The sequence below is a fragment of the Salvelinus namaycush genome, chromosome 1 (assembly GCF_016432855.1).
Source record: "Salvelinus namaycush isolate Seneca chromosome 1, SaNama_1.0, whole genome shotgun sequence".
Classification (NCBI taxonomy): domain Eukaryota; kingdom Metazoa; phylum Chordata; class Actinopteri; order Salmoniformes; family Salmonidae; genus Salvelinus; species Salvelinus namaycush.
In genome coordinates, this window is record NC_052307.1 from 59,384,475 (window position 1) to 59,456,563 (window position 72,089).

The 72,089-nt window shown below is 42.5% G+C and overlaps 2 protein-coding genes and 1 pseudogene across 7 annotated transcripts; 1 reads left to right on the plus strand and 2 right to left on the minus strand.

The window, feature by feature from the left end:
- Nucleotides 1-13,153: 13,153 nt before the first annotated feature.
- Nucleotides 13,154-24,755, minus strand: LOC120046382 (IST1 homolog). Of its 3 annotated transcripts, none has more exons than XM_038991580.1 (10): nt 24,669-24,755; nt 23,894-23,990; nt 21,684-21,864; nt 19,770-19,857; nt 19,374-19,457; nt 17,659-17,769; nt 16,666-16,830; nt 16,203-16,328; nt 15,585-15,591; nt 13,154-15,452 (listed from the first exon to the last, which is right to left on the minus strand). In XM_038991580.1, exons 2-10 carry the CDS (start codon nt 23,979-23,981, stop codon nt 15,280-15,282), a joined length of 1,023 nt encoding a protein of 340 aa, XP_038847508.1. In that variant the 5' UTR covers nt 23,982-23,990; nt 24,669-24,755; the 3' UTR covers nt 13,154-15,279. The 3 variants fall into 3 exon arrangements, with proteins under 3 accessions (XP_038847508.1, XP_038847499.1, XP_038847518.1); XM_038991571.1 differs by having other exon boundaries at nt 15,585-15,630; XM_038991590.1 differs by lacking the exon at nt 23,894-23,990 and having other exon boundaries at nt 15,585-15,630; nt 24,669-24,734.
- Nucleotides 24,756-25,476: 721 nt separating this feature from the next.
- On the minus strand, nt 25,477-33,697 carry LOC120056057 (annotated as a pseudogene).
- A 2-nt stretch (nt 33,698-33,699) lies between these two features.
- Nucleotides 33,700-35,638, plus strand: mcee (methylmalonyl CoA epimerase). Of its 4 annotated transcripts, none has more exons than XM_039004195.1 (3): nt 33,700-33,752; nt 34,846-35,195; nt 35,326-35,638. In XM_039004195.1, the coding sequence occupies exons 2-3, from the start codon at nt 34,887-34,889 to the stop codon at nt 35,476-35,478; spliced, it is 462 nt and encodes a 153-aa protein (XP_038860123.1). In that variant the 5' UTR covers nt 33,700-33,752; nt 34,846-34,886; the 3' UTR covers nt 35,479-35,638. The 4 variants fall into 4 exon arrangements, with proteins under 4 accessions (XP_038860123.1, XP_038860098.1, XP_038860106.1 ...); XM_039004170.1 differs by lacking the exon at nt 33,700-33,752 and adding an exon at nt 33,759-33,949; XM_039004178.1 differs by lacking the exon at nt 33,700-33,752 and adding an exon at nt 33,759-33,949 and having other exon boundaries at nt 34,852-35,195.
- Nucleotides 35,639-72,089: the final 36,451 nt, after the last annotated feature.

The window sequence follows — 72,089 nt, forward strand, 5'->3', positions numbered from 1 at the left end:
CAGAACAGTAGGCAAAATTAAGAAATAAAAATATACCAAATTATTAGGGTGAGGCACGTGGGATACTAACAGCTTACTACACAACATACACTTAGTATTACTTTCTGAGCTACAGCATACATATCTCTCTGGCATATTACATCATTTATGCAGCAGCATACAAGACATTTTTGAACTCACCTTGTGCTGTGCAAACTTGAACAGGAAGGTGGCACGGCCGTCCTTCGTGGGCAAATTTTGCCATCAAACTTTGTCATCAAAGTCTGGCATTCTCTGTATTTATGGTGCTTTCAAGACAACTGGAAACTCAAAGAAAAAAAAAAGATTGAATCATGATGACGTCAGTGATCTTCAGGTCGTAGCTCTAGAAAGAGGCCAGAGTTCCGAATGTACAATTCTGAATTGGATGAAAGTTCAAAACGTATTTTCCCAGTCATAGCTCATTTTTCCCAAATTTCCAGTTGTCTTGAACTCACTAAAGTCACATTTTTCAGTTCCGAGTTAACAGTTGTTTGAGTGCGGCACAAATCATGCTTCATTGACAGCATGGCCAAAGTTGAATGTTTATAATTTTAAACTAGGAAAAGAGACCCTTAAAACTTCTTAAGGCTAGGGGGCGGTATTTTCACGTCCGGATGAAAAGCGTGCCCAAAGTAAACTGCCTGCTACTCAGGCCCAGAGGCTAGGATATGCATATTATTTGGATATTTGGATAGAAAACACTCTGAAGTTTCTAAAACTGTTTAAATGATGTCTGTGAGTATAACAGAACTTATTTGGCAGGCGAAACCCCGAGGACTTACCATCCAGGATTTTCTTTTTTTGAGGTCACTCTCTTTTCAATGGGTTTTCTATGGGGATCTGGATTTCTAAGGCACTTGCTTGCAGTTCCTATCGCTTCCACTGGATGTCAAGAGTCTTTATAAATTGGTTGATGTTTTTCCTTTGTGTAATGAAGAAGTAAGGCAGTCCAGAACGAGGGTTGAGTCAGCATGTAAATCAGCTAGAAAGATGTGTCGGCATCGAGTAATTGTCTCTGGCCCCCTCCCAGTTAGGGGGAGTGATGAGCTCTACAGCAGAGTCTCACAACTCAATCGCAGTTTGAAAACTCTTTTCTGCCCCTCCCAAAAGATAGAATTTGTAGATAATTGGCCCTCTTTCTGCGACTCACCCACAAACAGGACCAAGCCTGGCCTGCTGAGGAGTGATGGACTCCACCCTAGCTGGAGGGGTGCTCTCATCTTATCTACCAACATAGACAGGGCTCTAACTCCTCTAGCTCCACAAAGAAATAGGGTGCAGGCCAGGCAGCAGGCTGTTAGCCAGCCTGCCAGCTTAGTGGAGTCTGCCACTAGCACAGTCAGTGTAGTCAGCTCAGCTATCCCCATTGAGACTGTGTCTGTGCCTCGACCTAGGTTGGGCAAAACTAAACATGGCGGTGTTCGCCTTAGCAATCTCACTAGGATAAAGACCTCCTCCATTCCTGCCATTATTGAAAGAGATCGTGATACCTCACATCTCAAAATAGGGCTACTTAATGTTAGATCCCTCACTTCAAAGGCAGTTATAGTCAATGAACTAATCACTGATCATAATCTTGATGTGATTGGCCTGACTGAAACATGGCTTAAGCCTGATGAATTTACTGTGTTAAATGAGGCCTCACCTCCTGGTTACACTAGTGACCATATCCCCCCGTGCATCCCGCAAAGGCGGAGGTGTTGCTAACATTTACGATAGCAAATTTCAATTTACAAAAAAAAGAAAGACGTTTTCGTCTTTTGAGCTTCTAGTCATGAAATCCATGCAGCCTACTCAATCACTTTTTATAGCTACTGTTTACAGGCCTCCTGGGCCATATACAGCGTTCCTCACTGAGTTCCCTGAATTCCTATCGGAACTTGTAGTCATAGCAGATAATATTCTAATTTTTGGTGATTTTAATATTCACATGGAAAAGTCCACAGACCCACTCCAAAAGGCTTTCGGAGCCATCATCGACTCAGTGGGTTTTGTCCAACATGTCTCTGGACCTACTTACTGCCACAGTCATACTCTGGATCTAGTTTTGTCCCATGGAATAAATGTTGTAGATCTTAATGTTTTTCCTCATAATCCTGGACTATCGGACCACCATTTTATTACGTTTGCAATCGCAACAAATAATCTGCTCAGACCCCAACCAAGGAGCATCAAAAGTCGTGCTATAAATTCTCAGACAACACAAAGATTCCTTGATGCCCTTCCAGACTCCCTCTGCCTACCCAAGGACGTCAGAGGACAAAAATCAGTTAACCACCTAACTGAGGAACTCAATTTAACCTTGCGTAATACCCTAGATGCAGTTGCACCCCTAAAAACAAAAAACATTTGTCATAAGAAACTAGCTCCCTGGTATACAGAAAATATCGAGCTCTGAAGCAAGCTTCCAGAAAATTGGAACGGAAATGGCGCCACACCAAACTGGAAGTCTTCCGACTAGCTTGGAAAGACAGTAGCGTGCAGTATCGAAGAGCCCTCACTGCTGCTCGATCATCCTATTTTTCCAACTTAATTGAGGAAAATAAGAACAATCCAAAGTTTATTTTTGATACTGTCACAAAGCTAACTAAAAAGCAGCATTCCCCAAGTGAGGATGGCTTTCACTTCAGCAGTAATAAATTCATGAACTTCTTTGAGGAAAAGATCATGATCATTTGAAAGCAAATTACGGACTCCTCTTTAAATCTGCGTATTCCTCCAAAGCTCAGCTGTCCTGAGTCTGCACAACTCTGCCAGGACCTAGGATCAAGAGAGACACTCAAGTGTTTAAGTACTATATCTCTTGACACAATGATGAAAATAATCATGGCCTCTAAACCTTCAAGCTGCATACTGGACCCTATTCCAACTAAACTACTGAAAGAACTGCTTCCTGTGCTTGGCCCTCCTATGTTGAACATGATAAACGGCTCTCTATCCACCAGATGTGTACCAAACTCACTAAAAGTGGCAGTAATAAAGCCTCTCTTGAAAAAGCCAAACCTTGACCCAGAAAATATAAAAAACTATCGGCCTATATCGAATCTTCCATTCCTCTCAAAAATTTTAGACAAAGCTGTTGCGCAGCAACTCACTGCCTTCCTAAAGTCAAACAATGTATATGAAATGCTTCAGTCTGGTTTTAGACCCCATCATAGCACTGAGACTGCACTTGTGAAGGTGGTAAATTACCTTTTAATGGCGTCAGACCGAGGCTCTGCATCTGTCCTCGTGCTCCTAGACCTTAGTGCTGCCTTTGATACCATCGATCACCACATTCTTTTGGAGAGATTGGAAACCCAATTTGGTCTACACGGACAAGTTCTGGCCTGGTTTAGATCTTATCTGTCGGAAAGATATCAGTTTGTCTCTGTGAATGGTATGTCCTCTGACAAATCAACTGTACATTACGGTGTTCCTCAAGGTTCCGTTTTAGGACCACTATTGTTTTCACTATATATTTTACCTCTTGGGGATGTCATTCGAAAACATAATGTTAACTTTCACTGCTATGCGGACATTTCAATGAAACATGGTGAAGCCCCAAAATTGCCCTCGCTAGAAGCCTGTGTTTCAGACATAAGGAAGTGGATGGCTGAAAACTTTCTACTTTTAAACTCGGACAAAACAGAGATGCTTGTTCTCAAGAAACAAAGAGATCTTCTGTTGAATCTGACAATTAATCTTGATGGTTGTAAAGTCGTCTCAAATAAAACTGTGAAGGACCTCGGTGTTACTCTGGACCCTGATCTCTCTTTTGACGAACATATCAAGACTGTTTCAAGGACAGCTTTTTTCCATCTACGTAACATTGCAAAAATCAGAAACTTTCTGTCCAAAAATGATGCAGAAAAATTTATCCATGCTTTTGTTACTTCTAGGTTAGACTACTGCAATGCTCTACTTTCCGGCTATCCGGATAAAGCACTAAATAAACTTCAGTTAGTGCTAAATATGGCTGCTAGAATCCTGACTAGAACCCAAAAATTTGATCATATTACTCCAGTGCTAGCCTCCCTACACTGGCTTCCTGTTAAGGCAAGGGCTGATTTCAAGGTTTTACTGCTAACCTACAAAGCATTACATGGGCTTGCTCTTACCTATCTTTCCGATTTGGTACTGCCGTACATACCTACACGTACGCTACGGTCACAAGACGCAGGCCTCCTAATTGTCCCTAGAATTTCTAAGCAAACAGCTGGAGGCAGGGCTTTCTCCATTTTTATGGAATGGTCTGTCTACCCATGTGAGAGACGCAGACTCGGTCTCAACTTTTAAGTCTTTACTGAAGACTCATCTCTTCAGTGGGTCATATGATTGAGTGTAGTCTGGCCCAGGAGTGTGAAGGTGAACGGAAAGGCTCTGGAGCAACGAACCGCCCTTGCTGTCTCTGCCTGGCCGGTTCCCCTCTCTCCACTGGGATTCTCTGCCTCTAACCCTATTACAGGGGCTGAGTCACTGGCTTACTGGTGCTCTTTCATGCCGTCCCTAGGAGGGGTGCGTCACTTGAGTGGGTTGAGTCACTGACGTGATCTTCCTGTCTGGGTTGGCGCCCCCCCCTTGGGTTGTGCCATGGTGGAGATCTTTGTGGGCTATACTCGGCCTTGTCTCGGGATGGTAAGTTGGTGGTTGAAGATATCCCTCTAGTGGTGTGGGGGCTGTGCTTTGGCAAAGTGGGTGGGGTTATATCCTTCCTGTTTGGCCCTTTCCGTGGGTATCATCGGATGGGGCCACAGTGTCTCCTGACCCCTCCTGTCTCAGCCTCCAGTATTTATGCTGCAGTAGTTTATGTGTCGGAGGGCTAGGGTCAGTTTGTTATATCTGGAGTACTTCTCCTGTCTTATCCGGTGTCCTGTGTGAATTTAAGTATGCTCTCTCTAATTCTCTCTTTCTTTCTCTCTCTCAGAGGACCTGAGCCATAGGACCATGCCTCAGGACTACCTGGCATGATGACTCCTTGCTGTCCCCAGTCCACCTGGCCGTGCTGCTGCTCCAGTTTCAACTGTTCTGCCTGCGGCTATGGAACCCTGACCTGTTCACCGGACGTGCTACCTGTCCCAGACCTGCTGTTTTCAACTCTCTAGAGACCGCAGGAGCGGTAGAGATACTCTTAATGATCGGCTATGAAAAGCCAACTGACATTTACTCCTGAGGTGCTGACTTGCTGCACCCTCGACAACTACTGTGATTATTATTATTTGACCATGCTGGTCATTTATGAACATTTGAACATCTTGGCCATATTCTGTTATAATCTCCACCCGGCACAGCCAGAAGAGGACTGGCCACCCCTCATAGCCTGGTTCCTCTCTAGGTTTCTTCCTAGGTTTTGGCCTTTCTAGGGAGTTTTTCCTAGCCACCGTGCTTCTACACCTGCATTGCTTGCTGTTTGGGGTTTTAGGCTGGGTTTCTGTACAGCACTTTGAGATATCAGCTGATGTAAGAAGGGCTATATAAATGCATTTGATTTGATTTGAAGTGTACTGTTTGTGACCTGAAAGCACACTCCACTTTGTTTTCGTCCGGTATTGAACACAGTTTATCCCGTCTTGAATTTTATCGATTATTTACGTTAAAAAATACCTAAAGTTGTATTAGGAAAGTTGTTTGAAATGTTTGGACAAAGATTACAGGTAACTTATGAGATATTTTGTAGTCATGTTGCGCAAGTTGGAAACGGTGTTTTTCTGGATCAAACGCGCCAAATAAATTGACATTTTGGATATATAACGACGGAATTAATCGAACAAAAGGACCTAAGGCTTGAATTATATCTTTATTTCTGAGTTTCGTGTTGCGCCAGGCGGGTTGAATTATGATTGTCTGTGTTTATTTGGTGGGGTGCTATCCTCAGATAATCGCATGGTTTGCTTTCGCCGTAAAGCCTTTTTGAAATCTGACACATTGGCTGGATTAACAACAATTGTAGCTTTAATTTGGTGTATTGCATGTGTGATTTCATGAAAGTTTAATATTTATAGTAATTTAATTTGAATTTGTCGCTCTGATATTTCACCGGATGTTGTCAAATCGATCCCGTTAACGTGATTTGAGCCCTAAGAAGTGTTAATCTTAGACCTGGGACCACACAGCCACTCCACTGAATAGTAGGCTAATGATTGCTTTGCAATGCTTGCAGTTAGCCACTGATTATATTCCAAATGACTCATTGTTTAATTTGCGATTTCCAACTTTCCAATCAAAGCTACTGTAGATATAATGTGATTTGACGTGGCTAATGACCTTGAGCCTTCTTGGATGGGCACTTCTAATGTAACTCTGTGGCAGCACCCAAGGGGTTTGAATTTTCTAGCTCTATCCTTAGACTTAGCGGTGACGTAGTGTCCCCATGAGTGACAGAACACTGAGCCAATCACGGCGCAACGCTCCATATTTTCTGCTGGCTTGCCCCACCACCACAGAAAGCACTGAGCTAGGCTAAAACACCTGCATTTTGGAGTTGCCTTACTCAAGAAATCAAAAACGACACCATGTTTGTATGCGGATGACTCAATTATATATTTATTTATTTTAAACATTTTTTATAGTGTTTGTAAACTGATATGTGACACGTATTAATGCCTAAATAACATGCAAAACAGGAAAGCCCCAAAAAGAAAAAGAAAAATGTGGAGCTCAAAATAGGTTGTGCTCTGCCCACCTGCCCTGAATGACAGGTCGCCACTGGTCTTAGTTGATCTTTGTTGTTAGGTCAAGCCAACCTGAGAAACCAGGACTTATGCTGCTTCATTTCCCTTATGTGCTTAACTCAATACTCCAAACAGTGGAAAATTCCCATAATTAAACAGAAACCGACAGAAACCTCTCTCATCACCAGGTGCGAATGTAATCGTATGTGGCACCAGAGGACCTTTTCACAGAAAGATTGTTAAAATGGGTCCGGTGGAGAGCATTGGCTGAACCGGAGCCAAACCCCTCCTCCACCATCACTCCACTTTGATCAGGTAGCTAGCCTTGTCACTGACATTCTACAGGGACCCATCAAATGTTCTCTCAACAACAACAAAATCCAGTACTGAACAAATCCTAGTTCTCCAGTGCACAAACATGTAAGACTATACTTTAGGCTTACGTCTACTGTGAACACTCGGGCTATACCCCGCACCCATTCCTACTCTGCCACATACAAACTGCATGCCCCTTGCCTGTAAACAGCACCATGCAGAGCTGAACACCAGTGGACTCTTAAAGACTACAGGGCCTAGTGCCTATCCTCTGCCCATCCCTTTCTCAGAAGGGGATAGGGCACCGCTCATCATCGTCCACAGTCAGAGACGTTTAGTGCCGATGCACAGTGACTCACCTAGGGTCAGTTTGACACTCAGAATAAGCGAATTCATGCAGTTACAGACACCTTAGATTAGAACTAATAAACTAATAATCCAAGATGGCGTAGCAGTCAGACGTCTTTGTCCTTCGTCTTGTCGTGTCCCATGTATATATCTTTTTTATATATTTTTCTTCGCACATCTTTTTAATATTTTTTCCTAAACCTCAACTTCAAAATATTCTCCTACAACCAGCCTCACCCAATGTGGTGTGGATCTGTTTTTTTCTAAATTATTTTTATTTATCTCGAATCTGGAATTCCCCAACAGAAGCTAGCCAGCTCACTAGCTACTAGCTAGTAGTCAGCTAACCACTGCTAGTGGTCTAACCTTTAGCTCGGGAAAGCTCTCGCCAGTTTGTACAACACGACTCAAACGAGAGCATACCGGACCTATTTTCTCTCCAGATCCCCGGATTCCTACCGCAAGCTCTGGACATTTTCACCTGGATCATTGCAGCTAGCTAGCTGCTATCCGAGTGACTACTCCTGGCTAACGGTGGTCCCAAAGCAAGCACCATTTAGCCTGGAGCTAGCTCATGCTAGGCCTTTTCTCCCGGCTAGCTAAAGAGGCCCATCAGCCACTCCTGGGCTACAATACCCGGAACCCTTCTACTGCCGGTACGGGGCACGGAACCCCGCCGACCCTTCACGACTGGACTACGACGTAATCTGCTGGAGGGGGCACTCAACTGGCCTCTACATCGCGACGTCCCCTGAATGCCCATCTGCTAGCCGCGGCCCGCTAGCTGTCTAGAGCATATTGGACTGTTAGCTGTATAGATCCATCGGCCAATTTCTTGGGAAACTATACCTATTTTGCCAATTGAACTTGGACCCCTCTTCTACTCGGAACTCTACTAATCCATCACGACTGGTCTATCAACGTCACCGCACGTGGAGGCTAAAACAGACTTTCCTCCGTTGAGACGTCCCTCTAAGGCCCTTCTGCTAGCTTGCTAGCCCCGGGCCGCTAACTGTCTGAATCGCCCTGTCTCCAGCCAGTCCAACCACTCACTGGACCCCTATTGATCCCCCAGCTACGCATGCCTCTCCCTAATATCAATATGCCTTGTCCATTGCTGTCCTGGTTAGTGATTATTGTCTTATTTCACTGTAGAGCCTCTAGCCCTGCTCAATATGCCTTAACCTACCATTTAGTTCCACCTCCCACATATGACATCACCTGGTTTAAACGTCTCTAGAGACAATATCTCTCTCATCATTACTCAATGCCTAGGTTAACCTCCAATGTACTCACATCCTACCATACCTCTGTCTGTACATTATGCCTTGAATCTATTCTATCGCGCCCAGAAAGCTGCTCCTTTTACTCTCTGCTCTGAACGCACTAGCCTTTAGCCGTATCCTTATCCTACTCCTCCTCTGTTCCTCTGGTGATGTAAAGGTTAATCCAGGCCCTGCAGTGCCTAGCTCCACTCCTACTCCCCAGGTGCTCTCATTTGTTGACTTCTGTAACCGTAAAAGTCTTGGTTTCATGCATGTTAACATTAGAAGCCTCCTCCCTAAGTTTGTTTTATTCACTGCTTTAGCACACTCTGTCAACCCGGATGTCCTTGCCATGTCTGAATCCTGGCTTAGGAAGACCACCAAAAACCCTGAAATTTCCATCCCTAACTATAACATTTTCCGACAAGATAGAACTGCCAAAGGGGGCGGTGGTGCAATCGACTGCAGAGATAGCCTGCAGAGTTCTGTCTTACTCTCCAGGTCTGTACCAAAACATTTCGAGCTTCTACTTTTAAAAATCCACCTTTCCAAAAACAAGTCTCTCACCGTTGCCGCTTGCTATAGACCACCCTCTGCCCCCAGCTGTGCCCTGGACACCATATGTGAATTGATTACCCCCCATCTATCTTCAGAGCTCGTGATGCTAGGTGAACTAAACTGTGACATGCTTATTAACACCCCGGCCATCCTACAATCTAAGCTTGATGCCCTCAATCTCACACAAATTATCAATGAACCCACCCACTGGGACACCGTAAAGTCCATGGAGAATAAGAGCTGCCCACTGCACTGAGGCTAGGAAACACTGTCACCACCGATAAATCCACTATAATTGAGAATTTCAATAAGCATTTTTCTACGGCTGGCCATGCTTTCCACCTGGCTACCCCTACCCCGATCAACAGCCCTCCACCCCCCACAGCAACTCGCCCAAGCCTCCCCCATTTCTCCTTCACCCAAATCCAGATAGCTGATGTTCTGAAAGAGCTGCAAAATCTGGACCCCTACAAATCAGCCGGGCTAGACAATCTGGACCCTCTCTTTTCTAAAATGATCTGCCGAAATTGTTGCAACCCCTATTACTAGCCTGTTCAACCTCTCTTTCGTATCGTCTGAGATTCCCATAGATTGGAAAGCTGCCGCGGTCATCCCTCTCTTCAAAGGGGGAGACACTCTAAACCCAAACTGCTACAGACCTATATCTATCCTACCATGCCTTTCTAAGGTCTTCGAAAGCCAAGTCAACAAACAGATTACCGACCATTTCGAATCCCACCGTACCTTCTCCGCTATGCAATCTGGTTTCAGAGCAAGTCATGGGTGCACCTCAGCCACGCTCAAGGTCCTAAACGATATCATAACCGCCATCGATAAGAGACATTACTGTGCAGCCATATCCATCGACCTGGCCAAGGCTTTCGACTCTGTCACTCACAACATTCTTATTGGCAGACTCAACAGCCTTGGTTACTCAAATGATTGCCTCGCCTGGTTCACCAACTACTTCTCTGATAGAGTTCAGTGTGTCAGATCGGAGGGCCTGTTGTCCGGACCTCTGACAGTCTCTATGGGGGTGCCACAGGGTTCAATTCTCGGGCCGACTCTCTTCTCTGTATACATCAATGATGTCGCTCTTGCTGCTGGTGATTCTTTGATCCACCTCTACGCAGATGACACCATTCTGTATACCTCTGGCCCTTCTTTGGACACTGTGTTAACTAACCTCCAGACGAGCTTCAATGCCATACAACTCTCCTTCTGTGGCCTCCAACTGCTCTTGAATGCAAGTAAAACTAAATGCATGCTCTTCAACCGATCGCTGCCCGCACCAGCCCACCCGTCCAGCATCACTACTCTGGACGGTTCTAACTTAGAATATGTGGACAACTACAAATACCTAGGTGTCTGGTTAGACTGTAAACTCTCCTTCCAGACTCACATTAAACATCTCAAATTCAAAATTAAATCTAGAATCGGGTTACTATTTCGCATCCTTCACTTATGCTGCCAAACATACCCTTGTAAAACTGACCATCCTACCGATCCTCGACTTCGGCAATGTCATTTACAAAATAGCCTCCAACATTCTACTCAGCAAATTGGATGCAGTCTATCACATTGCCATCCGTTTTGTCACCAAAGCCCCATATACTACCCACCACTGCGACCTGTAGGCTCACGTTGGCTGGCCCTCGCTTCATACTCGTCGGCAAACCCACTGGCTCCAGGTCATCTACAAGTCTCTGCTAGGTAAAAGCCCCGCCTTATCTCAGCTCACTGGTCACCATAGCAGCACCCACCCGTAGCACGCGCTCCAGCTGGTATATCTCACTGGTCACCCCCAGAGCCAATTCTTCCTTTGGCCGCCTCTCCTTCCAGTTCTCTGCTGCCAATGTCTGGAACGAACTGCAAAAATTACTAAAGCTGGAGACTCTTATCTCCCTCACTAGCTTTAAGCACCAGCTGTCAGAGCAGCTCACTGCACCTGTACATAGCCCATCTGTAAATAGCCCATCCAACTACCTCATCCCAATACTGTATTTATTTATTTATCTTGCTCCTTTGCACCCCAGTATCTCTACTTGCACATTAATCTTCTGCACATTCTAACATTCCAGTGTTTAATTGCTATATTGTAATTACTTCGCCACCAGGGACTATTTATTACCTTACCTCCCTTATCCTACCTCATTTGCACATGCTGTATATATACTTTTTTGTACTGTATTATTGATTGTATGTTTGTTTATTCCATGTGTAACTCTGTGTTGTTGTATGTGTCGAACTGCTTTGTTTTATCTTGGCCAGGTCGCAGTTGCAAATGAGAACTTGTTCTCAACTAGCCTATCTGGTTAAATAAAGGTGAAATAAATAAAAAATGTAAAAAAAGAACCTCTCAGACAGTCATCTGGACAGGACAGGACACTCTGCGATGTGACCATGAATACAACTGGAGAGCCACAGATCAAAGAGCACTCTGATGTAGCATCTCTTCTCTTTGAAGTTATAAGGACTGAGCACAGTAGGCCAGTGGCAACTTAATTGGGGAGGATAGGCTAATAGTAATGCCTTGAACGGAATTAATGAAATGGTATCGAACACATCAATTCCATTTACTCCATTCCAGCCATTATGAGCCGTCCTCCCCTCAGCAGCCCCCTGTGACTCTGAGGGACTTATTCTGAACCACTTTAACGTAACTGGCACAGAGAGTAGGCATTCCACATAGAAATCATCCAAAGTAATAATGTCATAGAGCTTTGTAGTGTTGGGCCAGTCCACTTCACAGAGTCACCCCAACTCCCTTACATCCACTGGCAAAACACATCAAGACAAAAAGTTACGTCAGCATTGACAAAAGCCTCAAGCTCAAGAAAACATCCCATTGCGATGCTACAGATCTACACAAGACAACAGGGTCAAACAAGCCTCCCTCCGCAGGAACCTGGGTCGTGTTCTGCAAGCTCAAAACTTGGGAAAGTTCATAAAACGAAGGGTCCACTTCAAACTTAGTTGAAGTACATTTATTTTTATATCTGTTTGTTTCAAAGTATTTTCAAGGTCATTGAATTAAACCCTGCTCTCTTGGAGATGGGTCCCTCAAGGCTTAGGAAACTCGTTTATGTGTCCTGTGTGTAACCCTTTACCTGCCTCATCCATTGAGGCATCCATATCAGTCACTGTTCATGTAGTAATCTACCCTCTAGTGACAGTACTAGTATCTACACTGCACTATCAACTGAGTTCATTTGATTACAGTAGCACTGCTTCAACCTGACATAGACAGGGTGCTACGGCCTTGAAAATGTCCTAGGCCTGGATATTTCAAAACAATGGGTTTGCCAGAAAACAGGTGCGATTCAGTGACAGGTAAAAAACAGTTTCATGAAACCCACCAATGACAAACTATTGACATTCTGGATTACTCAATCCAGTCTCTGGACGAGAGACTATTAGTTAAGACTATTTGATTATTAACCAAATATTGTTGCATACTGTAAGTCAAGGGGATACGTGACAACCATAGCAATGAGAAAGATTGAGAGGTTACAGAGTACTAGTTACTATCAGGAAGGACATTTTATATCCAAAGTGCTCATATAAAGATGACATCTATACGGTCCAGTTTTGATTGGACGTAGTCGATAATAAAATGTACTGTCAAATAGCCCTCTAAAGGGTCTTCACCTTCAGTGTGCCAGACAGACACGTGTGTTTGAATGAGGTTAATGTTAACATCAGTAAAACTACACAGTGAGGAGAGTTTCACTGCAAAGGGTGCCAATCCAAATATTTCAACATTTCCTTAAAGCTGGAATCCTTAATGGTGAAACAGCCATGTATGTTGGTGATATTACAACAACAACAAAGTTACTGCGAACAACTAACTAGTAATCTACCCTCTCTAGTGGCAGTACTAGTATCTACACTGCACTACCAACTGACTTCCTTGATTACAGTAGCACTTATTCACTTGACAAGATATGACAACACCGAAACAATTACATCTAAGAAAATTAGCCACCCCAGAACTTCAATTAGAAATATGTCCTTTATTAGACAGAAAAAACATAGGCTAATATGTTTTGTGACAAGATATACAGTACAGTTGCTAATCAAAGTTGGTATCAAACATTCTTCAAACAATCCTACATTACACCTAAGAGGATGAGCAGTCAAAGCAGTGAGCGGGTCACTGTACAGTAGTGTTAAAGTCTTATTTTAGGATGGTAGAGTAGACACTCCTAACTTCCATCCATCATATATTAGTGAAAACAAGCTATAAGACAGGAACAGCAAATCCAGCCCCCTTTCGCAAAACTACTTCCATCACCAAGATTCAATCCATGTTCATAAAATAAAAAAACTTTTAACTAATTTTAACAAAGATTATATAAATTAAGATATAGGCATGTTACAAGTGGTGTAAAGTACTTAGGTAAAAATACTTTACAGTATTACTTAAGTTGTTTTCTGGAGTATCTGTACTTTACTATTTATATTTTTGACAACTTTAACTTCACTACATTCCCCCCCCAAAAAGATTGCACTTTTTACCACATACATTTTCCCCGACACCCAAAAGTACTCGTTACATTTTGAATGCTTAACAGGACAGAAAATTGGTCCAATTCACACTTATCAAAAGAACATCCCTGGTCATCTCTACCACCTCTGATCTGGTGGGCTTACTAAACACAAATGCTTAGTTTGTATATTATGTCTGTGTTGGAGTGTGTCCCTGTCTATCCACAAATGTTAACACAGAAATTGTGTTTCCTAGTTTCGTTAAAATAAGACATTTTATATTATTTATACTTTCGATACTTAAGTATATTTAAAACCAAATACTTTAACTTTTAATCAAGTAGTATTTTACTGGGTGACTTTCACTTGAGTCATTTTCTATTAAGGCATCTTTACTTTTATTCAAGTATGACAATTGGGTAGTTTGTCCACCACTGCATGTTACGTGTACATAGTCTGAATACACTTATAGAATGGGAAGGCCTCTGATGACGGTAAATACAGTGTGGCGCACATACATAGATAACATACTGAATCACACTATAAACCTCTATTACACAAAGAAGAACCCATTACATTTTGAGGGACGTATTTACATCCAACTTACATGGTCAAGTGGTTTTTCATATAGAGTATAATTTATGTCACCAGTCAAATCATGCATTCCATTCACAATACACTGCATGGGTTATTTTACACAAACATGGAAAGTTTGTATAGGGTTAAACTAAATCATCTTTAAAACATTAAGTGGATCTCATTTTTTTTAAATTATTTAAAAAAATATTTTCCAACTCTTGCCTTCAACCTGCTACCAACATATTTTTGCTGTACAATTAAAACAATCATTCCTGTAAATAGCATTGTATATTACATATTTCAATACCCCACTTTATCAATCAAGTCTAATTAAATCCCTCCACCCCATGTAAGGTAAGAGATATGTCAAAGAACCGGTTTCAGACGTCACCAAAGGTCCAGAGCCGGAGAGTAAGAGTAGGGTAAAACCCGACATAGACCGGGTGCTACGGCCTTGAAAATGTCCTAGGCCTGAATATTTCGACATAATGGGTGTGCCAGAAAACAGGTTTTTCTAGTATGCGATTGTGACAGGTAAACACCAGTTTCATGACAAGCGATGGCACAACGACAAACTATTGACATTCTGGATTACTCAATCCAGTCTATGGATGAGAGACACTATTAGTTAAGACTATTTGATTATTAACCAAATATCAGCTCATACTGTGAGTCAAGGGGATATGTGACAATCATAGCAATGAGAAAGATTGAGAGGTTACATAGAGTACTAGTTACTATCAGGAAGGCCATTTTATATCCAAAGTGCTCATATCAGATGACATCTATACGGTCCAGTTTTGATTGGACGTAGTCGATAATAAAGTGTACTGCAAAATGTACTGTCAAATAGCACTCTAAAGGGTCTTCACCTGCAGTGTGCCAGACAGACACGTGTGTTTGAATGAGGTACAGTTCGTGTTAACATCAGTAAAACTACACAGTGAGGAGAGTTTCACTGCAAAGGGTTCCAATCCAAATATTTCAACATTTCCTGATCCTGTAGCTGCGGTGACTGACAACACAGAGGAGCATGATGGGATACTGGAGGATTAGGTCTTCTTCTTCAGATCCTCAAAGCGCCGTGACAGATCATCAAAGTCGATGTCATCAGAGCTCGCAGTGTTTCGACCAACTCCAAAGGAGGAAGTGGGAAGCGTGTCGGGAACTGAGGGCAGCTCAGGGAGGGCGTTGTTATCGTAGATCTGGGATGAAGGCCCAGGGCCTGTGGAAAGAACATAGGTTTAGATTGACATTACAAATACACCCCAATGCAACCGTTATGCAAAAAGAAAGCAATAATATCGTTGAAGAGATTGACGTGTAGGAAAGGAAATATTCATTGAAAACAACTTACCAGAGACCTGGGATCGATCAGAAGGTTTAATAGACAGCTCATCAATCTGAAAAATACACACACATCATGATCTCTCTACCCTGCCTGCATGTTGAAATGTTAAAGTTGTATAGACACATGAGAAGGCAGAGAAAAACAATGTTTTGTATGTTAGTATGTGATTGGGGGAGGAATAATCATTGAAGTAGTGCATTGCTGAGAAAGTCAACACCGCTGGGGTAAGAATGAGCAAAAAGCAAGAGCTAATAATATAATTAACCTCAAATTGCATTCACTTCACTATGAAGAACATTGCTTCCCTGCCACATCCAGTAACATACTAGTTTGACAGCAAGCAGATCTGTTTCAGCATATTATAAATCACTCAGAGCATTCAAAAGACAGTCGTATGCAGTTCAGCACAAGGTTAGTGATTAGCAGTTAATACCAGCTATGACCGTTTCCACATTCTATCTGTTCTTATCCAATCCCTATCATGTCCCTGTAGCATAGCACTGTGCTGCAGAGACAAGCGACGGCACAAGCAAACTATAATGAACTCCTCTTCCCTGAAAGGTGAACTGGCCGGCTGTCCATCTGTCTGGAGAAGCAGAAGGGGCAGGGGGCTCTGACACTTACAGACTCGTAGGTAGGGGGGCAGCTCGGCAGCTCAGGGGGGTACCCTCCTCTCATTGGAGGCTGGAAGTTGTTAAAGGCATCATATGTGCCAACAGAGGGGCCGTTGAACCCTATGGGGCCGGGCATCTAAAGAAAAAAAATGAATATGTATAAAAACATCACATTCATATCAACATCTCTATATTTCTTAAAGCTGGAATCCTTAATGGTGAAACAGCCATGTCCGTTTGCGATATTACGACAACGAAGTTACTTCAAACAACTAACACTGTTTTCTTCTTCTCTGCCATCGCACGCACGATAGAAAAGCACATATGTACTACACTTTTTTCCCATGCTGCATGAACAATAGCGGTCAGTGGCGCTGTTTCCCCCAACTGCGGACTCCATCTGTAAGCAACTATCTCGCAAACAGGAGTGGTGTCATTCAAGCCACTATTGGGGGGAGGAAAACATTTCTTACTGCTCCTTTGGGTGTTGGGTAGCTGAACGCTGATGGGGGGCCCATGGGCATAGGCATGGCTCCAGCGGTGAAGCCTCCGCCGCCGCCACCGCCTCCTCCGCCTGGCTTCTTGAAGTCAGAGTCCACGTCTATGAGGTCAGCCTCCTCGCCTGTACACACCTCCGGCTGCGTGGGGGGGGTAAAAATAAAATGTTATTCATCACATGCATCGTAAACAACAGGTGTAGACTAAAAGGTACTGCATGATCAATCCAACGTCTGCATTGGTCGTGCAGCATTTATGGTGATACGGCCTCTGCAGAAGTCCGTGCATTCATACTTTCTCGCGCGCAGCAGAGCAGTTGTCAAGGAAGTGAGTTTGCGTTTATACAGGACCTCCCTCCCTCACATACCGTCAACCAATCATGACAATGCGGAGCTAAACAGAGCCCTTTGCATTGTTACAAAATTCAAGAGGTGTCCGGCGAAACGGTAGAGCTTGACCTCTGTATGCTTCCAGAGGTTCCGCAATGAGCGTCACACCCTCCATACGAAGCCTCTGACCACATTTTCAGATAAAGCCAATTTATGCTTCAACAGTGAAATGCTTACTTACGGGCCTTTCCCAACAATGCAGAGAAAGAAAACAGAGAAATAATAACACGTAATCAAAGTAATAATACATACACAATGAGTACTGCTAACATGGCTATATACACAGGTTACCAGTACTGGGTCAATGTAATTGAGGTAGATATGTACATATAACTAGGAATAAAGTTACTAGGCAACAGGACAGGTAATGAGTGCAGTGTATGTGATGAGTCAAAAGAGTGCAAAAAGGGTCAATGCAGATAGTCCGGGCAGGTATTTAGTTTTAGCAGTCTTATGGCATGGGGGTAGAAGCTGTTCAGGGTCCTGTTGGTTCCAGACTTGGTAGTATATAAATAGTAGAGTCAGTCAGGGGGTGGGCACAGGGAGACAGGCACACAGGTTTCATCATCAGATACTCACTCTGACCATGGCGTCTGACTCGTAGGGCACGTTGTAATTCTTGGCAATCTCAATGAGGTAGCGCTCCACCAGGATCTTAGGAGGGGCCTCAACACTCAGTTTGTGCATGAGCTAAAGTAGAGACAGGGAAATGTTTTAGGCACACAGAAACAAACAAACACATAAATACAGTACCAATCAAAAGTTTGGACACCTACTCATTCAAGGGTTTCTTTATTTTTACTTTTTTCTACATTGTAGAATAGTGAAGACATCAAAACTATGAAATAACACCTATGGATTCATGTAACCACAAAAAAAAAGTGTTAAACAAATCAAAATATATATAATATTTGAGATTCTTCAATGTATCCACCCTTTGCCTTGATGACAGATTTGCACCCTCTTGGCATTCTCTCAACCAGCTTCATGAAGAATGCTTTTCCAACAGTCTTGAAGGAGTTCCCACATATGCTGAGCACTTGTTGGCTGCTTTTCTTTTACTCTGCGGTCCAACTCATCCCAAACCATCTCAATTGGGTTGAGGTCGGGTGATTATGGAGGCCAGGTCATCTGATGCAGCACTCCATCACTCTCCTTCTGGGTCAAATAGCCCTTACACAGCCTGGAGGTGTGTTTTGGGTCATTGTCCTGTCGAAAAACTAAAATAGTCCCACTAAGCGCAAACCAGATGGGATGGTGTATCGCTTCACAATGCTGTGGTAGCTATGGTGGTTAAGTGTGCCTTGAATTCTAAATAAAGCACTGACAGTGTCACCAGCAAAGCACCCCCACACCACCTCCTCCATGCTTCACGGTGGGAACCATACGAGGAGATCATCAGTTCACCTACTATGCATCTCACAAAGACACAGCGGTTGGACCAAAAATCTAAAATTTGGACACATCAGACTAAAGGACAGATTTCCACTGGTCTAATGTCCATTGCTTGTGTTTCTTGTCTCAAGTAAGTCTCTTCTTATTATTGGTGTCCTTTAGTAGTGGTTTCTTTGCAGCAATTCGACCATGAAGGCCTGATTCCTACGGTCTCCTCTGAACAGTGGCTGTTGAGATGTGTTTGTTACTTGAACTCTGTCAAGCATTTATTGGGCTGGTAACTCTAATGAACTTATCCTCTGCAGCAGAGGTAACTCTGGGTCTTCCATTCCTGTGGCAGTCCTCATGAGAGCCAGTTTCATAATAATGCTTGATGGTTTTTGCAACCGCACTTGAAGAAACGTTCAAAGTTCTTGAAATGTTCCATATTGACCTGTCTTAAAGTAACGGACTGTCATTTCTCTTTGCTTATTTGAGCTATGCTTGCCATAATATGGACTTGGTCTTTTACCAAATAGGGCTATCTTCTGTATACCACTCCTACCTAGGAATTAAACCCCACAATTTAACTTTTAACAAGGCACACCTGTTAATTGAAATGCATTCCAGGTGACTACTTCATGAAGCTGGTTGAGAGAACACAAAGAGTGTGCAAAGCAGTCATCAAGGCAAAGGGTGGCTACTTTGAAGAATCTCAAATATAAAATATATTTGGATATGTTTAACACTTTATTGGTTACTACATGATTCCATATGTGTTATTTCATAGTTTTGATGTCTTCACTATTATTCTACAATGTAGAAAATAGTAAAAAGAAAAGAAAAACCCTTGAATGAGTAGGTGTTTCCAAACTTTGACTGTTACTGTATCTTGAAGCAGACCATCTAAAAACGCATACCCTATCATTGACTGTCCCGATTTGGTTTGTCCTACAGAGCTTGCCATACTCTTTGCTGTATTTGGCACACAGCTGATCAGACACCTGTATGGAGAAAGCACAGTATCAAGGATCACAATACAGCAAAAAGTGTACAAACCACATTCATTTTTTGTATTTTTAACTGAGGACTAGTTTAAAGTTTTATTAGTCCTATGAACATAAAGTAAATGGCAGTTGACTAGAATAATACATTGTAGCATAAGTATAATACAGGAAGGCACAATTTATAATCCAATCGTTACATGTGTATTAGGGAAGGGGCAGGATGCAAGTGTTTAAATGAGGCAGTATAATAAGACTAGTCCAAGCGACTAGACATGCTAGACATGTTAACGCACAATGCATACTACTCACAATTTTGAGCTCGTTGACCTCAGACTGCAGACGTGGGGCTGCCCAGATGAGAGTGGACACAGCCTCCTGCAGGCCAGGGTCGAGCTCCCTTTCAAGAAACAGACAAATAGGTGTTAAGGGATGACAGATTTTTTATTGTCTGAAAGCTCAAATTAAAAATGGTCTGTAACATCATGGGCCAAAAGGGTGACTTAACATGGGGTTGTATGATGCAAGGAACCACTTTACAAAACACAATTATCATTACCATACAGAAAATCAGAAAAATGTAAGCAACCCTCTGCCTATTGACTTATTTACATATTCAGACTGTCTCAAAATAAAACACAGCCCCGTAAAAAAAATACAAATGTTTTGTCACCAGATAGGTGCAGTGAAATGTGAAGTTTTACTGGGTGAGCCATAGTAGTACGGCGCCCCCTGTAGCAAATTAGAGTTAAGTAACTTGCTCAAAGGCACATTGACAGATTTTTCACCTTGTCGGCTCGGGTATTCCAACCAGCGACTTTTGTTACTGGCTCAATGCTCTAAGCTCTAGGCTACCTGCCACCCTTTAAGGCTCTCCTGGAGGATGGTTGGCAATCCTTAAATAACATAAATCATTTTTTTACTTTACAATTACAACCAAATACTATTTAATGAATAAGGGATCAAATGGCTTAAGTAGGCTACTTCAAAGCAAGGTAACTCTAAGACATGTTATCTATAACCATGTAAGGCTGAAATATGAAGGTTTTCGTGGAGATCTATTGACAGGATAGGAGTAATTTCAAAATTAGGCTACTCTTAGGGCCGGGGCGATACTCGTTATTATTGTGGCAAGGAAACAAAACACGAAGCGAATTTAACTTCTTTTGGAAAACAGCCCTATGTTGGAAACATACATTTTTCATCCAGAGTCATATTTCTGTATTTTCTAAGCTATAGCACACAATATTTTACATACAGCCGGTTTTTAAAGGACGAAAGAGTTGGGACTGCTTTGGGTTTTCATGGAAGAAATATTGCGACACTGGTTTCATCCCAGCCCTAGCTATTCTAAGAATATTTTTAACACTGTCAGAATGACATGCCCAATGTTGAGTGTTTGAGATGCTTTTAATTAAAAAAATATATATAACCGGAGTAGGTTAACGCACCCGTTCATCAACTGCGCGACGGTCATTTATTCAGGAGTGACGGACAACATTTCTGAAGGACATCGGACATTAATACATGCTATTAGCTAAATACTTAACTACCAAGATAACCAGCCAAGCTACATGATATGTTTTGAATTGGCTAACTAGTCCGTCTGTTAGTCCATCACTATTTTATAGGCCATAGTCTAGCTGCGACAATCTCTCTCCTCAGGCCCAATCACACTGGCATAAATGCAGGGGATGTACACGTGACTTTTCCAGGCTATTCATGGCCGTATGTTCGCTAATCAAAATGTACTGTCAGTGGGCAAATAACTCACTAACTAGCAAGGAATATCAACAAATAGGCTCTAAGCTTTGATCATCTCAAAACCGCAAAACTGTGATCGGCGCAATTTTAGGTTAGAATTTTTTTGCTTGTCCTTCCAGACAATTTACAGTAAATCTATATTCTTCTTGTCCAACTAATTGTTTTACCTGTCCCGGACAAGCGTTAATGTCAAGCCCTGAAGGATAAACTCAAGACACCCATAATAGGGAAAGGAGTTTTTCCTTGACCAGGAGAAATTTTGGCTCTTCTTTCAATTGTCTTTACTCGATTCCTTGCATCCTCTCTCCGTCTCAAAATGCATTGGAAGAGAAGTACCAAGCCTCCTCCCCTCTCTAACCTTATCCAATGTGTTTTGAGGAGGCAGCAAGGAGACATGATGCAAGGAAATAAACAATTGAGGAAGAGCCTTCTTGTCCGAGTCCTCTAGGCAGGCTCATTTACTTCATGGACTGGATGAGGCCAAAGCGAGCCAGCAGCAGGTCACAGTACAGTTCTAGGATCTCCATGGCCTCTACCAAGTAGTCCTCTCTGATGATGTGTTCCACACGGATCCGTGCTCGCTCATCCTTTCCTGTTGACAGGTAGTCTGCAATCTCCTTCCGTGCTTTCTGAGCTAGCTCAGCTACAAAGGGACAGAAGATCAATTCTGTAAGCATTTATTTTACAGACAACTGAAGGATGGTTTTGTTCTCTTTTTAACAAAAATATATGCCTTATAGAAATAGGACATGTTAATCACAAAACATAGCGTGACTGCTGAATAATAAGAAAACAGGAACTGAGCAGTGTAGTCACCGACGAATCAGCTCAAGCTTCACAACAAACACTTCCGGATATCTGGATCCTGTGAGGCTGGGACCAGCCTGGGCACCACCGATAGGCTATCAAGTTTAAACAACGCTAAGCCTCTACTGTGACAGGCCAACTCTAAAGTTGGAACTACATCTGTCACAGTATAAAAGAAGATGTCTGTACTATTTCAGTCAGTTCTCTGCTTTACCCTGCGTGGTGATACAGTGAACCCGTATATACGAAAATTGCATTTACCATTCTGAGCTTATGTTAAATAAAAATACTTAAAGTATATTCGGTGACTCTGAATCACATTTTATCCTGATACCAGATTCGATTGACGCAACCTTTTACACAACCGGAGACACAAAAATGTTAAATAACAGAGAATAGACTACAGCTTGCACAGTGTTTGTGTGTACAGTACCAGTCAAAAGCTTGGACACACCTACTCATTCAAGGGTTTCTTTATTTCTACATTGTAGAATAGTGAAGACATGAAAACTATGAAATAACACATGGAATCATGTGGTAACCAAAACAAAATCTAAATATATTTTAGATTCTTCAAAGTAGCCACCCTTTGCCTTGATGACAGCTTTGCACTCTGTGCATTCTCTCTACCACCTTCACCTGGAATGATTTTCCAACCGTCTTGATGGAGTTCCCACATACGCTGAGCACTTGTTGGCTGCTTTTCTTTCACTCTGCGGTCCAACTCATCCTAAACCATCTCAATTGGGTTGAGGTCGGGTGATTGTGGAGGTCAGGTCATCTGGTGGGAACCACACATCGCTGCAGAATGCTGTGGTAGCTATGGTGGTTAAGTGTGTCTTGAATTCTAAATAAAGCACTGACAGAGTCACCAGCAAAGCACCCCCACACCACCTCTTACATGCTTCACGGTGGGAACCACACGAGGAGATCATCAGTTCACCTACTCTGCGTCTCACAAAGACACGGTGGTTGGAACCAAAAATCTCAAATTTGGACCCATCAGACCAAAGGACCGATTTCCACTGGTCTAATGTCCATTGGTTGTGTTTCTTGGCCTAAGCAAGTCTCTTATTATTGGTGTCCTTTAGTAGTGGTTTCTTTGCAGCAATTCGATCATGAAGGCTTGAGTCACACATTCTCCGCTGAACAGTTGATGTTGAGATGTGTCTGTTACTTGAACTCTGTGAAGCATTCCTTTGAGCTGCAATTTCTGAGGCTGGTAACTCTAATGAACTTATCCTCAGCAGAGGTAACTCTGGGTCTTCCATTCCTGTGGCAGTCCTCATGAGAGCCAGTTTCATCATAGCCCTTGATGGTTTTTGCAACTGCACTTTAAGAAACTTTCAAAGTACTTAATTTTCCAGATTGACTGACCTTCATTTTTTAAAGTAATGATGGACTGTCGTTTCTCTTTGCTTATTTGAGCTGTTCTTGCCATAATATGGACTTGGTCTTTTACCAAATAGGGCTATCTTCTGTATACCAACCCGATCTTGTCACAACACAACTGATTGGCTCAAATGCATTGAGGAAAGAAATTCCACAAATTAACTTTCAACAAGGCACACCTCTTAATTGAAATGCATTCCAGGTGACTACCACATGAAGCTGGTTGAGAGAAAGCCAAGAGTGCAAAGCTGTCATGAAGGCAAAGGGTGGCTACTTTGAAGAATCTCAAATATAAAATATATTTGGATTTGTTTAACACTTTTTTGGGGGTACATGAATTCATACATGTTATTTAATAGTTTTGATATCTTCACTATTATTCTACAATGTAGAAAATAGTAACAATAAAGAAAACCCCTGGAATGAGTAAGTGTGTCCAAACTTTTGACTGGTACTGTTGTTGCCTGGCTCACTTTTCTTTTTCTCCAAGAGCTTCAGGCGATTGATCACCAGTCGGAGGTTGACCCGGAGTCTTTCTGCTTTGAATCCTCCCCCGAGCATGATGGCCAGCTAAGGAAACAAAATAAGTTGGTATTGAAAAGAGGAGCCAATACATACTGGCAAGTCTGACAATTTCTTTGCCACACTGACATACTGCCATCACCCACCATATTGTTTTCACCTATCCTTTGTTCAGAGAACGTGAAGATGAAGGAGATGAGGGAATAAGGAGAGGTTTCGACACTAGTGAGTCATCACCATCATGTGAGCTGGTTGTTGGCCACACCAGTAACTACAGGCAGGTAGGACTGGAGCGGACATATAAAACTGACAGACATTGAGCTATGTAGCTAACTTAACTAGCTAAAAAGCTAACAGTATCTACCCCCGAAACCAATAACCGTCTAACTAGCTTACATTGAATTTCTGATAGAGGCAGAAAGTATTAACATTTTAATTAACAAAATCCATGTTGATGGATCACATAGTAAAGGAAATAGTTTGCTAACTTGCTAGTTTGCACAACAAGGATGAAGATATATAGTTAACTACTAACGTTAGTTGTTAGCTATGCTAGCAAGATAGCTAGCTAACGTCTGATAAACAAAGTAGTGTTGTTCGAATAAAACGTATCCAGCTAACGTTAGCTACAGTAATGTTACCTTAAAAAACGACCAAACAATAAAAGGCATTGTAGATATAATAAGATACATTTTATATCTAATGAACACAATTTTTTTACATTACCTGTTAGAGACGTTAGCTAGGTTAACAGCAACTTGTCGAGTTGCTTGACTTCCGTGAATGCGAGTCTTCCTCCTTCAATAACACAAAAAAGACCGAGTGACGTCACGGGAAATGTGCAAAACGTGGGCGTTTCACACCTGCTGTTTACACCACTAGAAGGCGATAGTGGATTTGAGAGCCATAAACTAGATTTCAAAGAAATTAGACCCAATGCCATAAATGTACAGTACGCTTGCTACATAGCCAGATATGCTTTGAGGAAGACGACCACAATATACCTGGTCAAACTGCACAGGGCAGCAAGGCTGAGTTTCAAAACTACACCCCACAGATAAACATTTTTAGATCAGAAAAGCCCTTTTAAATACTCAATTCAAATGAAGCTGCAAGAAGTAGTGTGAACCTTGAACAATAATCATTCATTGAATCAACTATTTAGCTAAATAATTATACATGTTTTTGTCACAGACTGGATAGGTGCAATAAAATGTGGTTTTACAGCATATGTCTACTCATTCCATGGAAGGCCAAGTATCTGCGGGTTTTCGCTCATGGATTAGTAAGGAACTCCTCTCACCTGGTTGTCTAGGTCTTGATTGAAACGAAAAACACTAGGTCCTCCATGGAATGAGTTTGGCACCCGTTTTACAGGGTCAGCCATTGTCGTATCGCAACCCTGGAGCAAATTATGGTTAAGTGCCTTGCCCAAGGGCACATTACCTGCTACCCACAGATCGATTAGCTGAACAGATTAAAAGTGTGAATCTAATTGGTCACAAAAAGTCAGAATAAATCACAGCATGACAAGTTTTGCTTTTTTTGTATTGCAAATTACAAACTATCGACCACTGTTTAACAAATTGCAGCTTCCTGTTTAAAAAAAAATCTGTACAAAGAAATATGAATTATTATAACACATACATCATCATAATAAATGCTACAACTTGAGTTTGCTGGCTGAGACTTCTTTGTGTTTCTTCTTCTTGGAGCCCGGGTCCTTGGCTCCTTTGATCTGGCTCTTCACTTGGTCTTGTAGTTGGGAGAAGAAGGCAGAGGAGGAGCGGAGAGCTTTATCCTTCCCCTCATCCTTGAACAGAGAACAAATTAAAAAATATATTTTTAAGAAACTATTTGCAACTGTGACAGACAGCTGAATCCTAGTTATTGTAATAAATACAAATGAAAATGTGTGGAGAACACAATGGCCTTATCAGTCTATATTGATCACACAGAAATACACTGCTCAAAAAAATAAAGGGAACACTTAAACAACACAATGTAACTCCAAGTCAATCACACTTCTGTGAAATCAAACTGTCCACTTAGGAAGCTACACTGATTGACAATACATTTCACATGCTGTTGTGCAAATGGAATAGACAAAAGGTGGAAATTATAGGCAATTAGCAAGACACCCCCAATAAAGGAGTGATTCTGCAGGTGGTGACCACAGACCACTTCTCAGTTCCTATGCTTCCTGGCTGATGTTTTGGTCACTTATGAATGCTGGCGGTGCTCTCACTCTAGTGGTAGCATGAGACGGAGTCTACAACCCACACAAGTGGCTCAGGTAGTGCAGCTCATCCAGGATGGCACATCAATGCGAGTTGTGGCAAGAAGGTTTGCTGTGTCTGTCAGCGTAGTGTCCAGAGCATGGAGGCGCTACCAGGAGACAGGCCAGTACATCAGGAGACGTGGAGGAGGCCGTAGGAGGGCAACAACCCAGCAGCAGGACCGCTACCTCCGCCTTTGTGAAAGGAGTAGCACTGCCAGAGCCCTGCAAAATGACCTCCAGCAGGCCACAAATGTGCATGTGTCTGCTCAAACGGTCAGAAACAGACTCCATGAGGGTGGTATGAGGGCCCGACGTCCACAGGTGGGGGTTGTGCTTACAGCCCAACACCGTGCAGGACGTTTGGCATTTGCCAGAGAACACCAAGATTGGCAAATTCGCCACTGGCGCCCTGTGCTCTTCACAGATCAAAGCAGGTTCACACTGAGCACATGTGACAGAGTCTGGAGACGCCGTGGAGAACGTTCTGCTGCCTGCAACATCCTCCAGCATGACCGGTTTGGCGGTGGGTAAGTCATGGTGTGGGGTGGCATTTCTTTGTGGGGCCGCACAGCCCTCCATGTGCTCGCCAGAGGTAGCCTGACTGCCATTAGGTACCGAGATGAGATCCTCAGAGCCCTTGTGAGACCATATGCTGACACATGCACATTTGTGGCCTGCTGGAGGTCATTTTGCAGGGCTCTGGTAGTGCTACTCCTTGCACAAAGGCGGAGGTAGCGGTCCTGCTGCTGGGTTGTTGCCCTCCTACGGCCTCCTCCACGTCTCCTGATGTACTGGCCTGTCTCCTGGTAGCGCCTCCATGCTCTGGACACTACGCTGACAGACACAGCAAACCTTCTTGCCACAGCTCGCATTGATGTGCCATCCTGGATGAGCTGCACTACCTGAGCCACTTGTGTGGGTTGTAGACTCCGTCTCATGCTACCACTAGAGTGAGAGCACCGCCAGCATTCAAAAGTGACCAAAACATCAGCCAGGAAGCATAGGAACTGAGAAGTGGTCTGTGGTCACCACCTGCAGAATCACTCCTTTATTGGGGGTGTCTTGCTAATTGCCTATAATTTCCACCTTTTGTCTATTCCATTTGCACAACAGCATGTGCAATTTATTGTCAGTCAGTGTTGCTTCCTAAGTGGACAGTTTGATTTCACATTAGTGTGATTGACTTGGAGTTACATTGTGTTGTTTAAGTGTTCCCTTTATTTTTTTGAGCAGTGTATAATGGAGGGGCTTGCATTTGAAAGACAAGGTTAACTAAATATAAAAACGAGACATGCAGAGAAAGAAAACACTGACCTTTAATAAAGTTGCTTTGCCTCCCTTTGTGAGTTTCTTGAGGTTTTCTGCCACCTCTGCCTTTGATTGTTTCTTATTTTCTCCAGTTCTGTCCTTCAGTTTCCGTCTCTTCTCCTTCATCTTGATGCTCTTCACCTTCTTCTTCTTGCGTCTCTCTCGTTTCTTGTCTGTGGGGGTCTTTTCAGAGTCACCCAGCACGTCGCCAGCCTTGTTCTTCTCCTAAGATCAGAAAGGAAATGGTGTTACCCTGTCTTCAGAAGAATCTACTAAAAGGCTACTATGGTAGACAACACAGAAGTACATTGGTTGACTTCGACACTTGAATGCTTTTGTACGCGTCAGTGTACTCTATTACACTATGATTTCTCATAACATGAAACATATTGGAAAGGGATGCATGACAAACCTTGACTTCCTCTGGAGCCAATAGAGTGGCATTACTGGCACAACTTCCTCCATAGCAATAGAAGGCAAATTGGAGATAACTTTCACTTCAGGAACAGGCTGCAGGACACAAAGAAAAGGTCAAACATATCAATATTGTGTAAAAAGCATTTCCATTTGTACAAAATCCTTCATTATAAACTGTGTTGTTCAAACCCTAAATGCTGATTGTCTGAAAGCTCTGGTATAGCACTGTATACCACAGGTATGAAAAAACATGTATTTTCTAGGCACTCCACGTTGCGTCGTGCGCAACAGCCCTTAGCCACGGTATATTGGCAATATACCACACCCCCTCGTGCCTTATTGCTTAAATATACCATATTTAAAAGACAAGCATAAATTATGGTTGTCATGCAAATGCTACAGTGTTTAATTTATTAGGATCCCCATTAGCTACTCCACATGCAGCAGCTACTCTTCCTGAGTTCCACATAAAACATACAAATACATGACAAAGTACAGAACAGTAATAGACAAGAACATAAGACATTGCATTTTTTTTTTTTAAGTTACATATAGGAAAGACACAGAGACAACAAAAATACTACTTACACACTATTCATATATACGGTACAGTTCAATTAGATCTTTAGAAAGAGGAGCGGTGCTGTGATACAAGATGTTGTTTTAAAGCTAAACTTGCTTTTTGCCTGTGTAACCTCTGGTGGCAGAGCGTTCCACAATGATATAGCTCTATACATAACTAAGTGACACAATAAATCTGTTTTTGGTTTGGGTACCATGAAGAAACCCATAGTGGAGTGTCATGCATGTCTGTTTGAAGTGTATGCAAATAGATTACACACGTGGTTAGGCATTTTCAACAAACAACTGTTTCTTAAAAAGACTAGAAGGGGCCTCCCGGGTGGTGCAGTGGTCTAGGGCACTGCATCGCAGTGCTAGCTGTGCCACCAGAGACTCTGGGTTCGAGCCCAGCAGCCGGCCGCGACCGGGAGGTCCATGGGGCGACGCACAATTGGCCCAGCGTCATCCGGGTTAGGGAGGGTTTGGCCGGTAGGGATATCCTTGTCTCATCACGCACTAGCGACTCCTGTGGCGGTCCGGGCGCAGTGCACGCTAACCAGGTCACCAGGTGCACAGTGTTTCCTTCGTCACATTGGTGCGGCTGGCTTCCGGGTTGGATGCACGCTGTGTTAAGAAGCAGTGCGGCTTGGTTGGGTTGTGTTTTGGAGGACGCATGGCTTTTGGCCATGCGTCGAAGGTGGCTTTCGACCTCCGTACGGGAGTTGTAGCGATGAGACAAGATAGTAACTACTAACAATTGGATACTACGAAATTGGGGAGAAAAGGGGGTAATTTTTGTTTTTTTTAAACAAAACAAAAAACTAGAAGAGAAAGACTATCATGAAAGACTATCATGTTGCTGATGTTAGTTCTGTGTGTGCAGTTAAGGGCAAGGCGTGCTGCTTTGTTTTGAGCTAGCTGCAGCTTTGCAGTATCCAGGGCACATGGAAACATTGACAGGAAAACTCACCGGTTTGGGTGTGAAGTGGAAGTTAGAGAGAGCGTCAAGTTTAAGGAATAGAGAATCCATGAGCTTTTGAATTTCTACATGGGCTGGGTTTTCTTCATCCTCTGTCTTTTGCTGAAATCCAAGGGAAATAGATCCAAATAATATAAATAATTCATTCAACAAACAGAAAATGCATTAATTGCAATATAGAGAAAAGCCAAGTATGTTCACACTAAAATATAATCGAATAACTACCTGATTCTGCTTGAGGTACTCTTGCTCATAAACCTCTGCAAGGCTCAGCTTGCTCTTCTCATGGTCCAGAGTCAGCCTCTTCTTGTACTCAAATACCTCTTCCTTAGGCTTCTCCTTGCGCACCACATCATCCCACACCTTGGAAAAAAATACAAGTCAGAAAACAAAATTTGCTTTGAAATGTCCCAATGTGGTTACATCGGAACTAAATACTGGATAGACCTATACTTGTTCTACCCATTTACTCGCAAAGAAACGATGATGACACATTCAGCTGGATTCAACTGAAAACAGTTGTTCAGTTTGTTGTCAAGATTGAGTTGTCTCTAGAGACGGGTTAGCTGACAACATCACGAAAACGATGCACGCGATTCAATGGTGCAGACGTTCGTGCGTTGTTGTGATTCTGAATGGCCAGATACAGTAGTTATCAACAATGACAAGAAGCTGCCATGTGGGGAATCATAGGTGGCTCTTTTCAGCCAGTTTCATCTTGTTCTCGATACTATGTCTTGTTTTGAGGTGTTTTGACTGATGTCTATGCTAAAATGGCTCAAATTCACTAGCTAGCTAAACAACAACTATAACGATGTACTTGAAAGACAATTCTCATTGTGAAAATGTATGTTTTCAATAAACATTAGAGACTAAATATAGTTTACATTTAAGCCAACCCAGTCTGTTCTGCCCCATAGTTGAGCATGCATCGGTTTTGTTGCAAAACAACCGACCCGTCTAGACACTGACCTGGTCTTTAATCCTCTGCTTGATGATGTCCTCCAGCTGCAAAGTGGTTTCCTCTGTTACAGCAGGGGCTGAGAGAAAACAGAGCAAATGTTACCTGACTGAACAAGCACCCTCTCCGACACACACAAACTTGCACTAAGTAAAATACTAAACCATCTCCAACGGGACTGACAGCTAAATGAACAGACTGACAAGCATGTGGTACGTACCCATCCTGGAGGCCGAGTCAAATGCCACATCCACCTCAAGAAGGCTGTTCTCTGGACGAGTCTGAGCAGACACCTCTCCTGTTAGTTGCCATGGCTTTTCTCCCATGGCAGCATTTTCCAAATCCTGGATCTTTTCAGCCATCTGTGTAAGGTAAGAATTTACCATTTCATTAGTCTGCTACATAAATGTATATGTACGGCAGATGAAAAAAATAGTGAATGAAATGACACCCAACCCAATTTAGATATTCTAAAACAGCCCTTGAGGAAAAGCTTGCCTTGTCTTGTCGTTTCTCAAAGGATGATTTGGATTCAGGTTTTGTTGCATTTTGAGACTTTCCTCCAAAGATGTCCACCATGTCTTCTCCCTCACTGTCATCACTTTCTGCAGGTAGGTTAAAGGTCACCCGTTTCAAAGCCTCCTTGGCTTGTCTGCACTCTTCATCCTCAACGAAGTCCCTAAAACAGCAAAGGAACAAACAACTCTTGTCATAAGTACAAAATAAATATCCCTGCCCTATATTCCCTATTAATGCAATTCCAACCGTGACATTCACATGAGATTCCTGCATCAGCCACTTACTAATTTTCTTCATCATCATCATCTTGCAGTCCATCCATACTGTTGTCCTCTGCATCTGATTGGTCAGCTGTTTGCGCAGGATCATCATCCACAGCATCAAAGAAGTCTTTGTACTTCAGATTCCTGGAACTTTTCAGCTACAGGAAGAACATAGTACATTAATAGGAATGCAGTGTGTTTGTCTACAATAATGACCAGAAACACCACCAAACACAAGTAGCTGAATAGTAGTTAGGTCTGGCAGAGAGAAAAACTATATGATACATACTGTGCTTGTTTTTTTTGTTTTTTTGGAAGAAACATCTTCACTGAAGAGGTCTACGTCATCATCTTCATCTCCAGAGGGCAAGTCCTGGAAGTAGTCTACATCACCGTCCCCCTCCTTCCCCTCCCTTCTGTCCATATCGTCCAGAAAGGACTCCATCTCTGAGAGCTTGAAGAACCTGTCATCAACCTCTGATGGAGGACCCAGTGGTTTTGACTCTCTCCCCGCTGAGCATTTCTTTTGTTGAGCTTGTTTTTCTAATGCGTCCACATCAAAATCTACATCAGAGTCCTCGTCTGTGTTATCCCTTCTCAAGGCATCCATAGCAGTTTTAAGCATGGGTGGTTCTTCTCCTTGCCAATCTTCATCTTCCAAATCTCCATCTCTCATCTCCTCTTCTATGTCTTCACTATCTTGTTCATCCCTTTTATCTGGCTCCTCATCAGCATCCTCTTCATCACACAGGATACTCAGAGCTGTATCCAAGGCAGCCTGACTCACTGCTGTCTCAAAGTGCTTCAGCACTGCAGTATTTTGGAGCTCCAGCTCCTGCCATATCTGTTCCTCGTCAAAGTTATCAACCACCAGTTGGTCCAGAGGACTTCCCTTTGAGCCTGCTGGCTTGTGGGTTTTGTGTAAATCATACAGGGTCTTAGTGAGAGAAGTGAAGTCTGTTGCCACTCCATCCTGAAGACTATACACAAAGAAAAAATACAAAAAGCAATTTTTGTTAACAGTATTCTTCAAGTAGTAGTGGTTAGTAACATTAACAGTCTTCTTCAACCAACCCTGGCCTTGAAAACCCACAGGGTGTGCAGGGTTTTGTTCTAGCCCAGTACCCACACCTGGCTCAACTAATCAAGGGTAGCTAAATTACTAGAATCAAATTTATCGGTGCTGCTGGGCTATCTTTAAGAATATTTGATGATGTGTTCTAGCTAACCAAACAGGGAATGCTTGCAGATGGTTGCTTGCTCCAACACCATCGTGAAGTTTGCAGATGACAACAGTGGTAGGCCTGATCACCGACAACGATGAGACAGCCTATAGGAAGGAGGTTAGAGACCTGGCCGGGTGGTGCCAGAATAACAACCTATCCCTCAACGTAACCAAGACTAAGGAGATGATTGTGGACTACAGGAAAAGGAGCACGCCTCCATTCTCATTGACGGGGCTGTAGTGGAGCAGTTTGAGAGCTTCAAGTTCCTTGGTGTCCACATCAACAACAAACTAGAATGGTCCAAACACACCAAGACAGTTGTGAAGAGGGCACGACAAAGCCTATTCAGGAAACTAAAAAGATTTGGCATGGGTCCTGAGATCCTCAAAAGGTTCTACAGCTGCAACATCGAGAGCATCCTGACCGGTTGCATCACTGCCTGGTACGGCAATTGCTCGGCCGAGGGTTCGCACTACCCACTTCAGAGGGTAGTGCGTACGGCCCAGTACATCACTGGGGCAAAGCTGCCTGCCATCCAGGACCTCTACACCAGGCGGTGTCAGAGGAAGGCCCTAAAAAGTGTCAAAGACCCCAGCCATAGACTGTTCTCTCTACTACCGCATAGCAAGCGGTACCGGAGTGCCAAGTCTAGGACAAAAAGGCTTCTCAACAGTTTTTACCACCAAGCCATAAGACTCCTGAACAGGTAACCAAATGGTTACCCAGACTATTTGCATTGTGTGCCCCCCAACCCCTCTTTTACGCTGCTGCTACTCTCTGTTTATCACATATGCATAGTCACTTTAACTATACATTCATGTACATACTACCTCAATAAGCCTGACTAACAGGTGCCTGTATATGGCCTTGCTACTGTTATTTTCAAATGTCTTTTTACTGTTGTTTTATTTCTTTACTTACACCCCCCCCCCCACACACACCTTTTTTTCGCACTATTGGTTAGAACCTGTAAATAAGTGTATTCGGCGCACGTGACAAATAAACTTTGATTTGATAGATGCTAGCTAACCTTAGCATTGTGTAACGATGGCAGCAAGTGAATTAATTCATTTAAAGTTAAACATATCTAGATATTATTATAAAAATTGTGCACTTACATAAGAAAATGTTCTGGATGTGCAGTTTTTATGTTGAGTAGCTTTAAACAGCCCTCCAACGTGTTACATATGTCCCCGATAGCCATCGTTTTTGCTCACATGGGAACATATGTGTAACAAGAAAATATTCTCCCCCCAGAAACAATCTCTGGTGTGCTATAAAGATCCGGATAGCAGGTCAGGTTTAGATTTAGCTAGCTGGATAGACAACATTAATATCCTAAATAACTTTATTTACAAGTGCAATGTACGGGTTTTAATTGAAAAGCAACATACGTGTACTCTATCCCATTGTCTTGACATTCAAAGCAATTCGCTATCCTACGTTGCACGAATCTTCGAAAATATGGCGGCGTCGGTGTTGAAGGTTGCACGTACGTATAGATAGCTATCTGTTGTTGTTAGCCAGCTTGCTAACGTCAGCTGATAAATATTGTTTCACATGTAATAAACAGTCTCTTTAGACTTGTATCTCAGGCTACACAACAAAGTAAGCTAAATCCACCGTTGTTTTTGTTGATAATTGGATATTGAGAAGGGTGAGCCGGTCAAGGATCGATTCGGACAAGGTGGTAAATTGTATGACAAGTGACAGTTTTATTCAGAGTGAAGATATCTGGTACAAGCGTATACGGTCTCGTTCCTTCGGCTCATAGAGAACCTCCAGAAAAAGCCCAGATAACAGAAATGCATAGACATTTTATACAACACAGAAAGTAGGTTGAGTCTGGAAGTTCTGGTCCTTTGGTTGGTTCTGGACAGGTTGTTGTCTTCTCAGATTGGTCCTGATGAGCTGGGCGTCATCCTTCTGAGTCTTATAGCAAAAGTTCTTTGTTATCAAATGTTCAGCTAAGCAGGAGATTTTGTGTGTGCGTAGTCAGCCCTCTGTCCTTGGTTATGTGTGTGTGTCTCATTATTTCGTGAAATGCGGACCCAAGCACTCTTTTGATCAAAGCCTTTCCTTATCAGTGTTTATGAAAGGTTTACGTCAGCCCTCTGTCCTTGGGTGTGTGTGTGTCTGTCTCTGTATCTGTTTATAAGTGTGTGAGAAACCCTGCTTAGAAAGAAGTTAGTTATAACAATGTAATAGCAATATGCTTGTGTTATTTTAAATGGTATTTATTACATTAGTGCAGAATTACTTTTAGCAAGTGTTTCCTGTTGCTAGCTACTTGACTTATCCAGGTAGCATATTCAATCAAATACGATTCGTACTCGTCAAAAAACTGTATGGTATAGTATGGCTGAACTAAATACTTTATTTATTTAGTTACAGGTCTCTCAAAGTGTGTTCGTCACACTTGTTCTCCAATGCTGAGGACAATTTCAACCTCAACACCACTCTGCCAAGGTATTCCAGGATCTGTATGGAAACTGGGAAGGCTAAATCACATCGCTATAGCTGTACCAGACATGGAGAAAGCCACTGCTCTTTACAGAGATGTACTGGGGGCTCAGGTCAGCGATAAAGTTCCCCTTCCTGAGCATGGAGTCTACACTGTCTTTGTGGAGCTGGGTAACACAAAGCTGGAACTGCTGCACCCACTCGGGGAGAAGAGCCCCATTGCAGGCTTCCTACAGAAGAACAAATCTGGTGGGATGCACCATATCTGCATTGAGGTGAGTCAGTCTTAGCAATGCTGCATATGCTGTTCAGCCCACACGAATGGGCTGTATTCATTCACTCTATCCTTGTCCCCTCATCTGTTCTCTAATGTAATCATATTGTATGTTATTTTTGTGATTTCAGGTTGATGATATCAGTGCAGCGATAGTGGATCTGAAGGCTAGGAACATAAGAACCCTGTCAGCTGAACCACGGATAGGCGCTCATGGGAAACCTGTCATGTTCCTCCACCCAAAAGACTGTGATGGAGTACTTGTGGAACTGGAGCAAGCTTGAATACCCACAGGTCTCATAAACTCTGTAGGTCACAATTAGCCGGTTTGAAAATTGATTTATTATTGCGCTTTTTCCACCAGTAATAATGATAGCAAAGATAGATTTTTTTACATGTATAATAGCACGGCTTTGATCTATGAAATATAATATATACACTACTGGTCAAAAGTGTTAGAACACCTACTCATTGAAGGGTTTTTATTTTTACAATTTTTTACATTGTAGAATAATAGTGAAGACATCAAAACTATGAAATAACACATGGAATCATGTAGTAACAAAAAAAGTGTTAAACAAATCAAAATACACCGCTCAAAAAAATAAAGGGAACACTTAAACAACACAATGTAACTCCAAGTCAATCACACTTCTGTGAAATCAAACTGTCCACTTGAAGCAACACTGATTGACAATAAATTTCACATGCTGTTGTGCAAATGGAATAGACAACAGGTGGAAATTATAGGCAATTAGCAAGACACCCCCAATAAAGGAGTGGTTCTGCAGGTGGTGACCACTTCTCAGTTCCTATGCTTCCTGGCTGATGTTTTGGTCACTTTTGAATGCTGGCGGTGCTTTCACTCTAGTGGTAGCATGAGACGGAGTCTACAACCCACACAAGTGGCTCAGGTAGTGCAGCTCATCCAAGATGGCACATCAATGAAAGCTGTGGCAAGAAGGTTTGCTGTGTCTGTCAGCGTAGTGTCCAGAGCATGGAGGCGCTACCAGGAGACAGGCCAGTACATCAGGAGACGTGGAGGAGGCCGTAGGAGGGCAACAACCCAGCAGCAGGACCGCTACCTCCGCCTTTGTGCAAGGAGGAGCACTGCCAGAGCCCTGCAAAATGACCTCCAGCAGGCCACAAATGTGCATGTGTCTGCTCAAACGGTCAGAAACAGACTCCATGAGGGTGGTATGAGGGCCCGACGTCCACAGATGGGGGTTGTGCTTACAGCCCAACACCGTGCAGGACGTTTGGCATTTGCCAGAGAACACCAAGATTGGCAAATTCGCCACTGGCGCCCTGTGCTCTTCACAGATGAAAGCAGGTTCACACTGAGCACATGTGACAGACGTGACAAAGTCTGGAGACGCCGTGGAGAACGTTCTGCTGCCTGCAACATCCTCCAGCATGACCGGTTTGGCGGTGGGTCAGTCATGGTGTGGGGTGGCATTTCTTTGGGGGGGCCGCACAGCCCTCCATGTGCTCGCCAGAGGTAGCCTGACTGCCATTAGGTACCGAGATGAGATCCTCAGACCCCTTGTGAGACCATATGCTGGTGGGGTTGGCCCTGGGTTCCTCCTAATGCAAGACAATGCTAGACCTCATATGGCTGGAGTGTGTCAGCAGTTCCTGCAAGAGGAAGGCATTGATGCTATGGACTGGCCCGCCCGTTCCCCAGACCTGAATCCAATTGAGCACATCTGGGACACCATCCACCAACGCCACGTTGCACCACAGACTGTCCAGGAGTTGGCGGATGCTGTAGTCCAGGTCTGGGAGGAGATCCCTCAGGAGACCATCCGCCACCTCATCAGGAGCATGCCCAGGCGTTGTAGGGAGGTCATACAGGCACGTGGAGGCCACACACACTACTGAGCCTCATTTTGACTTGTTTTAAGGACATTACATCAAAGTTGGATCAGCCTGTAGTGTGGTTTTCCACTTTAATTTTGAGTGTGACTCCAAATCCAGACCTCCATGGGTTGATACATTTGATTTCCATTGATAATTTTGGTGTGATTTTGTTGTCAGCACATTCAACTATGTAAAGAAAAAAGTATTTAATAAGAATATTTCATTCATTCAGATCAAGGATGTGTTATTTTAGTGTTCCCTTTATTTTTTTGAGCAGTGTATATATCAAAATAGCCACTCTTTGCCTTGATGACAGCTTTGCACACTCTTGGCATTCTCTCAACCAGCTTCACCTGGAATGCTTTTCCAACAGTCTTGAAGGAGTTACCACATATGCTGAGCACTTGTTGGCTGCTTTTCCTTCACTCTATTGTCCGACTCATCCCAAACCATCTCAATTTGGTTGAGGTAGGGGGATTGTGGAGGCCAGGTCATCTGATGCAACACTCCATCACTCTCCTTCTTGTTAAAATATCCCTTATACATCCTGGAGGTGTGTTGAGACATTGTCCTGTTGGAAAAACAAATGATAGTCTCACTAAGCCCAAACCAGATGTGATGTTGTATTGTTGCAGAATGCTATGGTAGCCATGCTGGTTAATTCTAAATAAATCAGTGTCACCAGCAAAGCACCCCCACACTATAACACCTCCTCCTCCATGCTTTACTGTGGGATTACTGTGGGAAATACACATGCAGAGATCATCCGTTCACCCACACCGCATCTCACAAAGACATGGCGGTTGGAACCAAAAATCTCCAATTTGGACTCGAGACCAAAGGACAAATTTCCACCGGTCTAATGTCCATTGCTCAAGTTTTTTGGCCCAAGCAAGTCTCTTCTTCTTGGTGACCTTTAGTAGTGGTTTCTTTGCAACAATTTGACCATGAAGGCTTGAGTCACACATTCTCCGCTGAACAGTTGATGTTGAGATGTGTCTGTTACTTGAACTCTGTGAAGCATTTCTTTGAGCTGCAATTTCTGAGGCTGGTAACTTTAATGAACTTATCCTCTGCAGCAGAGGTAACTCTGGGTCTTCCATTCCTTCATGAGAGCCAGTTTCATTATATCGCTTGATGGTTTTTGCGACTGCACTTGGAACAAACTTTCAAAGTTATTGAAATGTTCTGTATTGACTGACCTTCATGTCTTGACGTTTCTCTTTGCTTATTTGAGCTGTTCTTGCCATAATATGGACTTGGTCATTTACCAAATAAGGCTATCTTCTGTATACCCCCCTACCTTGTCACAACACAACTGATTGGCTCAAACGCATTAAGAAGGAAATAAATTCCACAAATGAACTTTTATGAAGGCACATATTTTGATTTGTTTAACACTTTTTTAGTTACTACATGATTCCATATGTGTTAGTTCATAGTTTTGATGTCTTCAGTATAGGTGTTCTGAAACTTTTGACCAGTAGTGTATTGGTTTGCTTTCCTTTAAAAAAATGTTTTATAATAATCTTTATCTGCCTTAAAAGTAAGTGTCTATTTGCCTCTGCTGTGAATAAATTATATTATCGACTCTAAGCACTTATGGTGAGTAAATTCACATGTATTAATTCATTTTCACGTGTACATAGATAAATGTTTTTATGTGAAATAACTCTTATTTTCACACTGATTTAAACTGAGATGATAGAGTTGCTGGGGAAATATTTACTTGGAGCGAATTCAATAATCATGCACCTTTCAGCTGGCTCTCAGAGGAATGCTCTCTCTCATTGTGAAGAAAAGCAAAATGGCCTTTTGATTTACAACTTCTGGAAATGTAATTTGAACTTGCTATGCAACAGGACAAATGTCTTAATATAAAAATTTATGAACTGATAAGTATATTGAGTTTAAAAAGGTTGTTTCAGTGTACTAAAACCATTTAAGCTTAATTGCATGGACATTTTAAGAACCCTGTCCAGTCTTATCTTTAGTGTTGCAGCAGGCTTTTCTTATTTCCTCAGTGCCGTAGTTCTCCAGGCTGTTAGGAATTGGAGTGAAGAAATGCAAAAGGAACTTCCTCACAGTTTCTGCATGAATATAAATGCATAGCCTTCAGCATATATTCCTAATGACATTAGTCAGGCTCTTGTTTTGGAACTACATTTCAGGCAATGTGTTTATGTCGCTGACTTTCTGCGGTGTTAAACATGTAATAGTTTAATTTGATGTGAAATACGCACATTCAGTAGCTTTGCCAATAATTTGTCACCAGTCTGGTGCCTAGATCAACTTATCTTCTGCAGCAGAGGTAACTCTGGGTCTTCCATTCCTGTGGCGGTCCTCATGAGAGCCAGCTTCATCATAGCGCTTGATGGTTTTTGCAACTGCACTTGAAGAAACTTTCAAAGTTCTTGAAATGTTCTGTGTTGACTGACCTTCATGTCTTAAAGTAATGATGGACTGTCATTTCTCTTTGCTTATTTGAGCTGTTCTTGCCATAATATAACATAACATTCAATAATATAGACTTGGTCTTTTACTAAATAAGGCTATTTTCTGTATACCCCCCTACCCTGTCACAACACAACTGACTGGCTCAAATGCAGTAAAAAGGAAAGAAATTCCACAAATTAACTTTCAAGAATACACACCTGTTAATTTAAATGCATTCCAGGTGACTACCTAATGAGGCTGGTTGCAATTGCCAAGAGTGTGCAAAGCAGTCATCAAGGCAAAGGGTGGCTATTTGAAGAATCTGAAATATAAAATATATTTTTATTTAACACTTTTTTTCTTACTACATGATTCCATGTGTTATTTCATAGTTTTGATGTCTTTACTATTATTCTACAATGTAGAAAATAGTATAAAGAAAAACCCTTGAATAAGTAGGTGTTCTAAAACTTTTGACTGGTGGTGTATCTTGGTTACATAATTATTCAACCCTCTGACAGTGATAACAGCTGTGAGTCCTTCTGGGTAAGTCTCCAAGAGCTTTGCTCACCTGGATTGTACAATATTTGCACATTATTCTTTAAAAAATGATTCAAGCTCTGTCAAGATGCTTTCATGTCTTGCCATAGATTTTCAAGCCGATTTTAAGTCAACTGTAACTAGGCCACTCGGGAACATTCAATGTTGTCTTGGTAAGCAACTCCAGTGTACATTTGGTCTTGTGTTTTACGTTGTTGTCCTGTTGAATGGTGAATTTGTCACCCAGTGTCTGTTGGAAAGCAGACTGAATCAGGTTTCCCTCTAGGATTTTGCCTGTGCTTAGCAATATTCCATTTGTTTTTATTTAAAAAAAACTCTAGTCCTTGTCGATGCCACCACCATGCTTGAAAATATTAGGAGTCGTACTCAGTTGTGTTAGATTTTCCCCAAACATAACACTTTGTATTCAAGACAAAGCGTTCCTTCTTTTCTATCTGTCAATTAGGTTAATTTTGTGGAGTAACTACAATGTTGTGGTTCATCCTCAGTTTTCTCCTATCACAGACATATACGTTTGTAACTGTTTTAAAGTCACCATTGGCCTCATGGTGAAATCCCTCTCAGGCAACTGAGTTAGGAAGGACTCCTGTATCTTTGTAGTGACTGGGTGCATTGATACGCCATCCAATGTGTAATTAATCACTTCACCATGCTCATCTGCCAATAGGTGCCCTTCTTTGCGAAGCATTGGAAAATCTCCCTGGTCTTTGTGGTTGAATCAATTTTTGAAATTCAATGCTCGACTGAGGGACCTTACAGATAATAGTATGGGTGGGGTACAGAGATGAGGTAGTCATAAAAAAAATCATGTTAAATACTAAGTCCATGCAACTTTTTATGTGACTTGTTAAGCAAAGTTTTACTCCTGAACCTATTTAGGCATGCCATAACAAAGGGGTTGAATACTTATTGACTGAAGACATCTCAGCTTTTCATTTTTAATTAATTTGTAAAAATGTCTAGAAACATAATTCCACTTTGACATTGAGTGTCACTGGCCTACACACAATACCACATAATCTCAATTTAATCCGTTTTACATTCCGGCTGTAAAACAACAAATAATGTGGAAAAGGCAAGGGGTGTGAATACTTTCTGAAGACACTGTAATTATTTCATAACTTGCCACTGGAGGCAAAGATGAATGGATTTACTGCGTGATATGAAGTACGATGGTTTCCAATCTCGTCCTATTTCTGTTATGTAACGTCGTTTTGTTAAATATCATCACTCAATGAGCTGCACACTGATGCGTTAGGAAGAATTACTGGCTTATACATACATTCTCTTCCCATTCAATGACATTTCTTTAAATTCGTTTTTTTTTAAAACAGAAATGTCACCCTGTTATGTGACTGGTAATTTGAGGTAAAAACAAATATTTAACCTCATCCAATTATACAACAATAACATTGTAGTTATTTTTGTCACTACCATAAAAGCAGTGGCAGATTTAGGTATAGGTGACATGGGCAGCCTATACCCATGGTGACATTTGCGCGATTGGTTTTCAATCGCTCATTTGCACATCACGTCAAGGATATCATATCACCGTGTGGGACTGGGTCAATTAACATTGTCGGGGTGGGCGCCCTGATTCTAGTTTGTAGGTGGGCTATTGCCTGGGAAGGTCTCCCACTCAGAAGTACGAGATGGGGCGGGGGTAGGTTGACCTCAGGTCTCCACACTGGAAGCCCGAGGTAGGGGAAGCGGGGGAATCTATCAAATAGCTCACCCCTAACTTTGTACAGTACTAATGCAATGAGAAAAATCTGTCACACTACGAAATGCTACCAAATTAACCACAATTCATTCATAATACTGTGAATATGTTGTAATGAAACAGCAGGGAGCAGGTCTCGAACCCTCGACCATCTAGCCCGAAGTCCAGCGCGCTATCGACTGTGCCGCAAAAGCATGCTCGAGCGGCATAGTCGATTTCCGCGAAACCAGGGTCGTTACAATATAGTTTCACAGACATATTGTTGCATTTTTTTCTGGTTTGTGCGAAATTGTTAAGAATAATATTAAACCAGTCTGCACACCACCAATGTGAATTGGTTTAGTCTTGACTCTTGGTTGACAGTGTTGGGGGATAGGTAATGTATTGATGCTTGAGTGCCAAATCAACACATTTGTTTCTATTTGTCTTTGTTACTTAAAAAAAAAAAATATGAGTCTTATTTTTGTGTTTTATATTTGTATAGTTTTAAATGTTATGATTATTTATTTGTGTTGTTCCAAATGTCTGAATAAAAATTACAGTTAGTGCAGAAAATATGATTCAGAGGTTTTCTTTCTCTCATCCATGCATGATTTATGTTAGGCTATAGATTGGCTATAGATTTGCTTTAGCCTATTAATTGTGACCAACAAAAAATAAATAGGATGGCCAATTATGATGTTTTTTGTATCACGGGTCGCACTGCACTCTTTTGTAAGCCAAATGTTTTTCTCTCCATTATCTTTTCAGTCTCGGTAGCTGGGTGGGGTTCGAGTCTATCGCCTCTGGTTGCCGCCACTCCATGGTAACGACCCGAGAAACACAAGTGTTTTACAAACTCTGTGGGAAACCCAATGGGGAGAACTGCAGTGGGGTCTTTATACACGTTCCGGGGCCGCTTCAACTGGTACTTATACTTTTCAGATTCCGGGGCTGGTTCGCTTTCTCTCGATGTAATCTGATCCCGTGCAAGTGTCTTGGAAGCATCATCAGCTTTCACAATTCTGAAAGGGAGGTGACTTGAGCGACCGAAGAACATACGTTGAATTCAGCAGGTAAGATAGTGTGGCCTTCATTTATCTACAAAGAAATGTTTGATTTATCATTACCGGTGTGTCGAAAAGAAAGGTGCTTTTTGGTCCATTATTCCTAGAGCATCTTTGGAAGACAGCAGACAGCAACCATGGCATAGGCTCATCATCTGCAACTAGCTCATTCACCAATATGGATTTTTAACCGCCTGTTCGACACACTTTTAATGCGGGTAAATGTGTCTATCCAATACACGCTGCATTCTCATTTGCTTAAATGCTGGGAATATAAATCTATTCTGAACAAATGTATTGTCAAAATTGTATCTGAAAATGATGGTGTTATATTGGGAAAAACATTCTGTGGCCACATCTACCTCAGATGTCATAATTGTAGCAGGCTGTGCAATAAAGTACCCTAGCCATTGATAAATATTGAAAAAAACATTTTTTTGTTGACTTGTGTAATTGTAAGGTGATCAATGCCCTCTCTCTCTCACACACTCTGTATCTCACTCACACACACCAGCTCCATAATCATGAACAAAAAATGGACTGCTAATGAAAACTGTCTGCTTTTGATGCTCTTGGGGTTGTTTTCCTTTGTCTGTTGTGTACCACTCAGGTCCAGAGCTAGCCATACAAGAGGACAGAGCAGACAGCACACTCACTGTTATTATTGTTGGTGTGTTCTATAGAAACTCAAGGAGACATGTCAGGGTTGGTAAGCTCAGTGGAGTCAACTCGTGTCCGATCTGTCTGATGCTGCTGCATATTGATAGAAATGTATTTGAAAGCCTACATAAAAGCAAGCCCAACTAAATCTGAAATTTGCCTTTAAATTAGACCAAACCATGTTCTGATTACATTTAGATTGTCCTTTAGTCAGGCTTGGTAGGAATTATAACTGCTTCAAGACTGTTGAATTGTGAGATGACACACAGATGACAGCTTGATGACAGCATGTTTGGATTTTTTGCCTTAGGGGTTTGATGTCAGTCTTAGCTCAATACAAATTTTAATGAAGGCCTTGATGTTTTTATTCATATACACTATATATACAAAAATATGTGGACACCCCTTCAAATGACTGGATTTGTCTATTTCAGCCACACCTGTTGCTGACAGGTGCATAAAATTGAGCACACAGCCATACAATCTCCATAGACAAACATTGGCAGTAGAATGGCCTTACTGAAAAGCTCAGTGACTTTCAACGTGGCACTGTCATAGGATGCCACCTTTCCAACAAGTCAGTTCGTCAAATTTCTGACCTGCTAGAGCTGCCCCGGTCAACTGTAAGTGTTGTTATTGTGAAGTGGAAACGTCTAGGAGCAACAATGGCTCAGTCGAAGTGGTAGGCCACACAAGCTCACAGAACGGAACTGCAGAGTGCTGAAGCGCCTAGCGTGTAAAAATCTTCTGTCCTCGGTTGCAACACTCATTACCGAGTTCCAAACTGCCTCTGGAAGCAACGTCCGCACAATAACTGTTCGTCGGGAGCTTCATGAAATGGGTTTCCGTGGCCGAGCAGCTGCACACAAGCCTAAGATCAACATGTCCAATGCCAAGCGTTGGCTGGAATGGTGTAAAGCTCGCCGCTATTGGACTCTGGAGCAGTGGAAACGCGTTCTCTGGAGTGATGAATAACGCTTTACCATCTGGCAGTCCGACGGACAAATCTGGGTTTGGCGGATGCCAGGAGAACGCTACTTGCCCCAATGCATAGTGCCATCTGTAAAGTTTGGTGGAGAAGGAATAATGGTCTGGGGCTGTTTTTCATGGTTCGGGCTAGGCCTCTTAGTTCCAGTGCGGGGAAATCTTAACGCTACAACATACAATGACATTCTAGACGATTCTGTGCTTCCAAATTTGTGGCAACAGTTTGGGGAAGGCCCTTTCCTGTTTCAGCATGACAATGCCCCCATGCACAAAGCGAGGTCCATACAAAAATGGTTTGTCGAGATCAGTGTGGAAGAACTTGACTGGCCTGCACGGAGCCCTGACCATAACCCCATCGAACACCTTGGGATGAATTGGAATGCCGACTGTGAGCCAGGCCTAATCGCCCAACATCCGTGCTCAACCACACTAAAGCTCTTGTGGTTGAATGGAAGCAAGTCCCCGCAGCAATGTTCTGTCATCTAGCGGAAAGCCTTCCCAGAAGAATGGAGGCTGTTATAGCAGCAAAGACGGGACCAACTCCATACTAATGTCCCATGATTTTGGAATGAGATGTTCGACGAGCAAGTGTTCACATACCTTTGGTCATGTTGTGTATCTTGCTTTCAGGATGACTGTAAATTAGATTACAGTAACATGATGACTGATTTTAAAGATTAATAAATACCAACGTTTTTTGGGTTGTTTTACATAATACCCACTGTGCGCACACTGGTTGAATCAACATTGTCTCCACATTTCAATGTAATTACGTTTAACTAACATGGAATAGACATTGAATTGGCATCTGTGCCCAGTGGGTAGTCTCATATCATGAGCAAGTTCATCACCAAATAACATTTGCGTGATAATACTTGCACTTTATTGTGACGTTACATTCACATTTGGAAATTCTACTTAGTAAATGGCCATTCTGTCCTAGATTAGGTGTCTGGTTTTAAAAGGGCCCCTGGGGAGCCGGGGGAAGGTGTGTGGCTCTGGAGGCACCTCGGTCCCCAGCAGGTGGGCTGACTCCGTGTCCGAGACCAGCTCCACGTTCTGGCTGGCTGGCGCCTGGCGGCCCGCCTTCTCCTGACCCTCTCCCCTCTCCTAGCCGTCAGAGAGGGGGGCCCCTCTGCTCATTCCTGTTTTATGTGTGCCACAGGAGCTGAAGGACAAACACTGTGTCGCAGCAGCCTGTTGGAATGCTATTTATGCAGGAGAATTCTAAATTGGACTCTTGTGGATGAGAGAGAGCCAAGAGAGAGGTTGTACATGGGGATCTGGTTTCCCTACTGCTCAGGCTGAGGGTGATGATTATTACGACTGGGACAAGCGAATCAACTAAGGCTTGGCTTGATCTCTGTTTTTTCAGATAAATGGCTATTACCATATTTACAGCATTATACTGTACACTTAATCAAGATAAGATAATTAGATTCGGCTGTGGTCCTGTGAATGACAGAAGCAAGCTACGTCTTCATAGTAGCCTAATTCAAATGTTATGTTTGAACAGAACCGTTTTCACCTCAAAAGCTACTGTCACACATATCTGTTTATGATGTATGATGTGTCCTTTCATTTCTTTGCAAGCCAGTCATGTAGGCTACTGATGTCCAAGGCCAGTCAGTTGCCCCCTGGCGGGTTGTGTCCAAGATAAGATGTGTTGAAGGTTGGAGAACTCTCTCTACTGCCTCTTGTGGTGTTTCTAGACACGTCTCTCAGCCTGCAGCGCTCCCAAGGAAATCAGTTTGAGAGTTGATTAATGTAGGAACTCGTTTGAGAGATGGCAATTACCACCCCAGTTATTGCATGGTATTACTGCCTGGAACATTAGTGTATTTTTGTAGCAGTACAAATGGAAACCTTTTATCAGTAGCTTTTCTGTTTTGAGATAATTTAAATGTCATATGCTATCTCAAAATAAATAAATAAACTACTGTTCAGGAGTAATTTGGTTAAAACAGTCTTTGTGATCAGATTTTTAGATAGCAATCCAGGTGAACCATTTTTGTAATTTGTAACCTGGCTCAGAAAGTAGAAAAAAATGTTTTATATTTGACACAGACACCTCAATCAAATGTATTTATGAAGCCCTTTTTACATCAGCCGATGTCACAGTGCTATACAGAAACCCAGCCTAAAACCCCAAACAGCAAGCAATGCAGATGTAGAAGCACGGTGGCTAGGAAAACCTCCCTAGAAAGGCAGGAACCTAGGAAGAAACCTAGAGAGGAACCAGGCTCTGAGGGGTGGCCAGTCCTCTTCTGGTTGTGCCGGGTGGAGATTATAACAGTACATGGCCAAGATGTTCAAACGTTCATAGATGACCAGCAGGGTCAAATAATAATAATCACAGTGGTTGTAGAGGGGGCAACAGGTCAGCACCTCAGGAGTAAATGTCAGTTGGCTTTTCATAGACGAGCATTCAGAGTTAGAGAAAACAGGTGTTGTAGAGAGAGAGAGTGGAAAACAGCAGGTCCGGGACAAGGTAGCACCTCCGGTGAACTGGTCATTGTTCCATATCCGCAGGCAGAACAGTTGAAACGGGAGCTGCAGCACGACCCGGCGGACTGGGGACAGCAAGGAGTCATCAGGCCAGGTAGTCCTGAGGCATGGTCCCAGGGCTCAGGTCCTCCGGGAGGGGAGAGAGAGATAATTAGAGGGAGCATACTTAAATTCACACAGGACAAATACTCCAGATATAACAGACTGACCCTAGCCCCCGACACAACTATTGCAGCATAAATACTGAAGGCTGAGACAGGAGGGGTCGGGAGACACTGTGGACCCGTCCGACGATACCCCCGGACAGGGCCTACCAGGCAGGATATAAACCCACCCACTTTACCAAAGCACAGTCCCCACACCACTAGAGGGATATCTTCAAACCACCAACTTACTACCCTGAGACAAGGCTGAGTATAGCCCACGAAGTTCTCCCCCACAGCACGAACCAGAGGGGGGCGCCAACCCGGACAGGAAGATCACATTAGTGACTCAACCCACTCAAGTGACGCACCCCTCCTGGGACAGCATGGAAGAGCACCAGTAAGCCAGTGACTCACCCCCCAGTAATAGACACCTCTGTATGAATTGTGTATGTGAGCTGACGTTTTAAACCTGTGGTAATGTTCCTTTAGTACAGGATGTTAACCCTGCAGGAGAGCTGTCAGCCATGTGCTATCACTGTGTTATGAGAGATGTGGCTGTGAATTTGGGATGAGGAGAGTATAATCAGAGGCTACTCTTTGATCTCATGGCATTGGGACAGCTTTTTACACTCTAAAACATCCCTGTATGGCCGAATGTATTTCCTTCCTTTTCAGAATAGCTTAACTGTTTAGGGGGAATCCATCACATGGCCACTTTGTGTTGTTGCTTGTCCACAGTTTAAAATGTTCTTGAATTTCGTGGGATTGGTGTGGGCTTTCAATTGCCAGGATGGTTGTAGTATGTCATCCGGACGTGTATGTTGGAAAGGGGATTTGCATGTTTTCTAGAAGTCGTTGCATCACAGGGACAAGCTGTGTGATTACAATCTTTCATGTTTTTTTACATTTTGCTGGGGAACTCCGTCAACATCGAGCCCACTGTTAGTCATACTATGCTGTATGATGGCTTCAGAATACTCTGCTCATCTTCCTTCGCTATCTCAGTGTAATGCTAAAAGTGAACAGAGAAATACAACTTTGGAACATCATTTAAAGAACTCAAAGTAGGATTATTTCCATTTAGTCAGAATTGTTCATTCAAAAGCTGAAGCTTGTGGCTATATATTTGTCTTTTGAGGCACTGATGTTCATTAATATAAAAGCGAAGTTAAAAACAGCAAGTCATCAGGTGTTTTTTAAATTCTCTAGTGGTTAGTGAGTGATGATGGCAGCCCCCATTATGCCCTGCTAGGAAGATTAGGTAATTAGCAGGGCCACCTGACCTACCTGCTGTGGAGGGATGGGAGGGACACCGGTTACGTATTTTTAGACACCGCATTTACCCTCCCTTACCCACCAGGTGTTCAGTTAGCACAGTCTAGTCTAATGAATGATGGGGCTCTTCAAGGGGAAATCATTTCTCGGTCCACATAGAGGTTTGATTGTTCAATCATAGTCATAGCAGGAAGGATGACTTAGTACCAAGTCGTGATACCTGAGACTAGAGGTCTCCCCCCCAGATCTTTTACTTTGTGTTGAGGACAGAGAGGGCCCAAGGCAGTCAAGGCTGGCTTGGTTAGTGGCATATTGATTCAACACCCTTCTCGTTGATCATTTGTAACCATCATCCTTCAAAATCCGACGCCTTCTTTAAAGTGTGCTGTTTATCTGCAGGGATGAGAAATGAGGAGCACTCTGATATTCTGCCTTTTTGAGGGTTTCATAGCTAGGGTGGGAAGCCTTTTGATGTGAGCTGAGCAGTTTCCTTGCAGAGGGAAAACGGAGAGAGCCAGCCCCCCGCCTCTGAATAACTCCCACATTGTGTGTGACTCATATCTGTCTCTAGTAGAGAGCATGTTCCTCCTCATGCTCCTGCTCCTCTGTCAATAACCGCTTTACACTGCTTGCCTGCCACAGTTATTTCCCTTCCGTCTGTTGCTGGCGTCACACTGAACGCAATCACACCTACCTACTCTCCCCGACCCGCCCGGCCGAGTGTGAAGTATGAACGGAGTGTGCTGCTGGAGGAGTTTTGGTCTGTCTCGTCAGTGACCTGGTGGATGACCCAGATGAAATGGTTTTCAGCTATGAGAGATGTGGATGTCTGACAGTCTTCATATACCAGGAGGGCATTGGGTCATATAGGCTTTGCTGAGTGTGCTGAATGCATGCTGAGACATTTACTTTAATTTTAAGGGCCACGTTTTAAACTTTAGAGCAACGAGGGTATGCCATACAGCTGTCGATAGAGTCACACACTGTGTGGAGTGACACTATAGACGAGCGTCTATGTACGTAGGCTATGTATTATACGAATTTGAAACCCTTACTAGATATAATCTTAAAGTTAGAGTTAGAGTTCATTATTTCTGAAGTGCATTTCTATTTTTGATGTAAATGGCGTGTTATACAGGAGAAGGGTGTAGAAATTGTGTAATACAGTAGAAATGATCACTTGTTTTTTGAGAAACTTACCCTAGCCGCCGGGTTAGACTTCCTCATCGCTCATTGTGCAGTGTGGGGGTGTGCAAAAAAAAAAACATGAACAAAAACACCCAAATACTGTACGTCCTTTTAGAAACAAGACACACTGTCAGTATATCGATGTAGGTCTTTAGATGTTGTACACATGACATTGTTTCCTTCTGAACCTTATCCCCGAGGCTATATTCTACTTTGTGTGACTTGAACTGTTTCCCCTACCCAGCTGGGTCATTCTCCGTGTAGCCTGCTGCTAGAGTGGACGGGAGAGTTATTGCTTGAGTTGCAACAGAATTAAAAAATAATATATAACATGCGGATAAAGTTCTGAATGACACAATTTCATGTGTACAACGTCTAAAGACCTGCATCACCATAAAGTGTCTGTTTCTAAAATAACGTTTTTGTTGCGTTTGTTCTTGTTTTTCATCGCCCCCACAATGCACAAGGAGCAACGAGGAAGTCTATTGCGGCTGGGGTACGTTTCTCAAAAACAAGTGAAATCGCCAAAAATGTGTTTGTACCCTTCTATAACATGCCTTTTAGTGAACCACTCATTTAACATGTTGTTAACTACACTACATTATAGGGCTGACACAAGTACTGTATAACCGTCAGTTATGGATGAAGACTGGCATGATTTTTGACCGCGTCACAACCCTAGCACATTATATTATTTGCTGGTTTTATCGGCAGGTATATCCGTGTCATGTAGGCGGAACGAATGCTTCTGTTGAGTTATCCGAGCTTTAAGGAGCCCTGATTCAAATCTGTAGACATTATGTCAATGGCGAGCTGGTGTCTCTCAGAATCAATGAGGTGATATCTGCATGTCATTTCCAGATCCCATGACATTTGCATTTAAATGAACTAAACCCAATTACACAGACTTTCAGAGGCTGAATGGAGCCACCTTTTTGGAAAAAGAAAAATTGGCAACAAAGAAAAACCTTGAAACCCCTAGAGAAAGCCCCATTCACGCCTGTATAAATCATGGGTGGCACTAAAGGAAAGCTTATTAACACCCCAAGAGGGAGGCAAGGAGAATTCTCCTGTGCCTTCAAAACACCTTCAAATTGAGCAAAGCGTGGAACTAAAAGCATGCAGATCAACAATCCATATTACTCTCATCTCAGTTCGATTCTTTCTTTTGTAAAGTAACTGGGGGGCTGTAGCCTAGAGGCCTCATTTATCATTAGTAGTGACGGCAGCTTTGTGACAAGTGTGAGAAAAACTTTAGCTTCCGCATACATTTAGTCTCAAAAGTATCTAGATACTCTTGTTTCTCATAGTAGTTAGCATGTCTGCTTCTATTTGTCCTTGGGAATTTGTAGGTCTACAGTATGTAGTATGCTAGGCTATTACATTGTATGTAGGTGGGCATAGTGAGGTTGTGTGTGTGTGTGTGTGACCTTGCCAAACCTATTTCCAGTCGTCCTGTACATTGCTGCAGTGGTGGAAAAATTACCCAATTGTCATACTTGAGTAAAAGTAAAGATACCTTAATAGAGAATGACTCATAAAAGTGAGTCACCCAGTAAAATACTACTTGAGTAAAAGTCTGAAAGTATTTAGTTTTAAATATACTTAAGTATCAAAAGTAAATGTAACAGTATGAATCATTTCAAATTCCTTTCATAAAGCAAACCAGACTGCACCATTTGTAGGCGGGGGCACACTCCAACACTCAGACATAATTTACAAATGAAGCATTTGTGTTTAGTGAGTCCACCAGATCAGAGGTAGTAGGGAAGACCAGGGATGTTCTCTTGATAAGTGCGTGAATTGGACCATTTTCTTGTCCTGCTAAGCATTCAAAATGTATGGAAGCATTTTTTGTTGGCAGGGAAAATATATGGAGTAAAGAGTACATCATTTTCTTTAGGAGTGTAGTAAAGTAAAAGTTGTCACAAATATAAATAGTAGAGTGAAGTACACATACCCCAAAAAACGACTTAAGTTGTACTTTCAAAGTATTTTTACTTTACACTGCTGGTTGTGGGTCAACAAAGCCCACCTTCGTCTTTGTGCTTCCTACATTGTCATTATTCCTACTTTGGCTTGACTGTATTCAGTGGGCCTGCTCATTAGCTGCTGTGTTTCTGGGAGGATTGTATGACATTAACATTTAGATGGAGAGAGGGCTCCGGCTATCTGCTACAATACACTGCTTACTGCCACACAGCTGGGTTGTTCTCTCTCTCTCTGCAAGAGATGGATATTACAAAGGAAAACTACCCTTTCTACAGCAGCCATGAAAACATTTACTTACTTTATGTTGTGATTTAACATTGATACATTACACAGCAAAGGGCTAGCCTGCAATTGAATTTGATGTGTATCTAAAAAACTGCAGTAGCTCTTGTATCTTTGGCAGTTTGAGACATTTCGAATGATGGTTAATCAATACCATGATGGATTTAATTTAGAAACACCAGCTGAGGGAGTTTGATCTACGGCATAGAGAGAGAGAGAGCGAGAGACTTGGGGCTCGTCTGAAGTTGGTACAGCCGATCTGCCCACCTCTGTTTGTGGCGTTTGGGCTACACACTAATATGACCCTTCTGTATAAAGGTGGGACTCTCACGTACATGTCGTTTTTTTACTTTAAGACGCCCACAGGCCTCACAAGACTCGTCTGAAGGTCCCCCGGTACCAGTTTTTTTTTTTCTTAAATCTGGAAGTTCAGTGCATTTGGAAAGTATTCAACCCCTTTACTTTTTCCACAGTTACGTTACAGCCTTATTCTATAATGGATTTGAGAAATGTTTGCAAATGTAAATGTTTTATTTTACTGAAATATCATATTTACATAAATATTCAGACCCTTTACTCAGTACTTTGTTGAAGCACCTTTGGCAGCGATTACAGCCTCAAGTCTTCTTGGGTATGATGCTACAAGCTTGGCACACCTGTATTTGGGGAGTTTCTCCCATTCTTCTCTGCAGGTCCTCTCAAGCTCTGTGAGGTTGGATGGGGAGCGTCGCTGCACCGCTATTTTCATGTCTGTCCGTACCCCCCGCCCTGGCTTAGACGGGGCTTAGACTCTTTTAAAGGATATAGATTTATATTTCATGTGAGGACACTGTGCTGCTGCCTTCAAATGGAATCCAATTTAGTTTATCTTTCAAAACCATCAGAGAGAAAGCTAGGGTGGGAGAGAAAGAGAGAGGGAGAGAAAGAGAAGGGGGGGGGCAAGCCTTCACAAGACAGACTGCCAGTACGGACTAAGCTCCTCACATCTAGCCTTTACATCCATCTGAATGTGAAATGTTATATCTGGGCAGTGATGGCATAGCTAGAAATATGTAGACATTTTGTTTGACCAAATATTTCAGAGATTTCATTTGAGCTAGGTATCATAGTACAAAACGTGATGAAACATGAATGTACATTTTTGCTTCGTCAATAGTCCTGCTGATGAAGTGCACCTTGTTATCTGTATGCTGTTCAGCACCTTGGACAATTCCTTTCTGGAGTCAGTTGTAAACACATTGTTGTATCTGATATCCTGGTGGAACAGCTGCTTTGAACTACAGTCTGGTGAAATATCATTAGGTTCCTCACTGGGACGATGGGCAGACAGATGCCCCCTGAATTGTCACACAGATGGAGTGTCACATGTTGAAGGATGACAAACAGCAGACACATCAAAACCCCAGACGACATTAGGGGTCCTGATATGGGAAAGGGGGATACCTAGTCAGTTGTACAACTGAATGCATTTAACCCAACCCCTCTGAATCAGAGAGGTGCGGAGGACTGCCTTAATCGACATCCACGTCTTCGGCGCCCGGGGAACAGTGGGTTAACTGCCTTGCTCAGATTCATTCGTTGTAATGACTGGGGTTAAAACACTCCTATCAGGGTATGTAATGGCAAAGGGGATGTCATGGTAGAGTAGAAACAATGATGGATAATAACAAATATGCACAAATGTTTTTTATTTGTTATGTCAACTCTGCATCACATCAAATTGATGTATTCCATCTCGGCGTTAGGTTTTGACTGAACAAATGTTATGCACCATTTATTTTTCTACTGTACGTATCTGACGCGTCGCTGTGGTTGGGAATAAACTAATATCAATTGAAAAGTCTGACATGCCTCTGTCTTTCTCGCAGAAGTAATTATTTTTAACAACATTTACAAATATTGGATTCTACTTTTAGTAGGGGTGTTAGGTCTGACTTAAATGCCTCAGCCAATGTTATTCTCTCTCTCCTGCTCAGAAGTCTCACACTGAGAGGCAACAGTCTCAGCTTCGCTTGCGGTGCTTTAATTTATATGCCCTCCTACTGACTCGTCATGTGTATCAGTTAGCAAACTCTGCTGACTAATAGAGGGGGAGACAGGAGGGTAGAGCTGACACAGAACTATCTTCGGCGCTGCAGTATGATAGTTGAAATATGAGGACGACAAAGGATGAGTGTTGAACAAGAAGAGTGGCACTTCTTGACTGGGCATTCTTCGTAGTGCTCCTAAGTTTCCAAATCAGAACGTCAGAATAACCTTGCTTTGTTTTTGCCATGGTGAAGATGCCAGCTCATGCATTCTAATGAGGGAATTAAGAGAAGGCGTTTTGAAGGGAAGAGATAGTGACTGAAATAATATTACAAGCTCTAGTGTCAGCACTTACAGTGTTGAACGTACCCGACCTGTATGTCACCCCTGGTTTAATTCTAATCACATTCGCTCGAGCAAGATGTTAATAGCCAGCCTCTAACCTCTATAATGTCTTACCTGGTGTCGCAGAGTCATACTGCCTGGCCATGTATATACCGTAGCTCCCAGGCTAAGGGGAATACATCTAGAGGTCAATGCGTACTATTTTGTCCAATAACCGTGTGTTTATCATAGTTCTTGCCTCAATCCCTTTAATTTCCTTTCCCGCTGATTGCTGCCGATATGTGTCTACAATATAGAGAAGAGTCCAATGATTGCTTTGGGATGCAAGGGCAAGGCATCTCAGAGGTGGGAAACCTTGTAAAAAGGTTGATGGGGTGTAAAGTGGCCTTGGAAAAGCTTAGCAATCCTTTTAAAATGAATCGTCTGCTGTAAGGGAGAGTGTAGAGGAGATCGATGGAATAGATTTCCTTCTGGACCTCACCTGGTGTGTGTGTGTGTGTGTGTGTGTGTGTGTGTGTTCCTCTGGACTGCAGAGATGTCTATGTTCTGAGTCAGGCCTTATGTAGAGGATAGTGTACTTTCACTTATTCACCCATTTTAGAATGGAGAATATTTCTGTGCATGCAGAGCAATTGAAGCCCTGTGTGTGTAATTAATGATGGCTGATTGCATATGTTCCTGTGATTTGTTTGAAGAATCTAATAGAGTGGACTAAGTGTTATGGCAGAGATCAACGAGCATAGAGGATGTGTAATGTAACATTAATGGATACCAGCTCCTGGCATATGATTCAGCTAAGAGGAGTTATTGACAGACAGCAGTGTGCTCCTCAATGTCTTATCTCCTAGAGGTGTTACCCACACCGCAGCCTATTGTAGGGTCTTAACATTGTCTGCAGAACACTGGTAGAGGATCAACACAACCTCTCTGTCACTTAGCAAAACGGATAAGAAGGGAAAATACACTACACTGTTAGCAGACACTGAGAAGCTACTACACTGACTCAAACTACAGTCATCACTTCCTAAGGACAATATATGATATGTTCAACCATGTACAGTTGTAGGATCTTAATTTGAGCCAGTTTGCTACAGCAGGAAAATAATCTGTCAGCAACAGGACATTTGGAAACAGGTTAAACATAGGGATGGGCGATTATGGTCTAAATATCTTATATCGATTTTTTTTTCTTCTAATTTATGGCTAAATATAAGCCTTCCACAACCATAAGACCCACTAATAATTGCATTATTTTATCAAAATAGTTTAACCTGCTTTTTTTTGCAATAATCAATGATCTGGCTTTCAAGTCTGTCTATGAAAATGCCCTTTTTTCGTTACAAATGTAACTAGGACCATGCATAATGCACATGAACTAATAATGACTAACTTCTTGTAGCAGGCATTAGGCTATAGAGAATTAACACAGGTCTCATCAACAATATCTCAAGCCCACGTGCTAGTGATGAGCCAGCTAATCTTTATATTTCAACATCAAGTTTAGCCAACTTTGATCTATTTGCTAGCTAACAAGGATGAACAGTTGAATTGTTATGAACACACCCTTCTGTCTGTCTCCAACTGTTTGAAAAGCATCTTAGCCTGTCCACTTTTGTTCAGATGTTGAAATCAAGTGGCCTACCTTATTTAGAAAAGTTATCTTCTCTAGTACAGTAAAATGTCTCAATGTGTTTTGGTGTCCATATGACAGATTCTGCAAATGAAAGTAGCGAGTTGAAACAGCTTGTCAGAGAGGACGACATGATCATTCAACTTGTTGGCGTGAGAGGCAAGGGGAGGGGCTTGATGTGTGTGTAAACCATAGAGGAAGAGATTAAGTGAAAGGTTTCATTCAGTCCAAAATGAAGCCAAATGCGTTTCTATGGGTTTATTTTAGACCTAGGCTTGTCGCCTGCCTTCATGCCTTTAATTTTTTTAATTTTTTTTAAACCTTTATTTAACTAGGCAAGTCAGTTAAGAACTAATTCTTATTTTCAATGACGGCCTAGGAACAGTGGGTTGTTCAGGGGCAGAACGACAGATTTGAGACAACAACTTGGGACAACAACTCCCATTGTGAGGGCGGAGAGGTGCATCTCGTCCTTATATAGATCTCTGGTGTAAATAAGGAGATGCACACAGCACAGAAGGATCGAAGGAGACGAGAACAAAAATACAACACGAGAACAAGCGGACATAAACACTCATAAAATCGAAAAATAACAAAACCTAGATTCTTGCGATATAGGTGTTTGGAATATCGCGCAAAAACATCAATTCGAATTTATCCAATTAATTTGATATATCACCCAGTCCTAGTTAAACAGGTTAACATTGACAAGGCCGCAGGGCTTGACGGATTACCAGGACGCGTACTCAGAGCATGTGTTTACCAGCTGGCAAGTGTCTTCACTGACATCTCTCCCTGACTCAGTCTGTAAAACGCCACGGTAACCTGTCTAAATGACTATCGCCCCATAGCACTCACATCTGTAGCCATGAAATGCTTTGAAAGGTTGGTCATGGCTCACATCAACATCATTATCCCAGACACCCTGGAACCACTCCAATTACATACCTCCCCAACAGATCCACAAATGACGCAATCTCTATTGCACTCCACACTGCCCTTTCCCACTTGGACAAAAGGAACACCTATGTGAGAATGCTGTTCATTGACTACAGCTCAGCGTTCAACAGCATAGTGCCCTCAACTCATCACTAAGCTAAGGACCCTGGGACTGAACACCTTCCTCTGCAACTGGATCCTGGACTTCCTGATGGGACGCCCCCAGGTGGTGAGGGTAGGCAACAACACATCCCCCATGCTGAACCTCAACACAGGGGCCCCTCAGCGGTGCGTGCGCAGGCCCTTCCTGTACTCCTTGTTCACCCATAACTGCGTGGCCACGCATGACTCTAACGCCATCATTAAGTTTGCCGACGACGGTGGTAGGCCTGATTACTAACGACAATGAGACAGCCTATAAGGAGGAGGTAAGAGACCTGGCAGTGTGGTGCCAGGACAACAACCTCTCCCTCAATGTCAGCAAGACAAAGGAGCTGATTGTGGACTACAGGAAACGGAGGGCCGAGCACACCCCCATTCACATCGACGGGCTGTAATGGAGCAGGTTGAGAGCCTCAAGTTCCTTGGTGTCCACATCACCAACAAACTATCATGGTCCAAACACACCAAGTGCAGCAAGGAGCCAAGGTAAGTTGCTAGCTATCATTAAACTTATCTTATAAAAAAAACAATCCATCTTAACATAATCACTAGTTAACTACACATGGTTGATGATATTACTAGGTTAACTAGCTTGTCCTGCGTTGCATATAATCGATGCGGTACCTGTTAATTTATCATTGAATCACAGCCTACTTTGCCAAACGGGTGATGATTTAACAAGCGCATTCGCTAAAAAAACACTGTCATTGCACCAATGTACCTAACCATAAACATCAATGCCTTTCTTAAAATCAATACACAAGTATATATTTTTAAACCTGCATATTTAGTTAAAAGATATTCATGTTAGCAGGCAATATTAACTAGGGAAATTGTCACTTCTCTTGCGTTCTGTTCAAGCCGAGTTCGGGTATATGCAGCAGTTTGGGCCACCTGGCTCGTTGCGAACTGTGTGAAGACCATTTCTTCCTAACAACGGCCGTAATTAATTTGCCAGAATATTACATAATTATGACATAACGTTGAAGGTTGTGCAATGTAACAGCAATATTTAGACTTAGGGATGCTACCCGTTTGATAAAATACGTAACGGTTCCGTATTTCACTGAAAGAATAAACGTTTTGTTTCCAGATTTGACCATATTATTGACCTAACGCTCGTATTTCTGTTTGCTTATTATATTATAATTAAGTCTATGATTTGATAGAGCAGTCTGACTGAGCGGTTGTAGGCAGCAGCAGGCTCTTAAGCATTCATTCAAACAGCACTTTCCTGCATTTGCCAGCAGCTCTTCTCAATGCTTGAAGCACAGTGCTGTGCTTTATGACTTCAAGCCAAGATTAGGCTGGCAATACTATAGTGCCTTTAAGAACATCCAATAGTCAAAGGTATATGAAATACAAATGCTATAGAGAGAAATAGTCCTATAATAACTACAACCTAAAACTTCTTAACTGGGAATATTGAAGACTCATGTTAAAAGGAACCACCAGCTTTCATATGTTCATGTTCTGAGCAAGGAACTTAAAACGTTAGCTTTTTTACATGGCACATATTGCACTTTTACTTTATTCTCCAGCACTGTGTTTTTGCATTATTTAAACCAAATTGAACATGTTTCATTATTTATGAGACAAATTGATTTTATTTATGTATTATATTAAGTTGAAATAAGTGTTCATTCAGTATTGTTGTAATTGTCATTATTACAAATATATATATATATATATATATATATATAAAAAAATACAAATAAAATAAAAAAATCGGCCGATTTTAATCGGTATCGGCTTTTTTTGTTCCTCCAATAATCGGTGTCGTCGTTGAAAAATCATAATCGATCAACCTCTAGTGCGGTGCTCCCAGTGTGTCAGATGAAAGCTCTGAAAGTTGTTAGACTCCAGCCACCCATGTCATAGACTGTTCTTTCTGCTACCGCACGGCAAGCAGTAACGATGCACCAAGCCTGGAACTAACAGGACCCTGAACAGCTTCTACCCCCCCCCCCCCCCCCCCAAGCCATAAGACTGCTAAATAGTTAGTCCGGGTAGCTATTTGCTTAACTATTTAACTATCTGTATTGACCCTTTTTGCACTAACCTGTTTTGACTCAGTAAACAATAGCAGTAGCGTATGTGATATCTGTCACTAATCCTAGTTATATGTACATACTGTATCTACTGTGACAAACCTCTTCAAGGTTAGGAGAGTTTGTCACAAATTTAGTGGGAGACCGTCACCAAAATCACCCCAGAATGAGAGTTATTTAGAACAGGACAGTACCTGTGTGTTTGTTTCTCCGTCCTGGTCCACCCAGGCTGCAGGCGGGGTCAAGGATAGCAGGGTTCGGTACACGAATCAGGTTCTCGGTAGGTCCAGGTCTAAACGCCAACAGGTAAGTCCAAACAGTCCAGCTCATATACGGTAAATCCAGTCGATATATATATCGTCTCTTTCTCTATGGTTCACAGATCCTCACAGCCCCTTCCTCTCTCTCTTCCTGGTTTGTCTTGACCCCTTATCTGTGGGTCGGCCCTACCTTCTGAGCGTTCCCCTTGCTTCTGGGAATTGTAGTTTTGGCGGTAGGACATGTTGTGATCTGTAGTTCTGACCGGGGTGGCCATTTTAGTGAGAGGGCAGAGCCCGTTTATTAGTTCTGCCCTCACATATCTGCCATTTATCACTCGATCCACTTCTTTGCCACACCACCTTAATTACCTCGTACCCCTGAACATAAACCTGTACACTGAGTATACCAAACATTAGGAATACCTTCCTAATATTGCATTGCATGGAGTCTACAAGGTGTCAAGTGTTTCACAGGAATGCTAACCCATGTTGACTCCAATGCTTCCCACAGTTGTCAAGTTTGCTGGATGTCCTTTTGGGGTTGGACCATTCTTGATACACACAGGATACTGTTGAGATTGAAAAACCCAGCAGCGTTTATAGTTCTTGACACAAACCGGTGCACCTGACGCCTACTACCATAGCCCGTTCAAAGGCACTTTTGTCTTGCCCATTCACCCTGTGAATGGCACACATACACAATCCATGTCTCAATTGTCTCGCGGCTTAAAAATCCTTCTTTAACCTGTCTCCTTTCCTTCATCTATCATGACTGATGTAAATTTAACAAGTGACATGCATATCCTGCTTTGTAGGAAAATTCTCATCAACAAAGGAGTGATCAAATTAAGATCCTACATCTGTAGCTAGCTACTATATTAGGCTATATGTTTTCACCACATGTCAAATGTAAACATTTGACAGGCCTACTGATACTGAAAGTTTGGCACAGTATTTTGGTTTTCCGTATTGCAGTAATGTACTGTAATTGGTTATTGCTAGATAATGCATTCAGATTGATTGTGAGTTGTTGCAGGTGTTGGTAACTCCTCCCATCAACAGAACACGTGTCATTTGTTGGCGTCTCCAGCGACTGATCTGAATGGTCTTATGCAGAGAAGTAGCAGCTGCAGTGTACTGCAGTGTGAGCGGGGCCTCTGGGACCAAACGGAGCCCCAGGGCATGAGATGATACTGCAACCAGAGCACAATATGACTGCCTGGCTGAGCGGGAGAGACAGTGGTGGCTGACACTTTATCTGTCTGAGAAAAGGAGAGAGTGTGTGTGTGTCTGCATGCTTTTGTGTGTTTGTTTTGAATGTGTGTGCGTGTGCAGGACACATTGCAATCGCCAGAGATAATGTGCTGATTGTTTTGTGCCTAGAGAAGTTGAGCAAACCAGAGGGAATGTCCCAGCTAAACTTCCAATACCTGAAGAGGAGGTGATAATATATTCAGCTCTGCCTCCTAACTGGCACTGTGTTCTCAGTAACAAGCACAGTTGGTTGTTTTCTCTCTGTCTTTTTCTGCAAAACTGTGTCTTCCCCTGGGAGGATGAGTCACACAGCGCTGCTTACTATTGGCTCAAAGCAGTTTAATCCTCAGATGGAACGTGGGCATTGTTTGGTAGATCTCTCAGCTTGTTGCTACTTGTTCATACATTTATCATCTGGCAATGCTTCTTCTGGCACTATCAGTTCTCCTAAGCATTTAGATTTGCTGCAGTAATGTTATTGATCTTGATCAGATTTTTCTTGATTAGATTTTTATGTGTGCCACACATAACAATTATTTATTTATACCCTGTCTTAAACCAAATGATGGTTGATAATTAAAATGGCTGAACAATGCGATTGGGCACAGGCATGGGGTCAGGGGGGCACAGAACAACAGTTAGGTGTGCTGGTTAGGAATAGTCTGTCAGACTCCGGCAGGGTTTATGCCATGGGGTAATAGCAGGAGTGGGCCCACATGGCCTCTGAGGACCCACGATGGCAGCCTGACTGAACATCAGCACTCTATAGTCATGGCATCTCCCACTTGCTCGTTGAGTGACACTCAGCTCTCCATGCTGTCAGCAGGCTCACCTCATCCCTTCTATTCCCTCCTCATCCCTCATCTCTCCTCTCCCCTGACAAACTAACTGTCCCTCTGAAGCTGGATGGATCCTCTCTAGGCTCTAATTGTGGAGTGGAACATGAATGTGGATGTGGAAGCGTTCCTTCACAGACAGGATGTGGGGCTGAGATTTATACTGGCTGGAATCTGCTACAGTAGCCTATCGCTACTGCTTGTGACTCCAGCCATTTGTCAATATTTGCGGGAGAATCTGCACTGTTTCCACCCAGACTGTCAATAGCTGCAGATGGCAACCTCTCCTGGAAGGCAAAGTAGGATGCAACTTGTTAGAATGCTAGAAACCTATTCCCTTATCCTTCTGTATCCAAGATGGAGGCACAAACACCCCAGAAAACAATTCTGTCACTTCACACTGAGGGCCCAAGGGATCAGTCTTGTTTGCTCTGGTGTTGTTTTACTTTGAAGCGCCTCTCTCCTTCAGTATCAGCTGATGTTGGTAAAGGGAGACAGGCTGTTTTATGACATCAAAGAAGCAGCCCAGCTTTATTCAGCACGCCGGCCTGAGCACGAACAGAAGCTATCTTTGGATAGGAAGATGTTGTAAGATAACATTAGCGTCTCTGTGCTGTGGTCTTAGCCCTGATTAGTGTAAGGAATCTCTTCAGCAAGGTTGGCGTGTCTAAATGGGTCTCAGTAACAATACGATGTGCAAATCACTTCCAGTGCCACCTGAAGCCTTGAGGGGAGGAAGGATGTCGGCACAAGGCTTATCATGCAGAAAACATCTGGCCAGAGGGAGGTGTGTTTCTAAAAGAGAAAGCATTATGTGTGTGTGTGTGTGTGTGTGTGTGTGTGTGAGTGAGAGAACAGTCAAGCAGCAGAATCCTCTTCCCGTGCTGCCTGTCAATTGTCAATCCCCCCTGTCCTTCTCTCCCTCCCTCTCTGCCTCTGCTTCGTCTCCCCATTATGGTGCCAGCAGAATAGAGCTACTTAATGAATCAGAATCTTTGTTTATTTATTTTTATTTCACCTTTATTTAACCAGGTGGGCCAGTTGAGAACAAGTTCTCATTTACAACTGCGACCTGGCCAAGATAAAGCAAAGCAGTGCGACAAAAACAACAACACAGAGTTACACATAAACAAATGTACAGTCAATAACACAAAAGAAAAATCTATGTACAGTGTGTGCAAATGTAGAAGAGTAGGGAGGTAGGCAATAAATAGGCCCTAGAGGCGAAAATAATTACAATTTAGCATTAATACTGGAGTGATAGATGTGTAGATGATGATGTGCAAGTAGATATACTGGGGTGCAAGAGGGTAAGTAATAATATGGGGATGAGGTAGTTGGGTGTGCTATTTACAGATTGGCTGTGTACAGTTACAGTGATCGGTAAGCTGCTCAGACAGCTGATGCTTAAAGTTAGAGAGGGAGATATAAGACTCCAGCTTCAGAGATTTTTGCAATTCATTCCAGTCATTGGCAGCAGAGAACTGGAAGGAAAGGTGTGTTGGCTTTGGGGATGACCAGTGCAATATACCTGCTGGAGCGCGTGTTACGGGTGGGTGTTGTTAAGGTAACCAGTGAGCTGAGATAAGGTGGGGCTTTACCTAGCAAAGACTTATAGATGACCTGGAGCCAGTGGGTTTGGCGACGGATATGTAGTGAGGGCCAGCCAACGAGAGCATACAGGTCGCAGTGGTGGGTAGTATATGGGGCTTTGGTGATAAAACGGATGGCACTGTGATAGACTACATTCAATTTGCTGAGTAGAGTGTTGGGGGCTATTTTGTAAATGACATCGCCGAAGTCAAGGATCGGTAGGATAGTCAGTTTTACGAGGGCCCGTACTCAGTAATCACATCACACTTTTTCCCCTCCTCTCTTAAATGTGTTAGTGCTTTGGTTTGTTGCTAATCTAATGACATACCCGTTCCTTTCAGGATGCTCCCTCCAACCCAGAGATAAGTTCAAAGTGCTCTTTGTTGAGTGCATTGGCATGAGGATCTGATCAGCTGTGACAGGAAGCACCCTGAGAGCATGTGATGTCTACATGTGCTCAACTCACCTGTTAAAGATTGGGCTTTTTGGGCTTCTCATCTTTATTTGTGCGGTGTTGCTTAAAAACCAATTTGGAATCTTGCTGTGAGTGGTGCAGTAATGATGTTGTTTTGGCCCAAAAGCCAGACTACTTTATTACCAAGGGATTGAGGGAGGAGCGGGGGTGATAGATCAAGACTTTACTGTCTGAGCTGAACAAGTTGCCCCTTCACCATACTCAGCCTTGTACTCTTTTTGTTTCAGGAGTGCACCTGGGAAATAGACCACATCTTCCACCAACCTACAGCTATTGGGTGAGTATTTATGCCTATTTTGGTGTTTCTGCTTTCCAGCATTAATGGGTTTCATTCTCATGGTTGTTATAGATGTGCTGCTGTTGTTTAAACTAGGTTGCTTTATTAGCTGGAAAGATGTGCACCTAATCTCATCTCAATGACGTTTAAAAAGGTGGTCAGTAGTCCTATCCTCTGTCATTGAATGTGTTCCAGTTAAGCTAATTAGGGGCGGCAGGAAGTCTAGAGGTTAGAGCGTTGGGCCAGTAACCGAAAGGTTGCTGGATCGAATCCCCGAGCTGACAAGGTAAAAATCTGAGCAAGGCAGTTAACCCACTGTTCCCCGGTAGGCCGTCATTGTAAATAAGAATTTGTTCTTAACTGACTTGCCTAGTTAAATAAAGGTTAAATAAACATTTTTTTAAATGAGGCCTCCTGCAGGGGTGGGGGCTGCGATTAAAAATATAGGAGAAAACACACATCACGACAAGAGAGACAACACTACATAGAGACCTAAGACAACAACATAGCATGGCAGCGACATATGAAAACACAGCATGGTAGCAACACAACAACATGGTATCAACACATGTACTGTCAACTGTGGGACCTTGTATAGACAAATCATGTAAAATCAATTGAGTTTACCACAGGTGGACTCCAATCAAGTTGTAGAAACATTTCAAGGATGATCAAAACAGGATGCACCTGAGCTCAATTTCGAGTCTCTTAGCAAAGGGTCTGAATACTTACGTAAGGTATTTCTGTTTTTTATTTTTATTTTTTATTTCCAAACTTTCTAAAAACGTGTTTTCTCTTTGTCACTAAGGGGTATTGTGTGTAGATTGCTGAGTTAGATTTTTTTTAAATCCGTTTTAGAATAAGGCTGTAATTTAACAAAATGTGGGAAAGGTCTTGGAGTCTGAATACTTTCCGAAGGCACTGTATGTGTATTTTAACCCAATAATGGTTGAAATTACGAAGTTTAAGCTGCCTATCAGTCATTGTTTTGCGACCAGTGGACAGCCAGTGAAAAATGCGCACTGGCAACAGCTGCATAGTGCGGATCCCAGCCTATGGAATAAAAGTTTGAGTGTGTTCCTACCTTCTAAACTCTTCCATGGTATTGTGCTTCATACTTTCAAAAACTAGTTTAATTTAAGAAGACCACGACTGGTGATTTTATTGCTCAATCTAATTTGTGCAGATTCAAAACAAAATATCCATAGGCGTAACATACATATGCTCAAACTCGCACACTTTTGGCAGACTTAAAGGGGCAATATGTAGTTGCTACATCCATTTTTCAGACTTATAAATTAATAATATACTGTGTGCTCATTGATTCTTAAAGAATATAACGTATAAATGCCTCATTAGCTTAGTTCAACTGTCACACCCCAGGAGAACCCAAAATATAAGCTTGTTTTAATCCAATGTTTGTAAACATTATAAATGTAAACAAACACTGTATAGCCTCAAAACATGGTTGAAACAATACTTTTGATATCATGGATGGTCAGACCTTGCATCCATAGCTCTGCCTATTCATGTGAGAGTGGTTACAGGCCCATCCCTCAGCTTTTTACCAAAACAGAGACAGGGTGGCCCTTGGTTATTGTTTAAACTGTGGATTCTCCCTTTAAACAGACTCAAATTATCGAGTTGTCAAAGTGTCACCAACAAAAAAACGTAAACAATAGGCCTATAGCAAATGCAGTATATGGCATTAATTTTTCACATGCAAATAGCACTTTTTGGTAGTGCTCAAGACATGCCATTCCATGAGAGCAGCATTTATTTTTAAACTTGAAGCAATGAGCCTAATCAGTCCTCCATGACAATAAAATCATAAACAGGTAAAACAGTTTGGCTAATCTATATTTTCAAGTCCTATTCTTGAAGATCAAGGGGCATAGTCATGGGAAGTAAGGTTTGCTGAGAGTGCTGCAGCATCCCCTAAAAAATCTGAACAATATATATATTTTTTTTCTTCTCACGAGCAGTGCACTGGGTCTTTACTAGTCCTGTATATTTACTAGTCTCCCCCCCCCCCCCGTCAGTGAGAAAATTGCTGCACCCCCACCCCCAAACATCTTTCTGCAGCTATGAATGACTGGAAATATGACAGAGTTTTTAACCTGATCGTATTATGATCTGTAGTAAAAAGCAGTGGGTTAGAAGCCTACATAACCAACCCATAAAGTAAAATGCAACATCCATTTATAGCCGTCTATGTAAACTATAACATTGATTTATCCTGCAATAGATGTTGTTCAATTGTTTGTCTTATTCTAATCAATGCCTCTTTTTTTCAGGGGCAGAACAGATTTTTACCTTGTCAGCTCGGGGATTCGACCTTTCGGTTACTGGCCCAACGCTCTAACCACTAGGCTACCTGCCGCCCACAAGGGGCGGGGGGAAAAGTAATCCCCCTCTTAAGGGGAAAGTAATCAGACTACGGTACTGAGTTTGGGTAACCCAAAAGTTACATTACTGACTATAATTTTGGAAAGGTAACTAGTAACTGTAACGGATTCCATTTAGAAAGTAACCTTCCCTACCCTGCAGACCATGGCCTCTTGTGTATTACCACATTAGGAGAATCAGATGCATACACAGTAAAATTACCGAGTAAATTGAACTCTAATTGAAGAAAATCTAATTCTGCCACAGATAACATTTGGTCCCAGTTTAAAAAGAGTAAAAGGTACTCTGGCAACAGTGAGTTCTTTTTTCAGAGTTGTATATGCTCAATTTAGTATTGATATTTAACTCTGCATCATTGCGTTTCACTCCGTACAGTATTCATTGAAAATAACTCTCCTACTTTAATTCTCTGCAGTGTTGTTCAGTACTCTAGAGTTATTTATTTAGAGTAATGTTTACTCTTACAATATAATCACGAGTTAATTCAACTCCTCAACACTATTTGGGGGTTTATATCAAATCAAATTATATGGTCCCATTTAAGGTGTAATGTGTCATTTAAATATTTCTTGACATATTATGGTGGCTTACAATGTGACATCCAATCTCTATTGCAGGACTCATCAACTACATTCAGCCGCGGGCCAATTTTTTTTTTTTCTTGAGCGGATGGTCGGGGTGGGAACATGATTACAAATTATTTGTGGACTGCAAATTGACCGCAATAAGATCAAACCGAAATAATATTTGACTAAAATGTTATCATTTCCCACCTTGCTTACATTTGTATATGGTCACATACAGTATACCTCTCTGTCATGTGTGAGAATACTTTTGGAACAGATTTACAAAATCTAAATCACTTGGAGCTGATTTGCTGGTGTTTTCACAGTATTTTATGTCTAACAAGTAATAACAAATACACTGAACAAAAATATAAATGCAACATGTAAAGTGTTGGTACCATGTTTCATGAGCTGAAATAAAAGATCACCAACATTTTCCATACACACAAAAAGCTTATTTCTCTCAAACTTTGTGCACAAATGTGTTTATATCCCTGTTAGTGAGTGTTTCTCCATTGCCAAGATAATACATCCACCTGCCAGATGTGGCATATCAAGAAGCTGATTAAACAGCATGATCATTACACAGGTGCACCTTGTGCTGGGGAGAATAAAATGCCACTCTAAATTGTGCAGTTTTGTCAAACAACGCAATGCCTCAAGTTTTGAGGGAGCGTGCAATTGGCATGCTGACTGCAGGAATGTCCACCAGAGCTGTTGCCAGATAATTTCACGTTCAGTTCTCTACCATAAGCCTCCTCCAATGTCGTTTTAGAGAATTTGGCAGTACGTCCAACCAGCCTCACAACTGCAGACCACGTGTATCCACGTGTAACCCAGGACCTCCACATCTGGCTTCTTCACCTGCGGGATCATCTGAGACCAGCCACCTGGACAGCTGATGAAATTTAGGCATATTTCTGTCTGTATTAAAACCCTTTTGTGGGGAAAAACTCATTCTGATTGGCTGGGCCATGCTCCCCAGTGGGTGGGCCAGTCTCCCAAGTGGGTGGGCCTATGCCCTCCCAGGCCCAACCATGGCTGCGCCGCTGACCAGTCATGTGAAATCCATAGACTAGGGCCTAATGAATTTATTTCAATTGACTGATTTCCTTACATGAACTGAACTTAGTAAAATCGTTGAAATTGTTGCATGTTGGGTTTATATTTTTGTTCAGTATAAATACAAATAAATAAATACAATTTAATATATTTTGGCTCAGAAAACTTGGGGGGCCAAATAAAATCACAGGCCACCAGTTGGGGATCCCTGCTCTATTGGTATCCATTTAAGAGGGAGGATATCCAGCAATTTTACATCACCCACATCAGAATGTATGTCAGAACAGGGAGGAGAGTACTGTTGCTAGAGATGGCCTACATCAGGCCTCCCGAGTGGTGCAGCGGTCTAAGGCACTGCATCGCAGCGCTTGAGGTGTCACTACAGACCCGGGTTCGATCCTGGGCTTTGTCACAACCGGCCGTGACTGGGAGTCCCATAGGGCGTAAATAAGGTTTGGTGGGTCATGTTTCAGAGGACGCATGATTCGACCTTTGTCTCTCCCGGGCCCGTTGGGGAGTTGCAGTGAACTAGACAAGATCCTAATTGGATAAAGTGGGTAAAAAAATAAGAGATGACCTACATCATGAAAACTGGAACCGCCTTCTCAGTTACGATTGCAATAAATCCAACCGTTAATAGATTAGATTAATTTAGGAAAATGTATGTTACATATCATTGTGTAGCATCAGATCAAAAACAATCAATGTACCCTCAATCACAGATATTAAAACAAACAATAAAAACATCTACCTGCAACAGAGCATGCTGGGAAATATGACAATACATAGTTTTAACTCCTTGTCTCTGGTTACGCTTAGGGTGTTTTCACACACAGTTTTGAGCTATAGTTTGAATCAGAGTTCCACCATTTGTTACATGATATATTTTTGACAAATTGGTTTCACGTTGCCAAATTTCAAACGAACAAAAAATTCACAAACAAAACCACGTTTCCATGTAAGTAATTTGTTTATTGGACAAAAATGCCGTAGTTAAATCCATTTAAGATTAATGATCATGAAGCATCGCTGTGTGTCCCAATCTTCATATTACTTTCTCTTTGGTCTTCTAACAACACGCGGGAGGAAACATCGCAATAGCACCTCTAACTGCGACGTGAATAGACTTACATTCAGTAGGTTATATTCAGTAGGCTATATCCCCGATATAGCCCCGTCTCACAGAATGCTTCAGATATATCAAGTTTCATCAAATGCTCGCCGTCAAACAAACAAACAATAATAATAATGTGCGACTCTGGTTCTTTTTCTGTGTTTGGTCCTGACAGCGTTCTCACCTGCAGCGAATCACACCAAGGTACAAATTGAATCAGACCGAGACCACCCTTTTTGAGTGAACTATTGTGTTTGTTTAGTCCGGACCCGAGTGTGGATAGAGTGTTCACACCAGTCCAAACCAACCAAACTAAGGGGATAAACTCACTAGAGTTCAGAAAAAAATGAACCAAACAACTTGGTGTGAAAGCCCCCATAGTGTAGTTAAAAGCAACTCCAATTATCAATACTCTTCTTGATTGACTGTGTATCCAGATATGTGTGACGTGACCATACAGAACATAATCAGGACGTTCTCCTATTTACATGAACAATATGATTCGGGTGGTGAAAATCTGTCTTCCTATTTCCATATTTCTGCTCGCTTTCAGCCAAAAAGCCCATGATTGATTGAGCGCTAAAGAGGACTGGCCTATTGACTGAAAAGGAGAGGAGCTGTTGTGGGTTGCTTGCTGTACCCATGGCAGCAGAATGGCTGGCTGTGGTGGCCCTCCAGAAGGCTGTGTTTCTGAGCCAGATAGCACTATGACGGGGCCCAAGACTCTGCCAGCTTGTCCACTCTCTGTTTCTTATCCTGTAGGCCTATAATCTCCTCTCAAATAGTCCCCATCTGTCTGCATGTCACTGATAGTGTATGGGAATTGCACGCATTTTATTGGGCCCATGCTTCCATATAAGACACATTTTGGGCTGACTGCATTTGGCGGCAGAGTCACTCGTGTGTTTGGTGGAGTCTATCATCTGTTGAAACAGTGCTTTACAGATCATGATTAAAAGCTTGAATAACTGAGGAGATGGCTGACATCAACATCTAGCCAGTTGAATCATTAAAAGCCATAAGTGTAAACTGATGATATGCTACTCACTATAATGATACGTTTCGAATCCTCTGTGCATTCGATGCCAAGGATTTGTATTGGCTGTGAAGTGTGGAAAGGAAGTGCCCTGACCTGTCATCATGTATGCTGTTGAATATGGAATCAATTCCTCCCATTTTCCTAATTAATATTATTTGGGACTACTCTAAGGAGAAATATACTTCATGAATAGCCTACGCCCCTCTTCATTGTCAGTTTTTCAAAGGAACATTTTTCCTTGCTGACTATTTAAACTTTGTATAACATGATGTGTATGTCTTGAGCTGGCTGCTGTGTGTGTGTGTGTGTATTCATCCATTGGGTGTGTGTGTTGTGTGTGGTCTTGCATATCCTCTTGCTTATACTCATTTAGGCAATTTAGTCTCACTGAGGACACATGTTGTATCTAAATGAATTAGATCCTCTGGGAGAAGCGTGAACAAACAGAAGGATCATTTAATATTTCAGACCATGCAAATCACGCCTGTTTTTCTGTTGAGACGGAGGCAGTTCCAGTTCTATAGCCTGACCGCAGTCTGCAGACACTAATAGGAATAGTGATGCTCAGGGGCAGTTGCTATTGTGGACATTAAAGTGTGTCTTAGTTTGCTCAACTGAATAGAGGGTTTATATGCTAATAGAACCCTTCAGCTGTAGCCCCTTTATACTAGTTGTGAATACCAAATAGATCCCCGCCTTAAAAATGCAGTCATTCCTTATAATTTCTACCTGTTTCTAAGCAAATATCCAACGAACACCCAAGCAAAGGTGCTCTCTCCCTTTTTACAATGCTTGTAATGTCAAGGTCCTCTATTATTATGAAACATGAGGTCTTTACCAGATTTGGTGATGGCATGACATACATGCCCAGAAGGGAAGCTGGGTTTATGGAGACAGACTGAATGGAGCTGCAGAGCTTTGTGATAAAAGGGGATTGCAATCAGAGCCCAGTAATCCATCCATCCAGACCTCCAGCATCATCAGTGGATCAGAAGCCGAGCTACAGTACAGTATGTCTGGCCAGAGGGGTGAGGACGTCACTTGTTTCCACCAGGGACTCTGTAGTTCATCACGTTTTTTCATCACAATCTTTAGCGCTAGGGGACCCAAAATGCACGCTCTGATGTGATGCCTTGAGATGGTTGGACAATGTTAGTATGCCACCACCTCCTCTGTTTAAGCACTGCTGCCTTCGCTCCTGTTTCCTTCCTCATCCGTCACCGCGCCTCGCCTTCCCTCGCTTCGTTTTGTTCTTCTTTAATCTATTCTGTGTTTCATCCCAAGATGTATGACTCAGCCAATTTGAGATGCTGTGACTCTCGGAGAAGACGACGCATTTTAAAGACAATGGTGGCAGAGTGAAACACAGGCTTCTCTGAGAAACAAGTGGAACCTTTCATCCAGAATCCCCTCCAAACTGGTGACAGCAGCAGCAGCACTGAGACAAGCCAGATACTGAGCTGTGTGCCTAAAGGGGATGGGAGAGCTGTAGAGCCTTGAGATACATCTGTCTCTCAGTCTCTTTTGTCTGCGATCTGTCTCCATGTCTTCGGTTTGGAAGCTATTGAATAGTCAGTGTTTGACTTACTCCTTCCACCCTGTCCTGTGCAGTCTTGTCTTCATTCCTGATGGTCCCTGCCGTCTTCATTTCGTCTTCATTGGCACTTCCCCGGTGTTTGTAGGTTGTAGTTATTGCAGTGTTGTAAATACTGGCTATTGGCTACAGATGCTCATGCACACTGACAACTCTGGCATCAGCCATTAGAGGCCCCTGCTGCTAGCAACCTGGTGGAGAGCATGTAGTGTCTAGACCAGGCATCCAGAGTCTGCCATGTACATCAGAACAAAACAAAGCATTGCATGACTGTCCTGGACATGCATTAGCACACCTTTGATTCAGGAATCTGGTTTCTGTTGAATGACTTCCCATTAAAGTAAGGCATTCTGTTCCTACTAGCACAGCTTGTAGGGAGTGATGGAGATTGGAGAGGTCCCAGAATAACACAGGGCTTGCTAAAACACCACCCCTTTCTTAAAATAGCCTTGAATCATGCATTATTCGTACTGGGACTGCCGGTGCTGTCAAGCAGCATTTTCTGCGATGCTTATTGTCTCCCCTTGTTTTTTTCAGGCCCTGCAATTTGAAAAGATTCCCTGAACTCATTTCCATAGCTTTGTGTTTGTTATT

Excerpts from the sequence above, each read along its gene's own strand:
- LOC120046382 (XM_038991571.1), bottom strand. The coding sequence starts at position 23,981 with ATGCTCGGGGGAGGATTCAAAGCAGAAAGACTCCGGGTCAACCTCCGA. Across the intron at positions 15,631-16,202 it reads GCCCCCCTACCTACGAGTCT|ATTGATGAGCTGTCTATTAA; the intron begins GTAAGTGTCAGA and ends TGTATTTTTCAG. Across the intron at positions 15,453-15,584 it reads TGATCGATCCCAGGTCTCTG|GCCCTGGGCCTTCATCCCAG; the intron begins GTAAGTTGTTTT and ends TTCTTTCCACAG.
- mcee (XM_039004170.1), top strand. The coding sequence starts at position 33,922 with ATGGCGGCGTCGGTGTTGAAGGTTGCAC. Across the intron at positions 33,950-34,845 it reads GTCGGTGTTGAAGGTTGCAC|TTACAGGTCTCTCAAAGTGT; the intron begins GTACGTATAGAT and ends TTATTTATTTAG. Across the intron at positions 35,196-35,325 it reads TGCACCATATCTGCATTGAG|GTTGATGATATCAGTGCAGC; the intron begins GTGAGTCAGTCT and ends TTGTGATTTCAG.